This window comes from Quercus suber, unplaced genomic scaffold (assembly GCF_002906115.3).
Source record: "Quercus suber isolate HL8 unplaced genomic scaffold, Cork oak 2.0 scaffold_47, whole genome shotgun sequence".
Classification (NCBI taxonomy): Eukaryota; Viridiplantae; Streptophyta; class Magnoliopsida; order Fagales; family Fagaceae; genus Quercus; species Quercus suber.
Window position 1 is genome coordinate 1,598,551 of NW_027069512.1, and position 72,089 is coordinate 1,670,639.

General features: G+C 34.4%; 4 protein-coding genes, 1 non-coding gene and 1 pseudogene across 5 annotated transcripts; 3 read left to right on the plus strand and 3 right to left on the minus strand.

The window, feature by feature from the left end:
• Nucleotides 1-11,740: 11,740 nt before the first annotated feature.
• Nucleotides 11,741-13,237, plus strand: LOC112025222 (uncharacterized). Its single transcript, XR_010628276.1, has 2 exons — nucleotides 11,741-11,827; nucleotides 12,907-13,237. It is a non-coding gene; the product is annotated as an uncharacterized LOC112025222 (transcript).
• Nucleotides 13,238-26,023: 12,786 nt separating this feature from the next.
• Nucleotides 26,024-37,174, plus strand: LOC112025221 (phosphomevalonate kinase, peroxisomal). The gene is made up of 11 exons (XM_065771663.1): nucleotides 26,024-26,140; nucleotides 26,672-26,822; nucleotides 28,163-28,264; nucleotides 28,529-28,536; nucleotides 28,663-28,772; nucleotides 28,870-28,922; nucleotides 29,297-29,680; nucleotides 32,469-32,573; nucleotides 33,556-33,783; nucleotides 35,099-35,221; nucleotides 36,779-37,174. Exons 1-11 carry the CDS (start codon nucleotides 26,133-26,135, stop codon nucleotides 37,043-37,045), a joined length of 1,539 nt encoding a protein of 512 aa, XP_065627735.1. The 5' UTR covers nucleotides 26,024-26,132; the 3' UTR covers nucleotides 37,046-37,174.
• A 498-nt stretch (nucleotides 37,175-37,672) lies between these two features.
• LOC112025208 (ribosomal RNA-processing protein 8-like) lies at nucleotides 37,673-40,089 on the minus strand (annotated as a pseudogene).
• Nucleotides 40,090-40,094: 5 nt separating this feature from the next.
• On the minus strand, nucleotides 40,095-42,168 carry LOC112025232 (pentatricopeptide repeat-containing protein At1g31920). Its single transcript, XM_024057894.2, has one exon. It carries the CDS (start codon nucleotides 41,930-41,932, stop codon nucleotides 40,118-40,120), a length of 1,815 nt encoding a protein of 604 aa, XP_023913662.2. The 5' UTR covers nucleotides 41,933-42,168; the 3' UTR covers nucleotides 40,095-40,117.
• A 6,709-nt stretch (nucleotides 42,169-48,877) lies between these two features.
• Nucleotides 48,878-56,423, minus strand: LOC112025224 (uncharacterized). Its single transcript, XM_065771664.1, has 6 exons — nucleotides 56,289-56,423; nucleotides 56,006-56,063; nucleotides 55,630-55,917; nucleotides 54,432-54,627; nucleotides 51,589-51,720; nucleotides 48,878-49,298 (listed from the first exon to the last, which is right to left on the minus strand). The coding sequence occupies exons 3-6, from the start codon at nucleotides 55,911-55,913 to the stop codon at nucleotides 49,176-49,178; spliced, it is 735 nt and encodes a 244-aa protein (XP_065627736.1). The 5' UTR covers nucleotides 55,914-55,917; nucleotides 56,006-56,063; nucleotides 56,289-56,423; the 3' UTR covers nucleotides 48,878-49,175.
• Nucleotides 56,424-60,040: 3,617 nt separating this feature from the next.
• On the plus strand, nucleotides 60,041-71,017 carry LOC112025229 (UV-B-induced protein At3g17800, chloroplastic). The gene is made up of 3 exons (XM_024057892.2): nucleotides 60,041-60,258; nucleotides 61,002-61,276; nucleotides 70,081-71,017. The coding sequence occupies exons 1-3, from the start codon at nucleotides 60,139-60,141 to the stop codon at nucleotides 70,898-70,900; spliced, it is 1,215 nt and encodes a 404-aa protein (XP_023913660.1). The 5' UTR covers nucleotides 60,041-60,138; the 3' UTR covers nucleotides 70,901-71,017.
• The last annotated feature ends 1,072 nt before the right edge of the window (nucleotides 71,018-72,089 follow it).

Below are 72,089 nucleotides of genomic sequence, written 5' to 3' on the forward strand. Positions count from 1 at the left end.
AGGACTTTGTTAACAAGTGCCGGCCAGCACCTATTAATGAACCAGCCTTCAAGTCCCACCTGCATAGGAAATTGGCAAAGTTTTACTTTTCAGCTGTGGTTAATGTTAGACGTGTACTTTGGTTTCTCCAATAATTATAGGATAAAAATGCCCCTTTAACACACCTTTAATACAATGGTGTTAGAAGATTCAAATCTGATGTTAGAATGAGATCAGTGATGGTCAAATGGAGGTCCTTGTCCATACCCAGATGTTGCTTTGATTTTCTCTATATGCCATTTCTATGCATTTTGTGGTTATTGAGTTGGGATAAATTTGGGAGTTCATAATAAGGCTGAGGGTAATTTAGAGATAAAGATCACGTTTTTTTCAATTTCGAGTTTAAGGGCATTTGGACAGGTAGCAAAATGATTTGATTTTCTCCATCTAAACTGACACACATTTAATACATATCCAGCTTTTTCCATATCCCTAAAAAAACTTGAATAATTTATTTTAAATTTTATCACATTAACAGGTGTTGTACAGCACCCGTGACTTTGTTAACAAGTGCCGGCCAGCACTTATTAATGAACCAACCTCCGGGTCCCAACTGCGGAAATCAAGTACTTCTTTATAGTACTCGAGTTTAAAAAAGTCGAGTACTTTTTTTTTTTTCCAACTTCTTGTTTCATACAAAACCTTTACTTATTTCATCTTCAACTACTTGTGATTCTTGTGTCCACCAAACTAAGTACAATGTTTGGACTTGAAAAGGTTCATATGCAAGTAACTGGAGTTGCAATTAGCTAAGCACAAAGTAGTCTAGCGGTAACTATTCACTAAAGGTGCCCATAAGATGATAGGAAGTCAGTAAGATGCAAAATGGCCTTACCCTAGATAACACCTAAACAAAGGACTGGATGGCAAAGGTCTCATTGAGTATACTGTTGTAAAAGTGCTGCACAAAAAAATGATAAGAGTTGGTAATTTGATATGATTCTAAACTAAAAAATTGATAAAAGTTGGTAATTTTATCTGATGTTCATAATCAAAGATCACCAAAGACACATATGGATATGACTTTTCAATTCATCATCGTTAGAAGCCATGACATAACTGCAATTTGTCCTTACTTTCCCTGGGACTTCACTTCTTGCTCACTAGCCGAATGGCCTCCCCTTCTATTTCTTTATCATTTCCTTCTTTTCTTCCTTTCACACTCTTGACATCAAATCACAGTAAATGCAACTCACTTGCCTTGACTTTGCTTTAGCCACTTTCTTTTTCCTTCAGCTTTCCCTTAGGCCGAATAGCCTTAATGAATCAGCCCCTTTCTTTTCCTCCTTTTCTCCTCAGCGTCTCCAACACACCTAAGTCACTGTCCAAGAAGAAACTAGGCTGACTTTTGTGGCTTGTCCGACTGTCTCTTTAATGAGGTGTTTTATCAAGTGTGGGCTAGACCCACGGTACTCTGATGCACCCAACATGGTGGACACAATGATCACAAACAGTTGAAGATGAAATATGTAAAAGTTTTGTACCAAAAAAAAAAAAAACAAAAAAAAACAAGGTACTCGACTTTTTTAAGCTCGAGTAGTATAAAGAAGTACTCGATTTTCGCAATATCGAGTACAACATTGTTTTTTTAATTTCTCTAATTCCATATCAACAGTGACACGCTAGCAATGCACCTAGAAACTCGAGTTCACTCAACTCGAGTACTATTTAAAAGTTGATTTTGTGAAACTCAAGTACTAAAAAAGTGGTAGATTGCTAAATATTTCCGAATCAGTGCTAGTTTGCCACAAATTTTGCCAAAACATGGTATTTAGCTATTTTCTCCTATATATATATATATATATATAAAATCTCCTTTAAGTGTTTTAATCCATTTTTGAAACCTTATTTTGTTAAAATACCAGCTGCTTTTACTATATTGCTTTTATTTTAAGCTATACTGCTTTTATTTTAATCTATACTTTTAATATTGTGCACTTCCACTACCCTTATGGTATTAGAGCCATCTTTTTCTAACTAGTAATAGTGGTATTGTGTTCATTGTACTCTGTCTGTGTCTACCCAAAAGTTTGACACACTGGTACGTATAACATTTGGTTGAAAATTTAGACTCGCCCTCCGTTTTCTATGATTTCATTTTTAAGGACTTTGTTAATAGGTGCCGGCTAGCACCTGTTACGGAACCAGCCTCCGGGTCCCACCAGCATAGGAAATTGGAAAAGTTTTACTTTTTCAACTGTGGTTGATGTTAGACGTGTACTTTAGTTTCTCCAATAATTATAGGACAAAAATGCCCCTTTAACATACCTTTAACACAATGGTGTTAGAAGATTCAAATCTGATGTTAGAATGAGATCAGTGATGGTCAGATGGAGGTCCTTGTCCATACCCAGATGTTGCTATGATTTTCTCTATATGCCATTTCTGTGTATTTTATGGTTATTGAGTTGGGATAAATTTGGGAGTTCATAATAAGGCTGAGGGTAACTTAGAGATAAAGAACACGTTTTTTCAATTTTGGGTTCAAGGGCATTTGGTCCGATTGCAAAATAATTTGACTTTCTCCATCTAAACTGACACACATTTAATGCATATCCAAATTTTTCCATATCCCTAAAAAAACTTGAATAGTTTATTTTAAATTTTATCACATTAATGGGTGTTGTACAGCACCCGTGACTTTATTAACAGGTGCTAGCCAGCACTTGTTAATGAACCAGCCTCCGAGTCCCACCTACGGAAATCGAGTACTTCTTTATAGTACTTGAGCTTAACAAAGTCGAGTACTTTGTTGTTTTTTTTTTTTTCCAACTTTTTGTTTTGTACAAAACTTTTACTTATTTCATCTTCAACTGCTTGTGATCTTTGTGTCCACCAAACTAAGTACAATGTCTAGACTTGAAATGGTTCATATGCAAGTAACTGGAGTTGCAGTTAGCTAAGCACAAAGTAGTCTGGCAGTAACTAGTCACTAAAGGTGCCCATGAGATATTAGGAAGTCAGTAAGATGCAAAATGGCCCTTACCCTGGATAACACCTAAACAAAGGACCGGATGGCAGAGGTCTCATTGAGTACACTGTTGTAAAAGTGCTGCACAAAAAAATGATAAGAGTTGGTAATTTGATATGATTCTAAACTAAAAAAATAATAAGAGTTGGTAATTTTATTTGATGTTCATAATCAGAGATCACCAAAGACACATATGGATATGACTTTTCAATTCATCATTGTTAGAAGCAATGACATAACTGCAATTTTTCCTCACTTTCTCTGGGACTTCACTTCATGCTCACTGGTTGAATGGTCTCCCCTTTTATTTCTTCATCTTTTCCTTCTTTTCTTCCTTTCACACTCTTGACATCAAATCACAGTAACTGCAACTCACTTGCCTTGACTTTGCTTTTGCCACTTTCTTTTTCCTTCAGCTCTCCCCTAGGCCGAATAGCCTTAATGCATCAACCCCTTTCTTTTCTTCTTTCTCTCCTCAGCATGTCCAACACACCTCAGTCACTGCCCAAGAAGAAAATAGGCTGACTTTTGTGTCTTTTCCAACTACCTCTTTAATGAGGTGTTTTATCAAGTGTGGGTCGGAACCACAGTGCTGTGATGCACCCAACATGATGGACACAACAATCACAAACAGTTGAAGATGAAATAAGCAAAAGTTTTGTACGAAAAAAAGAAAAGAAAAGAAAAACAAGATACTCGACTTTGTTAAGTTCGAGTACTATAAAGAAGTACTCGATTTCCACAATATCGAGTACGACATTGTTTTTTTTAATTTCTCAAATTCCAGATCAACAGTAACACGCTGGCGATGCTCCTAGAAACTTGAATTCACCAAACTCGATTACTATTTAGAACTCGATTTTGTGAAACTCGAGTACTAAAAAAGTGGTAAATTGCTAAACATTTCCGAATCAATGTTAGTTTGCCACAAATTTTGCCAAAACGTGGTATTTAGCTATTTTCACCTATATATATATATAGATAATTTCCTTTAAGTGTTTTAATCTATTTTTGAAACCTTATTTTGTTAAAATACCAACTGCTTTTACTATATTGCTTTTATTATAAGCTATACTGCTTTTATTTTAATCTATACTTTTAATATTGTGCACTTTCACTACCCTTGTGGTACTAGAGCCATCTTTTTCTAACTGGTAATAGTGGTATTATGTTCATTGTACTCTATCTGTGTCTACCCAAAAGTTTGACACTTTGGTATGTATATCATTTGGTTGAAAATTTAGACTTGCCCTCCATTTTCTATGATTTCATTTTAAAATACTTTGTTAACAGGTGTCGGCCAACACCTGTTAATGATCTAGCCTCCAAGTCCCACCTGTATAGGAAATTGGCAAAGTTTTACTTTTCAGCTATGGTTGATGTTAGACGTTAGACGTGTACTTTGGTTTCTCCAATAATTATTGGACAAAAATGCCCCTTTAACACACCTTTAACACAATGGTGTTAGAAGATTCAAATCTGATGTTAGAATGAGATCAGTGATGGTCAGATGGAGGTCCTTGTCCATACCCAGATGTTGCTATGATTTTCTCTATATGCCATTTCTGTGTATTTTGTGGTTATTGAGTTGGGATAAATTTGGGAGTTCATAATAAGGCTGAGGGTAATTTAGAGATAAAGAACACGTTTTTTCAATTTTGGGTTCAAGGGCATTTGGTCAGGTTGCAAAATAATTTGGCTTTCTCCATCTAAACTGACACACATTTAATGCATATCCAACTTTTTCCATATCCCTAAAAAAACTTGAATAGTTTATTTTAAATTTTATCACATTAACGGGTGTTGTACAGCACCCGTGACTTTATTAACAGGTGTTAGCCAGCACTTGTTAATGAACCAGCCTCCAAGTCCCACCTACGGAAATCGAGTACTTCTTTATAGTGCTCGAGCTTAACAAAGTTGAGTACTTTGTTGTTGTTTTTTTTTTTTTTTTTCCAACTTTTTGTTTCGTACAAAACTTTTACTTATTTCATCTTCAACTGCTTGTGATCTTTGTGTCCACTAAACTAAGTACAATGTCTGGACTTGAAAAGGTTCATATGCAAGTAACTGGAGTTGCAATTAGCTAAGCACAAAGTAGTCTGACAATAAATAGTCACTAAAGGTGCCCATGAGATGTTAGGAAGTCAGTAAGATGCAAAATGGCCCTTACCCTGGATAACACCTAAACAAAGGACCGGATGGCAGAGGTCTCATTGAGTATACTGTTGTAAAAGTGCTGCACAAAAAAATGATAAGAGTTGGTAATTTTATCTGATGTTCATAATCAGAGATCACCAAAGACACATATGGATATGACTTTTCAATTCATCACTGTTAGAAGCCATGGCATAACTGCAATTTGTCCTCACTTTCTCTGGGACTTCACTTCTTGCTCACTAGCTGAATGGCCTCCCCTTTTATTTCTTCATCTTTTCGTTCTTTTCTTCCTTTCACACTCTTGACATCAAATCACAGTAAATGCAACTCACTTGTCTTGACTCTGCTTTGGCCACTTTCTTTTTCCTTCAACTCTCCCTTAGGCCGAATAGCCTTAATCCATCAACCCCTTTCTTTTCTTCTTTTTCTCCTCAACATGTCCAACACACCTCAGTCACTGCCCAAGAAGAAAGTAGGCTGACTTTTGTGGCTTGTCCAACTGCCTCTTTAATGAGGTGTTTTATCAAGTGTGGGCCGAAACCACGGTGCTGTGATGCACCCAACATAGTGGACATAACAATCACAAGCAGTTGAAGATGAAATAAGCAAAAGTTTTGTATGAAAAAAAGAAAAAAGAAAAGAAAAATAAGATACTCGACTTTGTTAAGTTCGAGTACTATAAAAAAGTACTTGATTTCCGCAATATCGAGTACGACATTGTTTTTTTAATTTCTCAAATTCCAGATCAACAGTGACACACTGGTGACGCTCCTAGAAACTCGAGTTCACTGAACTCGAGTACTATTTAGAACTCGATTTTGTGAAACTCACGTACTGAAAAAGTGGTAAATTGCTAAATATTTCCGAATCAATGTTAGTTTGTCACAAATTTTGCCAAAACGTGGTATTTAGCTATTTTCACCTATATATATATATAGATAATTTCCTTTAAGTGTTTTAATCTATTTTTGAAACCTTATTTTGTTAAAATACCAACTGCTTTTACTATATTGCTTTTATTTTAAGCTATACTGCTTTTATTTTAATCTATACTTTTAATATTGTGCACTTCCACTACCCTTATGGTACTAGAGCCATCTTTTTCTAACTAGTAATAGTGGTATTATGTTCATTGTACTCTATCTGTGTCTACCCAAAAGTTTGACACACTAGTACGTATATCATTTGGTTGAAAATTTAGACTTGCCCTCCGTTTTCTATGATTTCTTTTTAAAATACTTTGTTAACAGGTGCCGATCAACACCTGTTATTGATCTAGCCTCCAGGTCCCACCTGCATAGGAAATTGGCAAAGTTTTACTTTTCAGCTGTTGTTGATGTTAGACGTTAGACGTGTACTTTGGTTTCTCCAATAATTATTGGTCAAAAATTCCCCTTTAACACACCTTTAACACAATGGTGTCAGAATATTCAAATCTGATGTTAGAATGAGATCAGTGATGGTCAGATGGAGGTCCTTGTCCATACCCAGATGTTGCTATGATTTTCTCTGTATGCCATTTCTGTGTATTTTGTGGTTATTGAGTGGAGATAAATTTGGGAGTTCATAATAAGGCTGAGGGTAATTTAGAGATAAAGAACACGTTTTTTCAATTTTGGGTTCAAGGGCATTTGGTCAGGTTGCAAAATGATTTGACTTTCTCCATCTAAACGGACCCGCATTTAATACATATCCAGCTTTTTCCATATCCCTAAAAAACCGTGAATAGTTTATTTTAAATTTGTTTCTAAAAAAAAAAGTTCATTTTAAATTTTATCACATTAACGGGAGCTGTACAACACCCGTTAACAGGAGATGGTATATGCTGTTTCCGGTGCATGCATCCTCCCTCTCATATGAAGATGGACTCTACACTTGTGCGGTTCACCCTTGTGTGAAAGGGAAGATAAATGCATTAGAAACACCGTGTATTTTCTCCATTAACAGCAGCCTTCATTTAAAGAGCAAATAAAGATAGAATGATAGATTGGCTCGAGTCAAAATTTCAACAATCTGGTGTCATTCAATATGTTTCATGTTTCAACGGGTTCCTATATCATTTAGTGATAAATGTTGAATATACCTTATTCAACGTATTTATTTTGAATTTACCAGGTGGCACACAAAATGGCTAGATACGCAATGCAAGTTTAATAGTTTTAGTTGGAGCATTTAAAGAGATGCCAGCATTTGTTGAAATCCACATTCTCTAGGATATGCATTCAAATCTTAATGAAAATGCTAACTCATATATATATATATATATATATTTTTTTTTAAATGAGATTATTATTTTTTACTTTTACCCTTTGTTATGGACATATGTTATTATATTTTTATTGAACTATATTATTTGAATGTAAGTTGAAGACTTGAAGTGTATGCACTACTTTTGGGATGTAAAAAAAAATATTTCTAAATGGATGTTATATTTAATATTATGCAAGTTAAAATGGGTTGTGTTATATTCGTGTCAACCCAATACGACCCATTTATTAAGCGTATCAAGTGGGTTGGATTAGGTCAACCCGTCTTATTAACAGGTCGGGTTAGAGTTGAAAGATCATGACACGATTATTAAATAAGTCGGGTTTGGGTTGACCCATTTAGTCGAATACCTCTACTTCGACACGACACAAATCTGACACGCTAACTTGAATTGATACCCTTATATACAACTTAATTTTATATTCATATAAACATATGTCTGATGTCTCCCACATCCATTTGGATGGCGTTAAGGAATCCATATGAACGGTAAATAGCGAATGTTTTCTTTTGTTCCAAAGGTAAATAGCAAATATTTATATATAAACACAACCACATGGTATTCTTAAATCTTAAGGCATTGAGCCAAAGCCACAAACTTGGCCATCTAATACCAATAGACTTTTATATATACTAGATCTCACTTGCAGACTTGCAGTGGGTCTAACACTTCATTATTCATTAAAAAAAATGTCATCTTATAGAAAAAAAAAAAAAAAAACTCTACTCCCAAAGGATTCCTCCATAATAACCTGGCATGTGTAGGTTGAAGGATTGCATATACCCCCTGGGAACAATCAGATCGAATATCAGATACTAGAACAATCTAGATATCCTCATTTATCAAAAAAAAAAAAAAAAGACTCATTAAACTACATCATGATTACTTAGAGCAAAGAAAACATTAAAATAAATAGGCAAAAATGCAAAACTAACTTTCTAACTTTTAGTCCTTTTCATTTCAGTCCTCTAACTTTCAGTTTTGTTAATTCATTCCTCTAACTTTCAATTTTTGTCAATGCAGGATTTCGTTAAACTCCAGTTATGGGCTGCCATTAGTATCATTGAAATGACGCTGTTTTTTTTTTGGGAATTAAAGAAAAAAAAATCTGTAAAAAAATTAAAATTAAAATTTTAAAAAAAAAAAATTAAGGGGATGATGATGTCATTCCCCTTTCCCTAAAATCAAAACAAAGATCATACTCACCACGTTTTCTGACACCGACAACGTTTTCCGGTCACTAGAGCAGCAATTGGTGATCCGTCGACTCCAAATTCTCGAGGCGCAGAGATCCACCGTTGCTGTGGATGCTGAGTTCGACACTCCAGTCAAATCGAAGAATGAGTACGATAGCAGCGATGAGGAGAACAAGCACATGGTGGAGAATGGGAAGGCTGAGGAGGCCAAGAAAGTGAAGTTGAAGAAGCCAAAGGTTTCAATCTCTGATGCAGCCGCAAAGATCGACGCTGATGATCTCTCAACTTTTCTCATCAATATATCAGTGCGTATGATCTTTGTTTTGATTTCAAGGGAAGGAGAACAACAATGTCGTTCCCCTTAAATGTTTTCTTTTTCTTTTTACATTTTTTTTTCTTTTAATTCCCCCCCANATGTTCATTGTACTCTATCTGTGTCTACCCAAAAGTTTGACACACTAGTACGTATATCATTTGGTTGAAAATTTAGACTTGCCCTCCGTTTTCTATGATTTCTTTTTAAAATACTTTGTTAACAGGTGCCGATCAACACCTGTTATTGATCTAGCCTCCAGGTCCCACCTGCATAGGAAATTGGCAAAGTTTTACTTTTCAGCTGTTGTTGATGTTAGACGTTAGACGTGTACTTTGGTTTCTCCAATAATTATTGGTCAAAAATTCCCCTTTAACACACCTTTAACACAATGGTGTCAGAATATTCAAATCTGATGTTAGAATGAGATCAGTGATGGTCAGATGGAGGTCCTTGTCCATACCCAGATGTTGCTATGATTTTCTCTGTATGCCATTTCTGTGTATTTTGTGGTTATTGAGTGGAGATAAATTTGGGAGTTCATAATAAGGCTGAGGGTAATTTAGAGATAAAGAACACGTTTTTTCAATTTTGGGTTCAAGGGCATTTGGTCAGGTTGCAAAATGATTTGACTTTCTCCATCTAAACGGACCCGCATTTAATACATATCCAGCTTTTTCCATATCCCTAAAAAACCGTGAATAGTTTATTTTAAATTTGTTTCTAAAAAAAAAAGTTCATTTTAAATTTTATCACATTAACGGGAGCTGTACAACACCCGTTAACAGGAGATGGTATATGCTGTTTCCGGTGCATGCATCCTCCCTCTCATATGAAGATGGACTCTACACTTGTGCGGTTCACCCTTGTGTGAAAGGGAAGATAAATGCATTAGAAACACCGTGTATTTTCTCCATTAACAGCAGCCTTCATTTAAAGAGCAAATAAAGATAGAATGATAGATTGGCTCGAGTCAAAATTTCAACAATCTGGTGTCATTCAATATGTTTCATGTTTCAACGGGTTCCTATATCATTTAGTGATAAATGTTGAATATACCTTATTCAACGTATTTATTTTGAATTTACCAGGTGGCACACAAAATGGCTAGATACGCAATGCAAGTTTAATAGTTTTAGTTGGAGCATTTAAAGAGATGCCAGCATTTGTTGAAATCCACATTCTCTAGGATATGCATTCAAATCTTAATGAAAATGCTAACTCATATATATATATATATATATATATATATATTTTTTTTAAATGAGATTATTATTTTTTACTTTTACCCTTTGTTATGGACATATGTAAATGATCATGGGGTTATTTGATAAATAAATCAAAACCTTAATTAAGGGAGCAGTGTTGTTTATAAAAATAAGAGGAGGTTTATGACATTTCCCCCCCCCCCCCAAAAAAAAAAAAAAAAAAAAAAAAAAAGGCAAATCCTGCATTGACAAAAATTAAGAGTTAGGGAACTTAATTAGAAAAACTAAAAAATGACTAAAATAAAAAAGACTGAAAGTTAGAGAGTCGATTTTATATTTTTGCCAAATAAATAATATAGAAGCTACAAAAGTAGAAAAAAGTGCCATTGTTACACGTGCTTTGCAGAAAAAAGCACGAGGTTATAACCTTGTGCTTTTGCTGGAACAGTGTTAGATTTTGTAGGGCAATTCCTTTTTCTAGTTACGCTTATCATAAGTTTACCTATAAAACTATTTTTTTTAAAAAATTTAAAGAAACGTTTGGAGTGAATATTTGTGCTATTAAGAAGAAGATGTTGTTATTAACATATTTTGCATATCCCTATCATATAATAGGTGCATTATTTTAAGGCTTCTTGTTGTTTGCTCATCCCATTAAGGAGAAAGTATCTCATAAATCGGTCTCATGAGACCGATGGGTACAGGACATTTTCCACTTTAACCCACATGTCAGTGGGACATAGTTATGGGTCTCATACTCTCATGAGACCGGCGCATATAAGATTTTTCCCACTTTAAGGCATGATGTAATTCTTTTAGATATATTTTGACGGTTTAAATAATAATAATAATAATAATTTATATTAACCTCATTGCACGAGCAACACGTGTTCAAAGACCTTTTTCTTAAATGTCAATATTTTACATTCATTCTAATTTGAAGTTTATGTGATTGTCTAGTGAGATTTATGCATTTATCACTCACGAAAATAGGCAAAAATGGAATTAGGCCTAGCAAAAAAATGCACACACCCACATACTCAATAATGACACTTTTACTTTATTCATACAATGACAAAGTTTAGCTAAAAAATTTGACATGTGTCTTAAAAATGTAAAAAACATTCAATTAATTGTTAGATTTTTAAAATATGTAGTAATTTTTATTTTATTAAGTAAAGTTGTAGCCTTAGGCTACAATCAATTTTGTAACTAAACTTTGTCCTTCATACAATATGGGTAAGTTACCTATAATATTTTACTTTTTTCAAAGGAAAAAATTCAAATGATTCAATTGAAATATGATTTTTTTTAACACTCTTTAATTCATACATTGAAAAGAAAATTGCTACAACATTTAGTACAAACTCAATTATATATGATTTGGAAATTATCAAGAATGCCGAATTCCATTATGAAAGATAATTGAATTACAAGGTATTAAGAAATAATTATTTTGTATTTTTCTATTTGTTGATACATTGTCAATACTAAATGAATGCAAATTTGGATTGTCATGGCTCATGGGATTAAAAAAAGAGGGTTCAATTCAAAAAAAGAAAAGAAAAGAAAAGAAAAGGGGGCTATTTGATTAGGTAAAAGATAATGGGTTGGAGGACAGTGTTATGACAGTCGAGGAAATACGTTCAGGGATTGAATCTCGAGGGACAGGTAAACTTTGATTACGTATAGTGTAGACCAAGTAATTTTGTAAATGATAGCAGAAATTAACTGTTTCATGATTGTATTGCTGTTGCTACTAAGTATTACATAAATTAGGATATTTTTGGGGGAGGGTGAGGGAGATAATTTTGTTTCTTCCATTTTCCTAATTAATTTTTTACATGGAAGAAAATTTAAAGTGACAAAGGAAGATATTTTCCTTCATTTCAGAAGATTAAAAATGAAATCTGATTTTCCTGGGATGAGTTGTTAGATTAGTGTTTTTTTGAGGTCTGCCCTGGGGGCAAGGTCCAACTGTTTACCCATGACCAACTTGCTTTTGCCTCAATGCAAATAGCATGGGCCTTATAAAAGAAAGGTGGGTAAATAGATGGGGTTTTTTCACTGATGCTTGTCCCAAAAACATATTCAAAGTATTAGTGCTCATTCAATTTTTTTTTTCAAAAAAAATAATATCTCCTCTTTCTCTATCTGTTGGTTCTTGTCTTGTTTGACTTCTTTTAATACTCAGTTATGTTACTTGATGCAACGTGGATAGTTGCTACTCAGATGATTTCTTCATTAAATTTGTACCATTGTGCACAGTTTTTCCTCTGGTACTTTCTCAGTTAACTCATACAAATTCTTTTCCTCAAAAAAAAAAAAAAAAAAAAAAAAACTCGTACAAATTCTCTTTTATATTCAATTGCTAGGATTTCCATATGTTTGTGCATCATATTTTACATATTGCATTAAGGTTATGCCTATGTATATTTCACCAAGGGCCAACTGTGGCTCTTCACTGCATTCTTGATAATATCTTTTGCCTGTTATAGTATTTGTAATTTAAGATGAACAAACAATTTAAAACGGTCATTTTGGATGCTCATTGTTGTCATTTCTGTTAAGTGCTGTTTTGCTTCTTGTGAACAACATTGAGTGCTCGAGTCTAATTGCTTCTGGTTTGGTGTGGTTCTTAAAAAATTACTTTTGTTGACTCGTGATTTTGTATTAATTTTGGATGATTTTGGATGAAAGTTTATACACTTGGTGACTAGAATCTCTCTCTTCATCTGTGAATACTTCAGAGCTTCACGGGATTGACCGGACAATACTAATGCGAGCTTTGAGAGTACTTGAACAAAAGGGGAAGCTTGCTATATTCAAGGGAACCTCGGCTGATGATGAAGGCGTGAAATTCTCCATGTAATCCCTTCAGTTTGCTTTCTTTCCACAGAATCATATATAATCAGGCAATGCTGGCTGTTGCTGCTGGTCTGTTATAAATGTTATTGTTGGTCTCATTGAGTTTCTTCGAACCTGTTTTGGGCCTTTGTCAGTTGGTGGAGACTAGCACCTGATGTATTGGTTGCATTAAATTTAACATTGTCAAAGAATAAATTTGCGTCTTCCTTTTTATTAGAAGAGAGCCCCATCACAAACCCTTTTTTCAATGACAGGGAACCTTTCTAACGAACAGTCATTTGGACTCTCCTCTAGCCAGTAAAACCTATGGGCAATTGAGCCTACTACCATAACCAATTACTAGGTAATTCAAGGGCATTCACTTCTGACAGGCTAAGTAGTCTATGCTCATGCCTAGGAGCAAGAGCCCATCGCAAACAAAAAAGCAAGGATGAGAATGGGAGCTTTAGAGTTAAAACACTTGAAAGCATTTCTGCATGTAGTTTGTGTTTGGTGTTAAAACAAAGATGCACCTGTTGTGTCCTCGACTCCTTATGCATATATTATTTCGTGGCTCATTCAGTAACTAGTTAATTCTAGACTTTGTTTTTTTGTTCTTAATTGGTGATTTACGTGTGCATTGGGTTTTAAAATTATGATTCATCCTTATATTCTTGGGAAAGAAGATCATTTGTATTGGAGCTTATTAAGAAGTATAGGTTTCAATGTAAAACTGATAAGAGGCCTTATTGGTTGGCTTTTCTCAATATTGAGGGGGAAGAGTATGATACGAAGAGGTGGCTTAATCTTCTTCCCTAAAAATATGCCTAATTAATTTTAAAAAACCAGGAATATCGAAACTAATTAAGAATCAAGCCTGAAAGCAATACAATTTTACAACACTCTGAATGCCATATCCACCAAAACACAAGCGATGACACATGTTCACTTGTTCAGACACCAAATGCCTTAAAAGCCCTCTGGATCAGTAAACAATAAAAATGCGTCAGCTCAAATTGCTGCCAGTGTTGGACTCAGGATTGAGGGACAGAGTTAGGATTACAATTAGGGTGTGCTGAAATGATAACCCCCCCCCCCCCCCCCCTTNAAAAAAAAAAAATCTGATTGTACCTATCATGCGTTTAAAAATTAAAGCAGGGAATGTGGAAACTGTAAGTGGTCTGCTCTTATTTTTCTGAAAGACATGTTGATGTTGTTATTAATGTGCTGAAATTCTGTCCTCTTTTAATTTTGCAGAGATGCTATAATTATTATTATAATTGAGATATGCAGAAATTGGGTGATTTTAAGCTACCCCACTTCTTCAATTACCCTCCATACTTCACGTAAATCTTCTTTGCTCTCTTTCTATTTTTACCAATTATTTTGTTTCAGATTCTCACAATTTTATTTATTTATTTATTTAAATTATTGTCTCAATATAACTTGTTTTCTTCCTAATGGAATCTTAATCTCCAATTTATCATTTCTTTTTCATATGTACACTTTCTTTAACAATAACATTGCTATGTGGTGGTTTTTGATTTTTTGTTTTTTTGGGTGGCCATTTGTATGTTGTATTTTAGCACTGAGAGTTACTTGGAGTTAGCACCAAGTATTAGAAGAATGATAGGAACCTAGGAGTCAGTACCTAGGCTAGGTTTGCTTGGAGTAACCACCAAGCATTGGAAGAAATCCCCCCTCCCAATTTTATTCATCCACGATCAACCCTATACAATGAGTTTTTGTATTCCTCTATGCCGAGGGGTGAGGGGGATGATACTTTAACTTGGAAGTTGACTAAGACGGAAGTATTTGATGTGCGCTCTTACTATAAGTTGCTGTCTGGCCCTCTCGCTGAGGTTTTTCCTTGGGAGTGTATTTGGTGTGCAAAGGTGCCTAAACGGGTGTCTTTCCTATTATGGACAACAGCTAGGGATGGATACTCACTATTGATAATCTAGTTAAGAGAGGTCAATCCTTGGTTAATAGATATTGTTGTGATGGGAAACTGTGGATCATCTTCTACTTCACTGTAATTTTTCTCATGCATTATGGAGTGCAATTTTCAAGGTATTTGTGATCCATTGGGTAATGCCAAAGATATTTTACTCTCTCCTCTTTGCTTGGAGAAACTAGTTTGGAAAGCATCTGTCAATCATATGGAATATGGTCTTGGCATGTTTAATGTGGCTAGTTTGGACTGAACGTAATACATGCATCTTTGAAGACAATGAGAGACCCTTAGATCTTTTAAAAGCTCTTCTCTTTGGCACTTTATTTCAGTGGGCGTGTGTTTGGGGTTTTATGGATTGTGTTTCCATTTCTGCGTTCTTACACTCTATTAGATTAAGTTTTTGAACTTGCTGTATTTTTTCTTGATCAGAATGTTCACCATCGTGAACATGATGTTCAATTTTTTGAATAAAAGTTTTATTACCTATCAATATATATATATATATATATATATGAGTCCAGGTGCCTATTAATAAGGTTCCCAAATTACATCCAACATGGAAAGAAAATAAACCCATATTGAGATTACATCAAATATGGATATAAAAACCAAATAATTACAAGAATGTCATTTTTCATGAAAAGATATATAGATAATATTCTTTTTGGATGTTTGTTATCTTTCATTATAATTTTTTTTCTTGTTATTTTTCTGTTTTTTTCATTTTGATTTTAACATATCTTTTCAACATTGTGTTCTTGAATCTTATTTGTCATTTGGAAATTGTGATTCATTCTATTACATACCTTGTTGTATGTTTGTCAGCTTGCAGCCTGTAAGGGACACCCGTGAGAAGCAGGTACAACTTTGGAAGGATCTTATTCTTGACTACTGTAGAACACAAAAGATATTTGTGATTGGACTGGAAGAAGATTTTGCGCTATTTTCAAATCCTGTGATTGAAAGTAAGTCCTTTGTTTTTGTTAGTTTCTAATTTGGTCATTGAAATTTGAGTTGAGTCCTAGAAACTGTTTGGAATATCAGTACCTTGTAAGCTTGACATTGTACATTTTGCCATTGAAATTGGCAGAATGCCCTTAATTCTAGTGGACTTGCTAGCTGTGCTTCAACTGTATTATTGTTCATTATTACTCAAGAAATTGCACTTCATTCATAAAAGTTCAAAATTTTTGGTGTTCTGATATATTTGGGTTGGAGCAGATTGGTTCTTCTCCATTTGGGAGGTTTTCTTCTTAACTCTTTTTCCCACCCTGCAATAATTAATAAGTTAGTAAGGGGTGTTCCAAATTGAAGATGACATCAAATTGGGGATATCTTCTTCTGGGGCTTTTGATTGTTTAGTGAAAATTTTCTGATTTACTCACTTATATGCATTTAATTATTCAAGAATTGGGAGGCTAGAATAAAATCCTCTTAGTTATCTTAAAATATTATGAAAAGGAAAATTAGGAGATCTTAAATATACTTTTAATTTGTATGGGCTTGCTTGAAGGTAAAACTTAGAAGGAATCAAGGTGGCTAACTGGCTATCTCCATAATCAGTTCTTGACCAGCCAAATAGATATTGCTGGGGACAAAGCATTAAAGGAATCAGATTTTTTTTTTTTTTTTTAAATATAATTAATGAAAAGCCTACTTATAAAATTTAAAAAAAAAAAAAAAAAATTGTTTGTGAGACCCCAGGAACAAGACCAATCAGAGGGAGAAGTAATGGAATGATAAAAATAAAAAATAAAAAATAAAAAAATGATGAATCTGATAACTATTTTTACCTTAAACGGAGCTGGAGAGGTGAAACAAGAGACTTGGAGTTTAGAGTTTGTTTTGGGTAAAAGGGTTAATCCGTAAAATGAAAAGTAAAAGACTTTTTTGACATTGACGAAGATAGATGATAACTGGAAAGCACGGCCACGGCAATTTGCCTGTCGTGCCCGTGTCGTATGCGTACACGTGGGACACGGCTGCACGCGTGTCCATCAATTTTTTTTAAAAAATAATCGGACACGGCGAGGACAAGGAAGGGACACGGGAGGACAAGGACGGGAAACGGCGACAGGAGAAAAAAAAAATGTAAAAATTCAAACCTGAAACGCTTATCTCCTCTCGATCTCTCTCCTTCTCCAAGTCTCTCTCTCACGCCGATCTTCTTCCTTCTTTGCTTTTTTTCCCTTCTTCTTCCTCTTCCGAATCTAACCTCACATATTTTAGAGTTTTTCCCCTCTTAGCCCTTGTTTGTCCGTGCCCTTTCGAGAGGTCTGTGAAACTGTAATATTATGATATCGTAATTTTACGTTAATATGAGAGGTAAAAATGTAAAAATATAGAGGTAAAAATGTAAAATTGACTCCCTAATTTTTAGACTTTTTTATTTCAGTTTTTTCATTTTTAATTTTACTATTTTAGTCCTTTAACTTTCAATTATTGTCAATTTAGTACTCAGTTAAACTCCTGTTATGTCCTACCATTGATTGAGCCAAAACAACATTGTTTTGATTTCTTTTTTTTAATAAATTTTAGAATTAAAAGAAAATTTAAAAAAACTAATATTAAAAAAAAAAACATTTAAGGGAACTACAATGCAGCTCTAAACTAAACACCATTTCATCAAAAATCAAATTCAAACTAACCAATACCAAAGAAAGAAAGAGAGAGGATAAAGAATTGAACCTCGAAGTAGACGACAGTGACGAGTCTTGCCACCGAGCATTGTGATCATCACCATCAGCTCTCGCCGCCGCCGCCGCCAACTACTACGAAGACGATGCAGCCAATGGAGACGAAGAAGAAGAAGTCGCAGACGATGGAGATTGAGTTAAACTGACCTTCTCTTTGATATCCTTAAGCAATGTAACCCATTTCATTGTTTTCTTCCCTTTCGATCTCTGAAACATATGCACCTCTCTTTCTTATCCACCAATTCGATTTTCAGATCCAAAACCCTTCCAAAACAATCCAGAAGGATCTCTCTCATCCGCCAACTAGCTTAATCGTTTCCCCAAATTCTCTAAGTTAGGGATTTGGGTGTGGAATGATTCCTCGGTTTTCTTTTTCTTTTTTTTCCTTTTTTTTTAATTAGTTTTTTAATTTTCTTTTAATTCCGAAATTTATTTATAAAAAAAAAAAACCAAAACGACGTCATTTTAGCTCTATTAACAGCAGGACATAACTGAGGTTTTACGGAGTACCAAATTGACAACAATTGAAAGTTAAAGGACTGGAATGACAAAACTAAAAGTTAGAGGACTGAAATGAAAAAGTCTGAAAGTTAGAGGGCCAGTTTTGCATTTTTACCTTAATATAATCTTAGGGTAATATTAGAAAAAATAAAATAAACAAAAAAAACTTTAATATCACATTATCGTAATGTGCATCACATTAAGAGTACATTACAATGAACCAAATGCCCCGTTCACATGTAAAAGTAAATAAATAGAATTTTTTTTTTTTTATTTAGCCTTATTTTTGTCACATTTCTAAAACTATTTAGGGAAATAGCATCTCAAGTTTTTAAGACTCGACTTTGGTGACAAAACTCGAGCATTTAAGACTTGAGCTCCAGTGTTGGCACACAACTAACGTGGAACAATATCACATGGAACTCAAGTTCCTTAGAGCGTGTAAAGAAATAATAATAGTAGCTTAGTGATTACCGGACTTGAAGGGTCAAGTCCATGGAAAAAATTGCAAAACTAACACCAATCTCCAAACAATTTTGTTAGTTAGTAACATTTTTAAACTACTTTGAAAACTAACATCTCGAGTCTAAGAAACTCGATTTTGATATGCTAAATCGAGCCTTTGAGGCTTGAGTTTTGTAAAGTGAAACAGAAAAAAAACACAAATTCAACAAATAGATCAAAAACCCAAGTCCACAGCGAAGCAAAGAGACAAACACAAACCCAGCAAAAGAGATAAACGAAAACACAAACCTAGAAAAGATGGAAAATGGAAACCATGAAGAAGGCAAGCAGTGGCTCAGACTGAACCTAGACAGTGGCAAAGGCTCGGACTGAATGAAGAACAAAGGGGTTTGTTATGGGTTTGATTTGGGTTTGGTTGGTGTGGAGAATGGAGAACGAAGGGGTTCGTTCTTGGGGTTTGATTCAGGTCTATTGATTTAGAGAATGAAGAACAAAGGAAGAAAAGGAAGAACAACAAAGGAAGAAAAGGAAGAATAGTGGGTCAATAAGAAAGGAAATCAAGTGTTTAAAACTCGATTTTCACTACCAGCACATTGATCTTGAGTCTCTTAGGCTCGAGTTGCTACAATGAACCCAAGTCTAACAGATTCTAGATGTTAGTTTTCTAAATAGTTTAGAAACTTTGCTAACTAACAAAATTGTTTGAGGATTAGTGTTAGTTTGCAATTTTTTCCCAACTCCATCAAGTGGGTAGTTGCAAATTCAAGGGTCATTGACTTTGCTAAGGACTTTTGAGTTAGAAGACAATGTAAGAAAAAGAAGAACTAAACAAAACCATCTATAACCTCTCAGATCTCAGTCAATTTCATCTTTCTTCCATAGCTTTTTCTAGCAAATCATTCACATCTTTATGAGTGTGTGTGTGTATAATTGGTTTAGATCGTGTGCAGTGTTGGAAATCGTGAACTGTACCATAGAGTGACAATCAAGATGTGCTTGACGGAGACTGGATTTGTGCATGTCATAGGTCTTCTTTTTCTAGGTTCTTCTTTATTTCTTTCTTTCTTTCTTCTTCTTTTGCTTCTCCTACACTTGTACGCTGTATGGAACTCAAGCCTCTAAAACTCAAGTTCCACGTAGATTAGTTATTCACATCAGCTTGGAACTTGAGTCTTTAAGGCTCGATTTTCTTCACTAAACTCGAGCCTCAAAGGCTTGAGATATTACTTTCTTTGAAAACCTTGCTTATTTTAATATTCATCTAAAATAACTTTTAATAATTGTGGAGGGACGAACCTCTCTCACATGAGTGGTACACCTTCACTTAGGCCCAGCGCTTATAAGTCGAAGGTGGGAGGTGTCTCTCCCCGATATGAGATTAAGCAAATTTATAAGGGTTTTCATCCAAAGCAGACAATACCTTCTAAGGAAAAGGTTCGTCCCTCCACTTATAAGTCGAAGGTGGGAGGCGTCTCTCTTCGATATAAAATTGAGCAAATTTGTAAGGGTTTTCATCTAAAGTAGACAATACATTCTAAGGAAGAGGTTCGTGAAGAGATGTCTCTCACCCTTGCCTTATAAGCATTGAGCCTAAGGAATGGTGTACCAATCATGTGTGGTACACATGAGTGGTACACCCCGCATATGAGCTCGTGCTTATATGTTGCGGGTGGGAGGCATCTCTCCCCAATGTGGGATTGAGCAAATCCCCAAAGCGGACAATACCTTCTAAGGGAGAGGTTCGTCCCTCCACAATAATTATTTAAAAACAATTATTTTTGCGATAAAACATATTTTATAAGCTTTAATTAATTAGTATACGTATCCTCATCATACTTGTGTCCTACTTTTTCAAAAATTATTATGTCGTTGTTTAGTATGCGTACCTATATCCGTGCATGTGCTTCCTAGATGATAGATCTCAATGTATTATGTGTTGTCTTCTCTCTTAAGTTGAGAAACTTTGTTATTTTCCCAACCAAAAAATAAAATTTGACATGGCGTTATTTTTTTAAATTTCATTGTGGATGATGTTGCAACATTTTACTAAAGTGAAAAGAGATTTCCAATTAAAAATCAATAGGATGTAAGCTGACCCGTGGGTAAAAGCTAAAAGGATTAAGATTATAAATTTTCAACGAAGAATTTGTAAATATAACCAGCAAATTTTTGTAATTACCCAAAAGTTTTTAGAATTCAAATTTATGTTACATATAAATGACATTTGTTTATATAAATGAGGTCATATAGGTTGATTGTGGGTTGAGCACATCATTTCACATAAAATTGTGTTGTGTTTGCAGGTCAGGTCAAATATTGCCACCCCTACATTGAGCCCACGAGTAGACTTATTTAAACCAAATTAAGGTTACCATTATTTTTCTCCATTGTTTGTCTTCTTCACTTTTTAGTCATCTTACAAAGCTGGTAACAAGAGAGTCATAATTTAGACAGATTAAATTTCTAAATGCAAACATATATTGAACTGCTACGCGTAAGAATGGTAAGTACTGTGTTATGTGTAAATATTATTACTATATTAAACAAAATTATTATGATAGATGATCAAAATAATTTAAATAAGTTTGATATTTTATTTTAAAAATCTTGAATATTTTTTAAAATAGAATTTTAGTTTGAGTAGAATTTAAATTTCTTAAAACTTAGCTAATAGAGTTTTACCTAAATTGAGAGTAGAATTTTAAATTTCTTGAAACTTAGATACATAGACTTTTACCTTAAGTGAACTATCCTAATTAATAAGAATTTAACCATTTATTGCATTTAAAAAAAAAAAAAAAAAACACTTTGCACAACCATGACTTCTAGGCCCAAATTTTATTAATATTAGTTTAAGGTTGTGCATTGCATGATTTTGGTCATGACTTACCATAAGTAAATCATACCCCCCCTCCCCCCCCCCCCACCCCCCCCCCCCCCCCCCCTTCAAAAATAAATAAAAAACAACATACAAAGCTTTGCTTACATAATTTACCACCCTATCATTCAATTCCAAATGTACTATACAATGCAAATCAGGGAAGTCAATACATACCATACCGGTGCTAGCTGTACAGAGAAAATATATTATACCAGCTATTAAATCGATACTGGTACTCCTCTAAAATATAATGAAAAATCGAGTTATATTGGCTTGTAGTGGAGATATTTTGGGTGTTTGAGTTGGTACAATAAAAAATTAAAAATTTGAAAAAAAAATTAAGATAATATATTGGTTAATATACTTAGACTAATATTTAGACTTATAAAATGTGGTTTTTAAATTTTATGTTGATAAACATAAAAAATTAATAAATTCTTACTTTCATATATTTATGTATCTAAAAAATAGTGGTAATTCTGAAATAGTGCACTAATAATCAATGGCGCCAAAAGGAAATAAATGAAGAAAACAAATAAGAGATGACTTACGGTTTCTCCAAACATTGCTGATGAAGGAGAAAGAAATTTATAAAATTAAATTTATAGATATTCCTCCTTGCAAATTTGCAACTTGAAATAACAATATTATTTATATATGTTATCATTCATTTTGGTTGGAGTAGTTTTAATTAACGTGTTTGGATTCGATTTGGTTTTGACTAAGGTATTTTGAGTAAGAATTAGCAACTATATAGTAAAGTAGAATTATTATCCTAATAATTCGATTGGATCCTAATTCAGTTGGCTTCACCTAATCTTTGTTCATATATCTATAGGATCATGATTGAATTGGACACACATTAAAGAATTGGGTGAATCGTTTTTACCATTCTGCAAGTCACGTTGATATTTTGTATTCAAACTTCTTCTGATTTCCTCTCCTTTTTTTTAAAGCCTTGTATTATAAAGCAAAAATTCAAATGAATAAATGATAATTTATAACCATTAAAAAAATAATCTTGACTGTACTCTAGTTGAAGTGAAAAAGTTGATAAGAACAAAACCTTATAAAAACTATTTATATTTCATAAATATAAAAATAATAAAATAATCATGATAGCATATCTATGTGGCACAACAGCGACTATAAGACCTAACTTTTATTGTACTGTAACTAGTAAGTATATGGTATAAGCTATTTTATTTTTCTATTTTAATAATAAATTTGCAAAAAATTACAAACCAAGTATTTGGACATTGTTATCCACCAATTTATATCAATGGAAACAGTGATTGACATGCACTAAATTTGCAAGACATTGAAGCTTAAGATTCAAACCTTTGATAAAAAATAAAAAAGAAACTTCATTTGAGTTTGAACTGTACCTTAGACTTGTTTTCATGATTGGCCAAAAATAAAATACAAAAAGAAGACCAAATCGTATGCACACTAATTTTTTCCTTGCACAGAAAAAAATAAAAATAAAAAAGAAGAAAAATATCTACCTGTAATGTTGAATTGTTGATCACGTAGGGTAGATAGAACTTGAAGGACCTATAAATTAAAATATCAGGTAGGGTAGATAGAAGGACCTTCTGCTATTTTTATTATTTTTTCAGTTAACCATGAGGATTACATTAACTAAGAATAAACAAGTCTATTACAACATAAAGTTGATTTGTCAAAAGCCAAAAGGCTTGCCACCACAAGCAGCGGTGGGTTCAAAAAGACAGCAAAAGAGGGGAACTAATTTTTTCCTTGCACAGAAAAAAATAAAAATAAAAAAGAAGAAAAATATCTACCTGTAATGTTGAATTGTTGATCACGTAGGGTAGATAGAACTTGAAGGACCTATAAATTAAAATATCAGGTAGGGTAGATAGAAGGACCTTCTGCTATTTTTATTATTTTTTCAGTTAACCATGAGGATTACATTAACTAAGAATAAACAAGTCTATTACAACATAAAGTTGATTTGTCAAAAGCCAAAAGGCTTGCCACCACAAGCAGCGGTGGGTTCAAAAAGACAGCAAAAGAGGGGGTAGAGCTCACCCCAAGTTTGGCAAGCACATCCGCGCATTGATTGGCTTCCTAGAAGGTGCAGACTATCTGTTTGTTAAGAAAGGCCCTCAATAGGTTCCTGCAGTCAGTTAACAAATGTTCCATTAACAAGTTTGTAGTATTATTGTTCATGAGCATCACAACACTTAAGGCATCCATCTCAACAATTAAATTGCTCAAACCAAGCTCCTTAGCAATGCCTAAACCATCCCTTAGGGCCCATAACTTTGTGTTTATCTCAAAAATTGATAAACCAATAGAAGAAAAATTGATAAGAACAATTAAGTTATTTATATTTAAAAAATTGTTGCAATCGCTTAACAATTAAATAAGATATTCACTTGGCGCAACTACAATTTCTAGAATTTTATTATATAGTATATGATTAAAGATTATAGCATAGATAAAATGGGTTGTAATAGGGTTAATCTCATACGATTGCTTTGTTTGCTTTGCCGTTAACATTTTTTAAAAATTAGTATTTTCAAAAGCATTTGTTGGGAAACTATCTTATTTTCTTATGTTTAGTAGCAACCTTAAAAATAAGTTGAAAAAATATTTATTGACTTATTTCATCTAGCTTAATGCATGATGAAGTTGTTTTCTAAAAACTTCTAGTAAAAAATAACCTCTAAAAATTAATACATACTCTTAATAGGGTTTTCCATTAACCATAAATAGTTTCCTTTGATTAATTTTTATTTTTCTTGATACTACTAGATTAAAAAAAAATTTAAAATATATCTTTACATAAGGTTTCTCTTCAAAATAAATGGAGCATGTTGCAATGATTCTATATAGTATATAGTATAATTGACTTTAGGGATTTTTTTGGTCCACAATTTACGTGGACTAAAAACGTGGTTGATTAATACCAACCAAGAGAGAAAAAGTTCAATCTTCAAAGAAGTCTCGCCTTGCCAAGTTGTTATCAAAGGAAAATTGTTATTATTTTATTATTATTATTATTTTGCTAAAAGGAAAATTGCCAATAAGCACATAAATAAAGTGAAATATTTCATAGTGAGCTTTGGTTGACTCGCTTTTTTTGAATGGAAGATTGAGGTTGGTTGACACACTTTGGCAGCACATGAAACACAACCATAGATCCTTTTCTTTGACCTTGAATCCTGGACTTTATTAACATAACAGGGAAAACAAAGAGAGCATACAGTACTTTTATTCTTTTCCAACAACCATTAGGTTTATTATATTAGTTTTTTTAATTTTGTGGATCATGAAATTTAAAAATGACTTAATATTATTATTTATATATCCGTTGGTTCAAATCCTTGCCAATGATGGTAATATACCTTTTTAAAATAGTGGCTAGCTAGGTGTTCTACTCGTACAGAGTAATGGGTTGGGCTCATGTCTAGTGATCAGTTCTACTAGACACACTAAGATACGAATATGTGTCCGTATCTCAACGTGTCCAGTAGAACTAGTCATTAAACACGACCTCACCCTAGAATAATAACTTATAACATTATTATTATTTTTTGTTCATAGCAACTTATAACATTATTTTGATTGTACCTCAATTACACATGGCCTTCCCAACAATTAGCAATATACCTTTTTAAAATAGCAGCTAGCTGGGTGCTCTACTCATTTAGAGTAATAAGTAATAACATTATTTTGATTGTACATCAATTACACATGGCCTTCCTAACGATTGTAAAATTTGTTAAGTGTTTGACTAATTGTATATTTTTTAGTTGTTGGGGATATATATACTCTGAAAAAGTTTAGGCGCACAACAAAATATTAAATGTCACAATATTCTTATTTTCAATTACGGAAAGTCCTTGTCTAATATATGTATATAGTTCAATAATATTATAGATAGATACAATAAATTTGACACTTTTTTTTCATAATGTTTTTTTAGAGAGTTTCAACCTATGACGTCCACTCCTGATGATAGTTATTTATAATCAAATTAAAACACCAATCAGTTTTTAGTGTATGTGGGAATTGAACAATATTTTTATCAGAATTACCATTAACAATATTTTTTATTAGACACCCATCACAAACAGTCTTCCCAACAATTACAAAAAATTATAAAATTTGTCTATATATATGTGAGTATTTTTATTTTATTTTTTCCTGTTGGTGAAGATATATATACTTTGAGAAAGTATCAAGTACACAAATCATATGCTACAACATTTTAACAACAACCAATATACTTGCTTTTGTTTGTTTGAATAAAGTTACAAGTTTTCAACTACTTGCAATATTGCGTATTGAACTTTGAAATTTGAAAAACAGTCACAAAAAGTTTCTTGTTGCAGTGAGGGTGAGGGTAAAGACTTTGGCATTTTCGCCCAAATGTGGAAAAAAAGAAGCTGCAGTAACTAACTAAAAGAGAAAGGTACATGCCACTACCAACTCCAACTGCCAATTTTCTCCTCATTTTTTTTTTTTTTTGACCAATATTTTTAAACTATAAGAAGCTTTTTGTGACATTAATTTCAGTTAATCAAATTTGAATCTCAGCCTTCAACATCACAATAGTGACGAGAACTCTATTGAGACAGAGAGAGAGAGAGAGCAATGGCCGTGTAAGTTCCTCTATACAAACTTTCCTTGATGATTCTCTGTCAATTGGGTCTCAATTTTTTTTTTCTCTCCGAGGAAGAGTAATAGAATTGAGAAAAGAAAATCATTGGGTTATTTTATTTTATTTTAATTATTCATACCTTTTTGTTTTTTTGACTCATTAACTGATGGGTTTAGTTCCAAATTACCAATAGAATAGCATGAGAATTGAGATTCTTAGGATTTGTGTTTGTTTACATATGTTTTTAGAGTAAAGAAATGGAGGGTGAGTGTTTGTTTTGTGATTCCTAATCTTAATGTTCGTGATAGGAAGTTGTATGTCCGTATGTATGTATGTATTTCTGATATGGGTTTAGTTCCAAATAACCAATAAAATAGCATCTGAACTTAGGATTTGTCTTTGTTTACGTTTGTTTTTTAGAGCAAAGAAATGGAGGGTAAGTGTTTGTTTGGTGAATCTCAATCTTAATTTTAATAAAGAAAGTTGTATGTATGTATTTCTGATCTGGGCATATTTTGTGATGCGCACACAGTGTTGCTTCAGCTCCTGGGAAGGTCTTGATGACTGGGGGTTACCTTATTCTGGAGAGGCCTAATGCAGGACTCGTACTCAGTACCAATGCCCGGTTTTTCGCCATTGTAAAACCACTTTACGATGAGATCAAGCCCGACAGCTGGGCATGGGTGAGTAACTCTTGTGACTTTGTCCTTAATAAACTGATTTTGTTGTCATCTGATTCATTTTCTTGTTGGTTTTCTTTACTGCAATGGTGGAGTTTACTTATTGTGTAATCATTCAAATGTTTGGCATTTTATTAATAGGGAAATAGTTGTGCTATGTCAAGAGAGTAAAGTGGGAAATGGGAGGTGACGTTTCAAGGGAAATTAAATAATATTTAGCCGGAAATTAAGAATTTTCATTTAAGTTGTTTTGGAATTAATTTACTTTAATATGGTGCTTAGATTTTTGAGATGCTGATCATAAGAAAGAAAATGTGAGATGGTTACATGTTATGGCCAAACTTGGTCAGATCTCCAAAAAAGGCTGTTCCATTATCCTTGAGCACCTAGTTATGGACAGTATTTCTGTGAGTCTGTCCTTTTATATCATAATGAAAGAAATAATTGGGTTTTTAGAGTTTTTGGAGGCAGGCATACTGAACATACATTTGGAGTTGTTGACATAATCAACTTTACTTCAGCTTTGTCTCTGTTGGTAAAACGTGTTTCTTCTGGATTAGTTGTATAATTACACTCGTGTGTTAATTGACAATAATAAATTTTTCTACCACGGTATGGTTATAAAAAGGGGTTTTCTCCAACGGTATAATGACTGGAAAGATAATGATCCTTCGGAATTGATTTTCCAGCAAATAGCTTGTAATACATTACCACCCTATCCCCTAGTGTATGCAAGTGAGAACTTAATAGAGTACATGCTATAACAATAGTTTTACTTGAGCCAGAAAGAAATTTGCTTGACCATAAGATACACGTCAAACACAAAGTTCATGTTTCGTGTGAATTTTGAATTGATGTCTCTCATAGATGAGTTTGGAGGGCTGTGTCAAAGGTGGGGAGGGTCTCTGAGAAAGGGCATAAATTTGAGTTGAGAGATGGGCTGCAAGCAGTTTCTTGGTGGCCAACTATGAAGCTGATTGTTGTCTGGCTGTGAATGCCTTGTGTATTTACTATTTAGGGGTGAAACTTGTGCAAGTTTACATTAACATGGGGTGGTTCTTGAGCTTGAATTTCTTCTATATTATGATTAAAACCTGACAGGTGCTGGATAAGTTGCAGACCTTCTAAATAAGGCCAAATGCAGGCTATATTATATGGTGTTTAGTCAAATAAGATGATGGTGTGAATACTTCTATAAGAGTGTCATTTTCTTAACATGTGACATCACCTGCATTATTTCTTTAATAGCTTTATTTGATGCTGTCTGTCCGCCAACATATTGTTGATTCATTAAGATATACCTCCATAGTACTCAATTTGTGACTTTCCATATCACCTTTCAGGCATGGACAGATGTGAAATTAACATCTCCCCAGCTTTCCAGAGAAAGCTTGTATAAATTGGCATTGAAAAACTTGGCCCTGCAATGTTGTTCTTCAAGGCAAGTTTTTATTGTTTATGTTACGTGTGTATTCTACAGTTGAAGATCATCATTTTTTCTTAATATACTTTAAATTTTCTTGGATGTCATTGATAATCCTTAATTTTAGGTCTTGAAACCTATATCTTTGTCTCCATTTTCTCCTGTTTTTTCTTCTTGGGGGGTATCCTTTTGTATACTTTCTGTTTGCTTCACTTGTGCACCCTGTTGATGCTTTCAGTAACATTTTCAAATATTTGAACAACAAAATGGCTTTCACGTGACTAAGTGCTTATAGTGTAAGCTGATGCTTAATCTACTTATTGTTTTTCATGATTTATAAATCATGTGCCAATGACAAGAGGGGGTGCATGGTCAAATGCATAGTTGAACTGGTGCTTACTGTATTGCTTAAAATTTCAGTGAGTCAAGAAACCCTTTTGTGGAACAAGCAGTGCAATACGCTGTGGCAACTGCGTATGCAACGCTTGACAATAATAAGAAAGAGTTCTTACACAAACTACTTTTACAAGGTAATGTTTGATACTTCCTATGTTTCTCTATCCATTTAAAGATAAAGAAATTATACATCTTCAATAATCTAATGTTTTAACTGGATTAGTCATGCAGGTCTTGACATCACAATTTTAGGTTCCAACGAATTTTATTCATATCGAAATCAGGTACTTTCCCTATTCTGATAGTTCAATAATTTTTTTCATCATGTTCATGGAATATTTTTCTTTTGTTAGGATTATTATTATTTAAATTTCATACCTTTTTTGTAAAGTTTTCTCAACAGTTTAATTTCTTGACACATGCATTTATAGACTGTATAATGTACCTGCATTTTACTCTGGTTCTTGTGAGAAATATATGCTATGACTTACAACTGTAAATGAGAACTACCTACTATAATTTCTTTTTGAGTTAAAAAATGTTCTAACTAAGCTTGCACTTCTAGTAGAGTTTATCCTTCATCTTTAAGCATTTTAATCTACAAGTCTATTACAAGGTTTTAGTTCGAGATGTTTATATGATGCACCCTCTTTTATAGATTGAAGCACGTGGACTACCTTTGACACCAGAGGCATTAGCTACTCTTCCTCCTTTCACATCCATTACCTTTAACACAGGGGAATCAAATGGAGAAAATTGCAAGCCTGAAGTTGCAAAAACTGGATTGGGTTCATCGGCAGCAATGACAACTGCCGTGGTTGGTGCTTTACTTCATTACCTTGGAGTTGTAAATCTATCCTCATCTAAAGATCAACACCAAGAAAAGAAGGATGCTACAGATCTTGATGTAGTGCACATGATAGCTCAAACTGCTCACTGTATTGCACAAGGGAAAGTTGGCAGTGGGTTTGATGTCAGTTCTGCTGTTTATGGCAGTCATCGTTATGTCCGTTTTTCACCAGAAGTGATTTCTTCTGCTCAGGTCTCTCTCTCTCTCTCTCTCTCTCTCTCTGTTTGTGTTCCAAAACTGGTCATGTTATGCATGGATGGACAATATCATGAACATTTTTCCAGAATTAACAGTTGAACAGAGTTGTCAGAGCTATATGTAATTTAGGCTTTCACTAGTTTTACATGAGCATTTGGGAGAGTCAAAAGCTTGTAGTTCAAGTGGCAATTCCCAGTGTTTCCAACAAAGACGTTCAGGGTTCAAATCTTCCTTTCCCAAATATCATATTAAAAAAAAAAAAAAAAAAGAGCATTTGGCAGATAAGCATATGCTGGCCTATGGTTTACCCCACTCCCCACCTTTCTTTCTGCAAATTTGTTTATTGTAATTTTGGATTTCATTTTGAGCTTAATACATTTGAATTTGTGTGGGACCTCATATGAGGACAATGTGCAATGTTTATGCATCAAAATGGCCCTAGGCTACACTATGCATTTTCCTCCCGGGTTGTATCTAAATTTTCCTATCATCTATTAGGCCTGTGCATATAAACCATTAAGATTTCCTCTGACTTACACAAATTTTTATTAGATACTGATAATTTTTTTAATATTTAGAATGCCATGAAAGTCTCGTCTAACTTACATTAAATATAATATTATTCATTATAATTATAATAATAAATAATAATTTCGAATAGCTAATAATAAATATAAAATAATAATAGGACAATTATTCATGATTCATAATAATATATATTTATTATTATTAGAATCTAAATTTAAATTATAATACAAATATAAACAAATGTTCCACTTTATAAGTATAATTGCTATACTTACTATTATTCATTATAATAATAACTTATTATCATTAAATTATGAAATTGAATGATTAGGTTTGTTACTTTTATGGTATTAGGAGAAATATCACCAATATCTCTATTCCCCTTCAAATTAGAATACTTTGGCTGGGATTTTATGAAAATAGCCAAAGCCCCTTATCGGATTTGGACCGATGACTTACGCCTATTGATGCAAAACAAGAAGCTTAATACCAACACAGATGTACAAAATTGTCTAAAGAAATTTGTAGGAAAAACAAAACAGATATGTACGAATCAACACCTAGGGTTGCTTGAAATTAGTACCAAGCATGATAGGAAACCTAGGAATCAACACAAGCATTAGATAAATTCAAATTGAAATTTTGTTGCCATAAGCTTGTCCCAGTAGAAGTACAATAGACTACTAGAACTAAACCCTAATCTAATTGACTTGGGTTAGAGCCTAATTATTGAATTATGAAAAAAATATTGACATTAGGAAATAAAATAAAATAATCAGACCTAAAATAAAATTCAATAGCTTGATAGTAAAAATACAATTAACTTCTTAAATTAAAGAAATTTCTTTGTGTCGAGTGTTTCTTGGGTAATGCCAGCTTCCTTGTTGGGATGTTGGAGTGTTGGAGGGGGTGGTTTGGCAGGAGAAGTTTTGGAACAATTTGGAAAGCTTATTGTCTCATGTGATGTATTTGGTGAGAACATAATGCTCACTGTTTTGATGACTGAGAAATTAGCACTGCAAAGTTATAGTTTTTATTCTTGAAGATGCTATATGAATGGATTGCTCTGCTTGTATCCTTCTCGGCTGAGGGGCTGCTAGATTTCGTGAATTCTTTGTACATTAGCTAGTTTTATTTTCAATGCCTTATATTTTCTTCTTTTGTACTCCTTCAGTACACATCGTGTATTGGAATTGCCTTTCTTATTTAATGAATTTTATTTAGCTATCAAAAAACAATAATTAAAATAAAAAATTGTCTTCCTACTCCCTGCATCACACTTGTGGAATCTTTTTAGTTTGATCATACTTTGGTCTCTTTCTATCTTCTTCCCTTTATTGTAGGGTACAGTATCCAAACTTTTAAGTTCCTTTTACTTTATTTTAGTGAATCTGGTAACAAAGTGACCTATTAAAAATTTCTTTTTTTTTTTTGACAAGTAACCTATTAAAAATTTCTGGTAGCAAAGTGATGTTCATATAATATCATTCATATTCTGAAAATTTTTATACTGCTAAGAATGGCATGTAAATCCCTTAAGGAAAGGTTGAGGAACGTTGTATCTATGATATTACATTTGAGTTTCTCTTGGGGTTGTTAACTTCAAAAGATTTCTGGAAGACTATATTTACCCCTTATTTCCATCTAGTTCATTTACAAAACTTTTTCGGCAAATATATCTTCAATTTTTTGATATGAATCACCTTACATACCTAATATTGATAGATCATAGACAAACAAACATCTTAACGGTCACTCATGTGATGTGGTTTTAGTTAGACAGCTAAGGGTTAGGTTTTCTATAGAATGGAGGCATGGAGCTTATTAGAATGTTTTAGTTTTACCTACTTCTGTTTGAGGTGCCACTTCTTTTCAAGGGTTAAGGGTTAGTCATTTAGTGCTATTCCCAGGAAACTTGTCAGTTTCTAGCCCTTCTAGGCTTATCTATAAGTCCAACACAATCTCACCACCCCCCGCAAAAAAAAAAAAAAAGGGAAAATAATTAGAAAATAGAAGAAACTTTTAAAACTAGAAAAGAAATCCAGAACGGCTTGCTTAGGCTGCCCTAACTGAGTTTTGGATGAAAACATCTTACTATTAGATTAATTTATTCCCTAACTTTAAGATGAAAAAATCCATAGAAGGTGCATATATGTTGTCTCTCTTCATGTACAAAACATTAAAAGTTAATTTTAATAAGTAGCTTTTGAAAACTGTCATAACTTTATAATCCTTTTCTATTGAAACATTGCAGGTTGCAGCAAAGGGATTGCCCTTGCAAGAAGTCATTATTGACATCCTAAAAGGGAAATGGGACCATGAGAGGACTAAGTTTTCCTTGCCACCATTAATGACCCTAGTAAGAATTTTAATATTTACAATTTATTGCAACTTGTATGTGTGTAAATGTAATTTTCTTTTATGCTACACTTGTGGCAGAGGAAATTTATGTGTGTTTGTGGTGTGCTTAGGCTTTGGAGAATTTGAGGATCTATGGTAAATAACTTCAGAAAGAAGGATTAGGTTGTAAAGAACAGCTAGGGCTTTGGTAAAGCACAATACTTGATAAGAATGATAAACCTTTTTTAATGGCATGAAGATCAATGTTTGTGGGAACATTGATTCTTCAATTAAAGTCAACTTTTATATTATTATTTTTTGAATGATCCCATGTTTTGGGCTCTAATGACAATCATTCTCTTGTAGATTTCATTGATTCTCAATCTTTCAAATTGTAACTGTCATTCTTTGTAATTCCTTAGGACTACATCATGTATACACCCTTTTTACATGAGGTAGTGCTCTTCATCAATAAAATTTATAATTAAAAAGAAAAAAAGAAAACAGATCAGTATGATACCAATTAAGCTATTCTATGGGCCTTATGATCTCTATTGGTAGGATGAAACAATATCATTCGTAATTTCTGCATTGTCAGAAAAAATATAGAAATTCTTTACCAGAAAACCTATGGATCATTTGGACATTCTTCATCATGTATGGTGGGTTTAAATTTTGTAATTTGTGGCATGTGTATGTACAGTGAAGTTGTTCTCTGAGAACAGTTTCTGCTTCCATATCAAGTACAGCTGTAGGAATAAATATGTATAACATGATAATTGATACATCATGAGTATAGATTGGCAAATGTATGTCATCAAGTAAGATAATGGAAAACTAGTCTGCAAGACAGCACTATAACCCAGTCTTCTTTGTCTTCTTCTTCTTCTTTTTTTCCCCTTTCACTTTCCTTAAAAATTTGTGTACTCTTAAGAAAACTTATCTTGGTTTTTAGAGGGACATTGAAGCACTTTCTGCTCCTACTGATGTGTCTTTTGCAGTTGCTAGGAGAACCAGGAACTGGAGGATCATCCACACCTTCAATGGTAGGTGCTGTGAAAAAGTGGCAGAAGTCTGACCCTCAAAAATCTCTAGAAACCTGGAGAAAGTTATCAGAGGCTAATTCTTCACTTGAAGTACAACTCAATATGTTAAGCAAACTTGCAGAGGATCACTGGGATGCATATAAATGCACAATAGAGAACTGCCGTAGGCTTAAGTCAGACAAGGTAAGTCCTGAGCTCATTTTCTTGCACCTGCAAAGGATATTATATAAATAATCACATTTCTTGGTGATTCTGTGACAATGGAAAAAATTTATGGAAGTTTTTTTTGTTTGGTTGGGAGTTTGAGATGCATATGGAGAGACTGTCATTTTGGTTTCTACATCAAGTAAAATTTCTTCATTTTTTTGGGTCCATTATTTAACTTACATGGTCAATTTGTTGTGGATCGCCTGAAATTTTGCTGATATCCATTGGTAAAGGAAAGATAAATATCTGAAACCTGAAATTATGTTGTTTTCTTTTGTGCCAGAATTGCATCTCTATTTTGTCCTTGTATATCTTAGAAAATATTCCCTGTCACGTGAAGCATCAAGTGTTATCTTAGTTTCTAAACTTTTCTCAAAAAAAGTGTTGTCTTAGTTATTAAGGCTTTTATTTGAGAAAAAAGGGGTCATTTCAAATTATTTAGCCTGTCAAAAAGCAGTTTTCTGGGATTACTGTAGTATCAGATCATAAGATCAGACCAGCAGGCAAGAAGTCCTTAAGTTCCTATATTGAGTTGTTTAACCATCTACCATGTTTGATTTTTGCTTATTTGTGGTAAATATTGAAAAGTTAAGAGAGAAAGATGAAGTGCTTCTGTTCATTACAGACATTTTACAAAATAGAATATCTATAATTTTAAACCTAAGAATTATGGGCTCCCAAATGCACTAAACGAATTTTCAAACTTCTGCATATGTGACCAAATCTGTAAGAGATACCACATTATCTCTAAATATCAAATATACCTTCCAAAAATGGTTTGCTTGTTTTCTTCGATCATTACAATTGACTGTCATGATCAAACTTCTCAGGTTGTACTCACCATGTGATTGGTAGATTTTTTTACACCTCAGGAATTTAGCTATGTTTTTTTTTTCCTTCTTCTTTTTTCAATTTTTGTGTGTGCGCGCGCGTTTGGTCTCCCGGGGTGGGAGTTGGAGGGAGCAACTGCCTAATCTAGAACCTATTATCATGGGTTTTACGTGTCATAATGCAGAAAAAACAAATGTATGGTATGCTAAATCATACATATAACATAAAACTATGTTTTACACCATGCTTGTGCTTGTTTCTGAAGAAACTGTAGCTCCAGCTTCACTATGAAATTGTCAACTTCAAAACTAGGTACAGGGTCTACTTTTGGTGAGTCATGAAAGCTGTTGAGATTGCCCAGTCCTTTTAAAATGTAATTTGATGCTTTTACCATTCTCCTTTTAACTCCTTTTCCCCCCCTTCCTATTCTTGAGTTTTGAGTCACAAATTTCCTGAATAGTGGCTGGAGCAAGCTTCTGAACCAAAGCAAGATGCAGTTGTTAAAGCATTGTTAGGAGCAAGAGATGCTATGCTTGGGATCAGATATCATATGCGCCTGATGGGTGAAGCTGCAGGTGTTCCGGTAGGTTCTTTTCTCTTTGATGGAATGCTTGTTTCTTCTTGTTCTTTTCGTATTGATTTTTAATATTCTATCATTATTATTATTATTATTATTACTATTATTATTATTTTGAGATAGAGCATACAAATAATGAAATAAAAGAAAATGAGGGGAACCACCACAAACCCTTAGTGCAATGGTTACTCTACAAATATAAGTGCTTGCAGGATGTGGAGGGTAAGGGCTGAGGTTCAAGTTTCCAACAGGGAGTTTTACACACGTATACATTTAGATTAAGCTAAAGTAGAATTTCTATCTTCTATCAAAAATAGAAACTGAGGGGCAGTAATTCTAAATTAATGATGATGACATGCAATACTGTAAAAAGAATGGCTGTACTTAATTGTTCAGTGTTCTAATCTTCCCAGCAAAAAGATGGTAATGTACTCATCTCCTTTTCGGGACTTTCAAATTGATGCATGCACTTCAGTGTCTGTTCATACAATGGTTTGAGGTGGTGATCTCCTGCTATATACCTAGAAACTCATTAATTCGTAAAAGCTGTCTTATTAATGTCACATTTCTTCAGATATTCAATCTATGGTTTGTTTACTCAGGAGAAAAACTCTTGGTATAAAATTTGTGAGTCTAAGATTGAATTTTCAGACTTCTCCTTAAGTTTAACATGCATTTTTCTTTCTCCATGTCCTCCCATTAGGAAGCATGAAGTTGGGTTCTTGATTATCTTCTATTTACCCTCCATTGTATTGTAGACAGATTAATGAACTTAAAAAAAAAAAAAAAATGTTTGTACTCTGGTAACACAACATGTATTGCCACAATATTTGGATACTTGATGAAAAATATCAGACTACGAAGAATTGAATATTGTGACGCCAGGCATAGATATGGTCATTTGAACATAATCCGAATCTGGTAACATCCTCTTGATATGCATCTGTTTCAGGATAAGTGATAAAATTCAACGTGAATTGTACAACTGCAGACAGGCCAAGTAATGAGTCCTGAGTCCTGTGTCCTAGGTTCTTCAAGCTTGGTTTGTTAATATGCATACCTTGATTGAATACATTATCAAAATAATATTGAATCAAGCTCGAGCAGCTTGGTTTTCTCGACAAAGAGAGTCAAGTCAATCCAAGTAATGGGTTGTTCAAGCCCAGGTTATTAATCTTTTGACTGGATAGTGAGTTGTTCTGAGAACCTTTACCAAGCCAAGGCTCAAGTAGCTTGAATTTTATGGCCCAAGTGAACTGTCTAAAGAAATTTCTATGTTAACCTGTAACGTGCTGCTTGAAGAATTCTGTAGATGTTTAGTTTTTAACTTTCTGGTAAGAAAAAACTACTAAATACCCAACCTGCAGGTCAATTTAGCAAGGTAAACATGTTAGGTTCCCCTCTATTTTTTACCCTTAGCAAGTCTGCCGTGAGGTGTAATTATGGAGTTTAGCATGGGATACTCAAAACTTGTTTCCCCAATGGATTCCAATTCTAGGTCTTGTTCTTTTTCATCTGGCTGGTCCATAAGTTCAACGTCTGACTAGTTTTCCGAAATTGCAGATTGAACCTGAATCACAAACTCAGCTTTTGGATGCTACAATGAACATGGAAGGGATTTTGTTGGCTGGAGTTCCTGGAGCAGGTGGCTTTGATGCAGTCTTTGCTGTTACCTTGGGGGATTCTGGCAGCAATGTCACCAAAATGTGGAGTTCACAAAATGTTTTGGCCTTGTTAGTTAAAGAAGATCCTTGTGGCGTTTCTCTAGAAAGTGGAGATCCACGAATTAGCGGAGTTACAGCCGCTGTGTCTTCAGTTCATATTGAATAAGCCCATATTTGTAAGCTAGCAGAAAAAGAACCTTTATTGAATGATGAAAGTTGATTTAGAGCTGTTGTAATTCCTGTGAACACTGTACAATAAAATAAGTTAATCATCCCAATGAAAACCATTTTCAAATCTTGGTTTATGCTCTCCATTCCTACTGGCCATAAACTTCTTGAACTTTGGCATGCATCGCTTGATAAAAGAACACAATGATATTCCTCTCTATCTACTGGTTGAATAAAAATTAAAAATACTGTGAGACATGTGGGTGCCATGTATTTGTGGCAATTCACACACATTTACGCGCGACTGTGACCCCCCTAAGGCCAAAAGAGTTTCCCCACAACAAAATCTTAGCACCTGTTTTGGTATGTTTTCAAAACACAGTTTTCTGAAACTTTGTTTATGAGAACAAGAACCAAAAACAATTTATTATTAAGAGAGAGGAACAAGTGCTTTCCTGCACCAATGGTTCATGAAATTAAAAAACTGTATTGGACCTAAATAAAAATTTCATCTAAACTTTGTTAAACCTGGCAACTGAGCTAATATATTTCAATAGGCTACCCTCATTTGTCCAGGATGGTGAAAAAAAAAAATTTCCTTGGTGTTTTACCGGCACTTGCACAATCAAGGTTTCAGCTCAGGCCATTCAATTTCCTTCATCTCTGATGTTTGCTTGTCTTCAACAATGGCAAATGTTAACAAGCACCGCATAGGTGACTGTTAAGGTTGTACTAAAGTAAGTCCTATTTAATAAAAAAAATTAAATAAATAAAAAAAGACATAAAACTAATCCTTTTGGTTATTTTAGTATATTTTTTCTCTCTACAAAGTTGGCCCCCACAATAAATAAATAAATAAAGCTGCAAAAAAAAAAGAAAATCAAAAGTTGCTATTAATGAGCACTGTAAGGTACCCGTTAACACAACCCAAAAGATAAATAAATTAGTGATGAGCATGACACTAAACACTGCTCCTCATCATATATAATTGTATGGTATAAAAAATAAAAATAAAAATTAAAAAAAAGCAGATATAACTGTATATATATTATTCAAGCCACAATAGATCATGCACCTTTTTCTTGAAGTATGACAACAAACATCTTATGAGTATTCCTGCAAATATAAAGTGTCCATTAGAACAAAGAATTGGTTTTTTAACTTTCTATCAATCAGACAAACATATGAGAGGAACACGAATGAGATAAATAACTGAAAAACGAATCACATAATGTGCAAGTGTTTGACAAAATGGGGTGCAAACCAAGGCTTAAGGACTCGGTGTGCTTCCTTGAGATAGTTTGGGTAGTTAGTCCCTATGAGTGAACGGCGGTGTCTGCCAATAAGCACAAAGATTTCATTAAAAAGTGAAGGCCTCTTGAAAATTGTTTATAAATCCTCTTGAATCCTACTTCAAATGAAAGCACATACGTTGGACATGTCACAAACAATTACTGAGGGATCATTTGTGACAAGATCAAGGGAGAACACTTTATTCTTCACATTTTTAGCAAGGCGTGCATCCCCTGATACAACGTAACAAAAGAACATATTAGCAAGGCACTAGACACTAGATTCCACTCTAAAATGTTCAGTAAATTTTCCTTGCTATAGTTAGCAATAGAAAAATAGTTCAATAAACTCTCACCACTGCCAAAATCAGCTACAACCAAAGAAGAGTTGCGACCCGTTAGCCATTTCATAATTATATTAACCGCCTGTTCAGGCCAGTGAGACATTTGTTCTTGATACCTTGTATGATACTGGCCAGGTAAGTAAAACATAAGTTTAGATACAGCTTCACTGGATAAAAGAATGATTCATCTGAATAGTCTTTACTCAGATTTTTTTTATTTTTTATTTTTATGCTCAAGTATTTTGTGGAACAAATAGGACAATTATAAGGTAATATAAAGGTTTGTAAGAGATTTACATATGAAGGATTAGAACACGATTGATGTTGTATTACCTTAGCCCTACATGCATAATGAATGGTACAACAGCAATTGACCTCAAAACTTTGGGAACCTTTTCACTATTATAGGCAAGCAAATTATCTTACACACCTAATATTCTATTCTTCATCTAGCAAGAAATTAAATTTCCAAGACTGAATCCAGAGTCAGTTTGGATGCTCATTATCTTCGAGTCATAGACTCATAGCTTTATCCAGATAGAATTTAATTTTCCAAGACCAAATCCAGATTCAATTTAGATGCCCATTATCTTAAGAGTCATAGCTTCATTCAGATAGAATTTAAATTCCAAGACCGAATCTTAGACTCATAGAGTATCCACACTTGAGCTACATCTCTAATCTCTAATCTGTAAAATACATTCACAAACAAACCATAATCTATTTATAAAGCAGTGCTCAATGTTCAAGGAACAATTGTATCATATGGCATTGAGGCAATGCATGTGATGTTTAAAAGGGTAAGGAAGTAATCACCTTTCAATCCTTAATATGAATCATCTAAGCACAAAGACTACTGTTGGCATAATTTGCAATTCCATAGTCTTAATCATTCTTATAATTCAATGCAAACATATCTATCAGCCATCAAACTAACTTCATTATTCTCAACCAAATACAATTACAAGGTCAATTCAGTGAATGAAAAAAGTAATTTGTTGGGAACAAAACTTAACACATCAAAAATAATGTATCGTCTTTAAAATAGTCAAGCGCCTCTTTTCCTCTGAGAAACACAACGCATACCCAAGAAGAAAAGATATATATATATATATATATATAAATCAAATGGGCTTAAACAAAAATTGAAATTAGTGAGTATAAAGAAATATTTACCTGCAAGTGTACAGCTTCTTTTTTATCATCCTGATATGCCCTCCTAATAATCTTGTGCATTGCATATACTTTTTTCCCCTTTCTAACAGGTGTGCATTTTCCTTACATGACGGAAATGCCTCAACAAGAGAAAAATGTTTAAGGAATTCCCAATATTGTTTATTCAATTCCCTCTGTAATAATTGTGTTTTGTTAACATGGAATGAGAAAGAAGTTTCTCCATGAATCATTATGCTAGGACAGAAATGTCGATCAATTTCACCAGTAATCCCTACAAGAGCATGTTCCATTTTTGAAATGATGGAACTGATAATGATCTCTTACAGTAATCTCTCGTTCATAGATAATTGAAATATATTTAGTGTATGTGTGACAGTCATTACACATCCTGAGGTTTCTAGCTATCCTTATGGGAGATCCCTGAGACGTATGTATAAGTGCAAAAGCAATTGCTAATTTTTGGCTATGAGCTTTCAATCTCTGCCTCTTCTCTTCTTCATCTACATCAAGCAACACGTGTGATGTGTCTGGGGAATAGCCTTCAAACTTCAACTGCCATTCCATCTGGTGGATCATCTCATAAATGTCATCACATTGTGGGTGAGAAGTGTCCTGTGAAACAAATTTATAGACTTTTCTCTTCACCTCAACAAGGCTAAACCCTGGCGTTTGCTTGAAGCCCTTACGAACCATTTCCTTCCTAATTCTGGCGACATCCTCCCATCTCTGAGCTCGAGCATACATATTGGATAGTACCAAATAATCACTAGGATTACGTGAATTTAATTGGAATATGTTCTTAGCAACAATCTCCCCTAGTTCCAAGTTATGGTGAACTTTACAGGCACTAAGAAGGCTTCGCCACATGACATCATTTGGCTTAATGGGCATGCTATTGATAAGCTTATAGGCTTCATTGAGCAGGCCGGCTCGGCCCATGAGGTCTACCAAACAACCATAATGTCGAACAGTTGGTTCAATGCCATGCTCAAATTTCATGGAATTGAAACATTGGAGTCCCTCATTGACAAGACCAGCATGACTGCAAGCACTCAACACACCAACATAGACAACATCATCTGGCACCAAACCTTCCTCAAGCATTTCTGAGAAAACTCTTAGAGCTTCCCTACCGTGTCCATGCATGGCTAGCCCAGAGATCATTACAGTGTAGGACAATTGGTTTTTCTTGGCCATGTTTTGGAAGAGACGCCATCCTTTCTCTAGGCATCCACATTTGACATACATGTCTATTAAAGAAGTTTGTACTATAACATTGAGTCCACTAATATTCCTCAATAAGGAACCATGTGTGCACCTTCCCAAATCAAGAGCACCCAAATGAGTGCAAGCAGAAAGCACGCTAACTAATGTGCTTTCTTCGGCCCTCCAGAGTTCCTCACTACTCATATCCCCAAAAAGCATCAAGCACTCACACCACAATCCCAAACTAGCATGAGCTCCAATAATAGCACTCCAAGAAGCAACAGTCTTTTGATCCATTTGCTCAAAAACAGCACAAGAATGTTTTACCTCTCCAAACTTTCCATACATGCTAATCAAGCTGTTCTGCACAAAGACATCATCTTCAAGCCCAAGCTTGAAGATATGTCCATGAATTTGCATCCCTTCCTCAAGTGCCAGTGACCGGGCACAAGCTTTGAGGAGAGCCGGGTAAGTGAAATTGTCAGCTTCAATTCCTCTCTCAATCATCTCATAATAAACAAGTAAAGCTTCCTCAAAGCTTGCATCTTTGACATGCCCTCTTATCATGGTGTTGAATACAAAAGTACCCGGTTCTTTGAGTTGCCGGAAAATCGAGCAGGCGTAGTCCATGCTGCCCCAGTCTGAGAGAGCACAAGAGGCCACAAGGTTGCTTGCACAGAAGGAATCCCAAAAGAGTCCAAACTTGAGGATTTGGACATGGACTTGCTTCAACTCTTCCATGCTCTTGCATCTCTTCAGCAGGGACAAACATTCCTGCTCCTTCAACCTCAAATCAAATTCTGTGAGTTTTGGATCTTTTGTGGATAACAAGAGATGGGTTTTGTTAAGGACTGGTGTCCTAATCATCCTGTCATCCACACCATAATACAATAATCTAATCTAAACTGCTACACAGAGAATAACATGAAAATGAGCATATGAAGGGAAGGCTTGTGATCTATGATGAAAGAAAAAAAAGGAGATGGGTATCGCTCAAATGGCTAGAAAGTAACAAAAAGTGTGAATATGAGTAAACCCAACAAGGAATTAGAGTGCAATGGGAAGAGAAGTGAATATTTGCACTAAACTTGTTTGCTGGGGGAGGGAGTGCAATGGAATAATGTCATCCATGAGAATTTACAGCAAGGAAAACTGTCAGATTATTACGGGACAACTAGATTCTGGATAAGATAATGCTGGATTTTTTGGGCCCTTTGATCTGCTTGGTATCATCTGATTCATCTTCTTTTTTTTTTTTCTTTTTTTTTTTTTTTTGTTTTATCTTTGTTTAGACGTGATTTTTTTTTTAATAATTTGGATAGTTGCTTTTTTTTTTTGGTCATTTTTTTTTGTTTTTAATTGGGCATTATTTTTATAAGAGTATATAAGTAAATTATATAAACTCATTTTTTTATCCCTCACTTTTCCACTCTTAACCAAACAAAAATGATGGAAATTAAAATCTTTTATATCATCCCGTTTTTCCACCTCTCCAATCAAACGTATCCTTGGGGACAACTCCTACATCGGATTTCACAAAATTAAATAACCAACACCACATAAACATGGATACTAACAAGTTTAGACAAACCAACTCTATGAAGCAATTCAACAATGACAATATCACTAGATAGGTTTAGGATTGGTCTATGGCCTAGCCAAATGAATTCTTTAGTTGAAGGATGTTTTTAGAAGAGAAAAACCTTGCATAAACCCAAAGCATGTGTACGCAGCCTTGAACATGCGTATGCATACTTAATCCATCTTTTAATGCAAAAAAAAAAAAAAAAAGGGCAAAACTTAAGTAAGACTAGGCTGTGGGCAGTTGCTTCATAATTTCGGCTTGCACGCCTCTAAGCCAATTAATATTTCCAACATTTATTCTTTTTTACTAGTCATTTCACTTTTTTTGACATTTTTTTTCTTGTATTTTCTCATGTATTTTATTCTGACTCCTCAATTTCTAGCCTTGTCAATTTTGAACTTCTCTCTCAATCTTTTACTTCATCTTCACTTTTATCATTTTATGTTTTGTTCTTTTTTTCTTCTTCCTTTATCTGCGTCTTCAACCCAACACCAATTGACTACGGGAGAGTTTGTTTCAGTTTTTTAAAACTAAACTTTTTAAAAAAGTGATGGTTTAAAAAAATGCAGATGAAATTGAGATTTTTGTAAAAGTAGAGTATTTAGTAAAAAATGTTAAAAAATGTTTTTTGAAAAAGTTTGTGTTTGGTTAACATTATTACCAAAAAGGAAAATATATTTATAAGGGAATTCTTTCATAATACTTATGGTTCCAACATTTTTTGTTTTTGAGAAGATACTTATGGTTTCACCTTAATAAAATAATAATAATAAAATTATTGTTGTAATAGTTTATGCCTTAGTTATTATGGTTCCACCTTAATAAATTATTGTTTTTTTAGATTAAAATTTTCTAATCGTTAGTTTTACACTTTAAACTAGAAAATTCATTATATTAATGTAAATGGAAATTGATTTTCATAATAATAATTCACATAAGGTCTTAAATATACTTAACTAGATCACAGTTCATAAATAAATCTTTTACAAAAAACTAGATAATTTCCTATTTGTAAAAATAAAAATACAACCGAAAAGGAAGAACCACAGCATTTGTCACCCACTAATGCATGGGTGGAGTGGTTTTGTAACTTTGTTTTTGTATGGACTATAGACTATAGAGTGCTTATACTAAAAAGAAAAAAAGAAAAAAGAAAAAAGAAAAAAAGNAGAAGTTTAAGGTAAATGACAAAAATGTCCATGTGTTGGCTTACGCCAATATCTTTTTTATTTATTTTGCATCCAGTTCGTAAGTGTTTTTATTTCCCTCCCTCTCTCTCTCTCTCTCTCTCTCTCTCTCTCTCTCTCTCTCTCTGCCTCTCTCTCTCTCTCTCTCTCTCTCTTCTCTTATTCCTAGGCCCATGGGTTGCTTTGTTTATCTTTTGTTTAGACGTGATTTTTTTTTTTAAATAATTTGGTAGTTGCTTTTTTTTTTGGTCATTTTGTTTTGTTTTAATTGGGCATTATTTTTATAAGAGTATATAAGTAAATTTATATAAACTCATTTTTTTATCCCTCTACTTTTCCACTCTTAACCAAACAAAAATGATGGAAATTAAAATCTTTTATATCATCCCGTTTTTCCACCTCTCCAATCAAACGTATCCTTGGGGACAACTCCTACATCGGATTTCACAAAATTAAATAACACAACACCACATAAACATGGATACCCCCACTCAATTTTCTACCCATTTTGTGGGGAAAATCTTTTGGTGGGCCCATGGAATAAAAACTTAGGCCTAACAATTATTTTCCCCTCTCCCTATCTCAACCAAACACCCCCCAAAAAAATTTCCCTCATTTTCTCTCCTTATTTTTTCCATCCTCCCTAAAATCCATTCTACCAAACACACTCTAAGGGTAACAAATTTGGTATGCAACAACTATTTTAGTCTATATCATTTTGCGTCTTTCCCTTTTCATTTAGCCAATCCATGACCTCAAAGTTTGATTGCGGAGTGTCATATAAGTATGCCATTTGCTTCAGCTACTAAACTTGTAGCAACTCTTTAACGGTTTTGATTACTTTAATTCATGTATGATAGAATCTTTGTTGGACTTATTCTAAATTCATGTGCAAAATTTTGGTAATCTCATTGTTACTTTTGCCTGCTTTGAATGTACATCCATCTCTTAGGGGATTTTGTAAGTTCCAAGTATCATTTTTGGTTCAACTTCTTAATTGATGTTATGTCCAAGTAGTTCATTTTCACTCGTGAGTTTATTTGTGAACATTAGAATTGACATTTTTGCTTTATTTTCAAAGCTATGTGCAAACTATTAAGGGAAAATGTTGATTGCAAGTGTGAGATGTACCGATTGGCTTTCATTGGTTGCCCTCTGTGGATTTCTACTTTGGTGCTTTTTCTTAATTGCAATTAAAGGTTCACAATTCTGGAATCAATTACAACAAGAAGCATATAAATTGATGCATAAACATCTTGACGGGAGCACAACCAAAATAATTCTTAGGTATCTTTTAATTTCCTCTTTATTGTCTTGCATCACATCTCTTGTTTAATTCCATTGGAGTTTATATGACATGATGTCACACACATAGTACTTTTAGCAACCATGTATAGTTCTTTTTAATTGATGATTATAAATTTTTGGATAAATTCCATTAACATACACTAAGGTCTAATTGTTTAGGGACTAAGTTAGCTTTAGGAACTAAATTTGCTAGTTTTAAAAAGTTTTGGACCTGATTGGTATTAGACCAAATCTCAGGGGAGTGTGAATGGAATTTACTCTAAAATTTTACTAACTGATAGGGTTAGCATTGAAACCCAAATTAGAGTAGTTGAAGTTGCCTCATGAATGACTATGGGAGAAAAAGTAAAGTTGCACGAGTTCAAGAGATGCTTTTTTTTTAAGAATGTTTAGGTTTATCTATTAAAGATGATGATGAGGTTGATTTGAATGTAATTGGGGGAGCATGGGGAGTATTTTGTTTTGTTTTGTTTTTTGTTTTTTGTTTTTTTTTTAACTCTCCTGTATTCTTTAGTTTTATGAGTTATGATTTTTTTTAACTCTTCTTTATATCATCATAGTAGAGGAAAAAGGTTCTTTAGTTGTATGATCTTCTTTTTTTGTTGGAGCTTTTTTTTTTCTTTTCTTTTCTTTTTTTATCACGGTAGATTGAAAAGAGATGTTGGCGAACCTCTTATTAGGGTGTGTTTAGATACCGCTTCTTGCTGAACACTAAAAACTGAAAACACTGTAGTAAAATAATTTTTAAATATGTTAATAGTACAGATCCAATTTTGAATTTGTTTTTATTAAAAAAAGGATTTGCAAGTTCTATAAACAGTGCACAAAACCCACTGGAAAATGTAAAACGCAGCTGAAAAGTGATTTTCAGCACTATCCAAACATACACTTATAGTTACTTTTGCACATCATGTTTCCATTTTAATCTACATCTTTGAATCAAGTTCTTGCAAGTATGGAAATATTATTTTGTACATCCAAAGTAGTACACATTCTCACATAAATCTGTAGGTTCCATGAGCACACGTTGTATTTGGTTGATCAGAAAATGAACGAAATTTGTAGAAAATAGATCTCAATAATCTTTTTTTTTTTTTGTTAATCTACAGTAGGTTGTATAGCAATGATGGGAGCAAATGGAACCCACTCAAGAATCGACTTATATAATTTTTTTGTGAATCTTCTGGAGCATGCTTGCAAAGCAGAGAGAAACACACGCACACACCAATTAAGAGATTCCACTGAAACATGGACCTTATAATTAAGCACGCATAATGTGAATGCTAAAACAAAAGGCACATATTGAAAGTAATTAAATATTTAAATGTTATTCAACTTGATATAACAAGGAAAAAAAGTGCTTCAAAGGCTTTTTTTTTTTTTTTTTTTTTAAAGGGTAACAAATTTGGTATGCAACAACTATTTTAGTCTATATCATTTTGCGTCTTTCCCTTTTCATTTAGCCAATCCATGACCTCAAAGTTTGATTGCGGAGTGTCATATAAGTATGCCATTTGCTTCAGCTACTAAACTTGTAGCAACTCTTTAACGGTTTTGATTACTTTAATTCATGTATGATAGAATCTTTGTTGGACTTATTCTAAATTCATGTGCAAAATTTTGGTAATCTCATTGTTACTTTTGCCTGCTTTGAATGTACATCCATCTCTTAGGGGATTTTGTAAGTTCCAAGGATCATTTTTGGTTCAACTTCTTAATTGATGTTATGTCCAAGTAGTTCATTTTCACTCGTGAGTTTATTTGTGAACATTAGAATTGACATTTTTGCTTTATTTTCAAAGCTATGTGCAAACTATTAAGGGAAAATGTTGATTGCAAGTGTGAGATGTACCGATTGGCTTTCATTGGTTGCCCTCTGTGGATTTCTACTTTGGTGCTTTTTCTTAATTGCAATTAAAGGTTCATAATTCTAGAATCAATTACAACAAGAAGCATATAAATTGATGCATAAACATCTTGACGGGAGCACAACCAAAATAATTCTTAGGTATCTTTTAATTTCCTCTTTATTGTCTTGCATCACATCTCTTGTTTAATTCCATTGGAGTTTATATGACATGATGTCACACACATAGTACTTTTAGCAACCATGTATAGTTCTTTTTAATTGATGATTATAAATTTTTGGATAAATTCCATTAACATACACTAAGGTCTAACTGTTTAGGGACTAAGTTAGCTTTAGGAACTAAATTTGCTAGTTTTAAAAAGTTTTGGACCTGATTGGTATTAGACCAAATCTCAGGGGAGTGTGAATGGAATTTACTCTAAAATTTTACTAACTGATAGGGTTAGCATTGAAACCCAAATTAGAGTAGTTGAAGTTGCCTCATGAATGACTATGGGAGAAAAAGTAAAGTTGCACGAGTTCAAGAGATGCTTTTTTTTTAAGAATGTTTAGGTTTATCTATTAAAGATGATGATGAGGTTGATTTGAATGTAATTGGGGGAGCATGGGGAGTATTTTGTTTTGTTTTGTTTTTTGTTTTTTGTTTTTTTTTTAACTCTCCTGTATTCTTTAGTTTTATGAGTTATGATTTTTTTTAACTCTTCTTTATATCATCATAGTAGAGGAAAAAGGTTCTTTAGTTGTATGATCTTCTTTTTTTCTTGGAGCTTTTTTTTTTTCTTTTCTTTTTTTTATCATGGTAGATTGAAAAGAGATGTTGGTGAACCTCTTATTAGGGTGTGTTTAGATACCGCTTCTTGCTAAACACTAAAAACTGAAAACACTGTAGTAAAATAATTTTTAAATATGTTAATAGTACTGTGAGATCCAATTTTGAATTTGTTTTTACTAAAAAAAGTACTTGCAAGTCTCATAAACAGTGCACAAAACCCACTGAAAAATGTAAAAAGCAGCTGAAAAGTGATTTTCAGCACTATCCAAACATACACTTATGTGGCGTTTGGTACGGGGGAATCCACATTACTCCTAGCATCCAGATTCCTAGGAATGTAATTCCTAGGAATCACATTCCTAAGAATGTGGTTATTCCTATGTTTGGTTTATTCTTAGGAATCTTAAATGAATTATTTATTTTTACCTTTCTATCCTTAGATTTGAATGTGAACTACCAAGTCATTTAAAAAAAAATGGTTAAAATTGTCAATTTATAAAAAATACAATTTCCTTTAAGCCTGGGAATCTGGATTCCCACTTGTTTTCAAGGGAATCCACATTCCTACTGAGAGGGGTTTAAGGGGGGAATCCAGATTCCCTTGGCATCTGATTCCCTAGCATGATTTGCAACCAAACATGAAAATCTTTAAACATTCCTAAGAATCCTAAAACATTACCTTGTACCAAACGCCACATTATAGTTACTTTTGCACATCATGTTTCCATTTTAATCTACATCTTTGAATCAAGTTCTTGCAAGTATGGAAATATTATTTTGTACATCCAAAGTACTACACATTCTCACATAAATCTGTAGGTTCCATGAGCACACGTTGTATTTGGTTGATCAGAAAATGAACGAAATTTGTAGAAAATAGATCTCAATAATCTCTTTTTTTTTTTTGTTAATCTACAGTAGGTTGTATAGCAATGATGGGAGCAAATGGAACCCACTCAAGAATCGACTTATATAATTTTTTTGTGAATCTTCTGGAGCATGCTTGCAAAGCAGAGAGAAACACACACACGCACACACCAATTAAGAGATTCCACTGAAACATGGACCTTATAATTAAGCACGCATAATGTGAATGCTAAAACAAAAGGCACATATTGAAAGTAATTAAATATTTAAATGTTATTCAACTTGATATAACAAGGAAAAAAAGTGCTTCTAATTTTTTTTTTTTTTTTTTTTTGATAGGAGTGCTTCTAAGGCTTTAATTGAATTACAATGACCAAGAGATCAATCGCGGCCGCCAGGCAGCAAGAAAAATTTAAATAAATAAATAAAATCACCCAGAGGCTAGTGAGATAGTAATGTAATCTCTCCAATGTGTTCTAAAAGTTCACACGGCACTGCCCCCAGTTAAATGTAAAGACCTCTCATACCCTTTGACCATATGAATTTTCATGGACTCTGACCCCCGGTCCATATATCAAACGGCAGCGTTCGTTAAATGAACCTACCAGTCTTGAGACCACCTCCTTGAAGAACACGGATGCAACCTGGAAACAAGAAGGTCATTGTCAATATTTAGAATGCTTCTAGTTGGTCTTCATCATAATATTTAAGTCCTAAAGTCCAGACCTTAGGGCTGAAATGTTCACAAAATTAATAGATATATAACCGTTCTGAACCCTCAATTTAAAACTGAAATGAGATGTATTAATAGCCCCAAATTGCAGACATGTAGACAAGGCCCAAGATAAGACTTGAGAGTAACAATTTTCCAATTATACATTTGATTGGTAGTTAAATGTACATCTAGTAGATCCTGAACTCATGAGAGAAGGATATGCCACCTTAGAGCTCATTGACAATTTTCCAATGAGAATGCTACGGACACAATATTTTTCACAACTATTAACATGGTTTGTTGGGATTGGAGTAACATCACTTTCACCTAGTTCCACCATTGACGTTTGACGCCATTTTTATAATGCCCCAATCACAACCACCACATAAGCAATTGTATAAAAAATTTGTCTCTAGACTTACTGTTTTCCAATTGTTAATTTAGCTGAGATTAACAATTAAAATGTAATCAAGAACTACAGTTATCAGACTATCACTGCCGATTCTCTCTCTCTCTCTCTCTCTCTCTCTCATCACATAATTCCAATAAACTATGCCTGGTTCAGAATGTAAATTGCTTAAATTGCTAATCAAAATTGTAAATGCCAGCCACAGTCTGCACACAAGCTCATAAGAGAACACACACAAAACTGTGTCTTGCAAATAACTCACTGAGTTGCATAATTTGTTGAAGCTAATGGCAGCAACACAGCCCACACAGGTCCAACAGATAATGCAGTTTAATTAATTTGTCACATGTATTTCTATTTCACAGCTATAAAGTTAAATGCAAATTTATCCAAAAAGGTGAACGACTTTTTTTTTTTTTTTTTTTTTTTTTTTAAAAAGGCTAAAGAAGAACTAACAGAATTAGAGCATCAGACCAATGAAGATATGTCTTACTTATGAAGGTTCAAAGTAAGATATAAGGAGCTAAAATTGTCAACCTTCCAAAGAGCAACAATTTCAGTCTTTGTTGCAGATAAGAAAGAAGAGAGCTAAGAGAATTAGAGTACACTAGATCAAGTGGAACATTCAATGCCTAACAAACCAAGAAGGGAAAACTTTTTAGATGACCATAACCCTTGCTGTGCTACAAGGTCATTAAGAAACGTGTACATAATTTTTTTTTGGGCTTCATTACAGATATGAAGAGGGATAAGTATCTACGCATATAGGTGATAGTTAAAAAGGAAACTAATTGGAAGAAGCAACTTGAATTTAACAGAGGGAATACAACTTAAGGGCATGTTTGGTATATTTAAAGATGATGTAATGGAATAGCTATTCCTAAGGAGTAACTATTTGGTTGTTTGGTCATCCTTTTACTACAGGGAATAGCTTTTCATTATGAATAGCTATTCTTTAAAATGAAGAATAACTAGCCCTTATTAAAAAACTTGTAATAGCTATTCCTCAACCCATGCAATAACCTTATAAAATAAATTTCCTAAAATACCCACTTGCTGCTCCCCTCCCCCCAATTGTTTTCCAGATCAGGCAGCTCTCTCTCTCTCTCTCTCTCGTCTGTAAAGTTTATGCATGAGTGCAAACTTTCATCATTTTTGTTGTCAAGCTTGTCAAGACCTTCTAGTATATCTCCAAGCTTGTACATGGACACCACGAAGCAGTTTAGATTCCTTGCAGTTCTTGCTAAAGCAGGCAAAATGCTCTCTTCTTTTTTTACCACATTCTCTGCTAATTAAGAATAGGAGCTTCATATTTAGAAAAAAAGAATGGAAACTTTTAGTCATAGATGCTACCCATTGCTGCAGGTTGACAGCAGAGGTAATGGTAAGGGGCATATTAGTTTGAGCAAATTGTAACGAAAGTGTCAGTAGTAGGGCTTTAGAAGGTTGGTGTTTAACATCCTTCACTGACATACATAAAAATAAAAAATAAAAAAGAGAAGAAAATAAGGTGGTTAGCTATGAGTATCACCTCAACGTTCCTATCTTTCCTAATGAAGTCAATATCCAAATAAGCATAATATTTAAGTTGACAAAGTTGCCAATGAGCTTTTCTCAAAAAAAAAAAAAAAAGGGGGAGTTGCCAATGAGCTCTAGCTCAACTTGCATCTCCTCCCTTATAAGTGCTAGGTGGACGATGAGGTCATGAGTTCAATACCCATCGGGTGTGTGTGACTTACCAATTAAAAAAATAAAAAGTTGACAAAGTTTGGAAGATGCGATATTCAAGAATGAACCAAAGGAAACTCACCTGTCGGTAAAGTGGTGATTGGAACTTAAAATCCACCAAAAAATACAGGTTGCAAGTTCCTGGAACTGGTCCTGGATTGAACTCCCATATGTTTATCAAGTGGTCAAACAAATTGCTATCCGTTACAGTAGTCTGTACAACATAGAATATAAAATAATTCATAATGGAAACCACCAGAAAAGCAACTGTATAATAATCAAATGATTCAAGGCCAGTTTTCATAACCAAGGATATTAAGGACTAAATCCTGGTAAGCAACCAATTAAACAAATGCAAATATGGAGAAGAGAACCAACCCTTCTGTATTTCACACTCCAATAAACTACTTAAAAGCCTCACAGACATGGAAATCTGCAACTACAACTACCTATTAGAAGGAAGAGAAAAAAGGGTGGGTTAGTGTAGTGGAGGCCCAGCTACCTCAAATTAGACAGAAATTGCTTTGGTGACTGCTAAGGAAATCAGTATGGGGGGAATTCGAAGTTTATTTGTTGAATCTAATTTAATCCAATTGGTATTAGAGGAAGGGGGAAGTTTTTTAGTTTTACGAATTTTCGAACATGGCAAACATTTCATGAGATCTGTGTTTATGGGCAAGAAAGCGACACAGTGGTTGATGGCTAAAATTGAGATTAGTGTCATTGATGCAATATAGCTTATACCTTTCAGCAGTGCTCAAATGTCTATGACCAATATTTGGCATTGACTGAGCATAGAGTAGTGGACGCAGGAAGGTTATTATCATAACTGAAGGAAAATTAAAGAGTGGCTGGAGGGTGTTTGAGCTAGAATTAAGAAAACTTTTGGAACCTTCCAAGCAAGCTTTGGTGGTTTCAGGTCATGGAAACACCTTGGTACAGCATCCTAAGAGGCATTCAGTGGTGCAGTTGGATTGGTCTTTCAAGGAAGTGGTTAGAGGGGATAAGAAACAAGAAAATGTGGTGCATGCACGGCAGGCTCTTGCCAATGGCAAGGGAAAACAGAAGGTAGAGACAGAAAAAAATGGTTTTGCCCTCTGATTTGAAGATTCAACGTCAATCCCAAACTAATGAAACAGCATCAGAATGAACACCTGGGTGACAAACCACTCCCAGCCGTCGTGGGTGGTGGGGATGGAAGAATCCAGTCAAATATGGCAATTGTTAATGAGGAGGCGAAAATATTGGGTGTTATAAATAAAAGATTGCCATTACAATTTTCAAATTCACATGACAATGGGAAGGAGAGAGAAATAAGGAATTCGCGTTGGTTAAGGAGAGGATTAATTGTGGAGGTAACTGAAGGGGGAAAGAGGCGGGTATCAACGGAATACATTCCTTTAAAGGCTGATACACAGACGTGGGTTGCAAAACAAAATGCAGCACAGGTTCAAGTATTGGGTCATTGTGGGCCAGAACAAGATATGAGCTTGGGAAAAGAAATGTGTGCGGGCCCAAATCTGGGTTCAACTGAGAGCCAGCCTTTACCCACTAATAAATCATTATTAAGTTCAGTTTTTTTTATGCCCAGGCTCTTATGAGATCGGCAAATCATCCAAGGTCAGTATACAAGCTTCTGGTCAGAAGCTTTTGGAGATAACTCAAGTGGAAAAAAAGGTACCAGCTGTTTCTGATCCTTCTTCTATTTCGCATTGCTTATTAGTCTTGGATGGGAGCAGGATTTTTGGGCTTGTGTCAGACAATGATGGGTGTTCTTCAGTGGCTTTTTTTGCGTCGATAGCCATCCTGCTGGAAATTTTTAGGGCCGATTCTCTTTGTCATGCTGTGTGAGTGGGTTTTTGAGACATATTGTGGATATGTTGATACTGACGACCAGTGACGCAGGTTATTCTGATGATAGGGTCTTTGGGTTGGTGCAGTGGCCTCAAAGTGTTTCAGAATTGAAGGAGGGGGCTTCTTTGGGAGATCCAGTTTTCTATCACTATCAGTAGAGGACGCTTTGAATGGTGTGGGGTCTGTTTTGGCTTGTGGGGATTTGGTGTGTCTAGGTGAAAACTAGGTTGGGTTATTGAAGTCAGGTGAGGATGGTTATGAGAGTCTAGTTTTGGGTTCAAATGTGGGTGATAACTCCTTCATTTGCCCATTGATGATGATTGTTCCTTATGGCTGGAATGTGGATTGGGTACTGTCAGTGGAGCTGTATAATAACAACCAGCTATTGTGTATTGATAATACTTTAGATATTTAGAGATGAGTGAAATATAGAATTCATGGATTCAGTAAACTGGTTGGGCTTCCCTTGAATCGATATGAGAAGTTGCATTTCTTTTTTACAAAGGCTGGAAACAGAAATGGCAGCAGCTAATTTGTTGAATAGGGAAGCCACTGGTAGTAGCAAATCAGTAAAAGACAAGAACAAAGGAAGAAGAGAATTGAGGAATTTGATTTCCTCGGTTAATTACGATGGGAGATAATGAGTTTTTTGTGTAGCTTATCGGTTTTGGGAATCTCTTCAAGTCAACCTAAGATTTTTCGATAATTCAATAGTTACAATGGGGGAGGGGAGATTTGAACCTTGGATGTCTCCATTAGAAACACCAGGAAGTGCCAACCAGTTGAGCATCAAGGCTATTGGATCTTCAAGTCAACCTAAGATTAATGCTTACACTAATTCAAAATAGTTTTGTATTTCCCTTTGGCTGGTTGCCCCAATCATCCTCATGCATATTATGTAGTAGTAGAAAAGTAAATAGTTCTCATATTCTTTCTTGCAAACTTTCAGATCATACAAAATCTATAAGCTGATTACTATATTATTTAAAATCCATAAAAAAAAAAAAAATGGGCAAAGACAATTATTTTAAAAAAGAATAACCACCCAAAAACTAAAAGGAAATTTGTTACCTTTATATACTTTGGCCTGTTCAATTCAACATGAGAAATGTAACTTTCAACAAGAAATTTGAAACCAATCTCCAGCTCGGCATCAAAAGATCCATCCGGATTATGTTTAATTACCTCAGACCGCTGACACCAGGGGACAAAACCATGATACAAGTCAACAGCCGCAACTACATCAAACAACTGCTCTGGAGAATACCTAGTGAACAAAAGATCTGTCAGCTGAAGTCTCTATCAATTAGAAAACCAAAAAAGGTCTGAATCTAAATAATGATTTAATGTAGCCACAAGAAGACAGGACATTCAACAATTTGTTTCTCCATGCATGAAATGAAAACTCAGCCCATAAGCCACGCCTGAAATACGCAGTGCAAGTCTATAACTTATGAGGGAAGCTTTAGAAATCAGAACCAGAAATGAAAGAACTTCATTAACCTTGTCTAGCTTGAGATCAAGAGTTGACATGTCCTGAAACTATGCCTATGATAAGTAACCAGTTATCCCAAAAACTTGAGCTATTAGACTTCGTTTGGGAGTTCATAAGGGAATGGAATGGAATATATTTAAATAAGGGAAATAAATAGAAAAGAATAAGTAGGAATTAAACAACCTTGTTTGGACGTTTTAAAATATAGAAATGAAAATGAATGAAAATAAATAAAATATAAGTAACCTTGTTTGGGAGTAACATAGAGGAAAAAAAATATAATCATTTTATGACAATATTACTATTAGACCTCTATTTAAAAATAAAAAGTTGAATATATAAGGATATTTTGAGAGTTTTAGTAAAAAATTCATTAAGTCTAATTTCATTCGCCCTCGTTCCTCCAATTTTAGGGAGAATAAAAATTTAAGATTTTAAAAAAATAGAAAAGAATGAGTATTACCTCCTACTTATTTCATTCAATTTCCTACCACTTAAACTCTCAAACAAAAAAACAAAAAAAATAAACTAAAATTATTCTTTTTTATTTTATTCCATTCCTTGTTCCCTCCTCTCAATTCCCTCATCCCAATCGAGGGCTTAAAAAATTATAAATTTATTCATTTAACCATAATTATTCTAAAAGTCCCCCTCTCCTCAAATGTGAACCCAAAAATTTCCTTAATAATTTTTTTTTTTTAACAATATTGGCAATTAACTAAGAAAATACAGGAAATAGTAGTAGGGAAAAAACAAAAGAAAGAAAAGAGATACCCCAACACAAGCTTCTCCTCGTAAACCTTGGAGAGAACACTGCCTTCTTCACCATCTCCGCAACCGAGAAAGCGTCTCCTTTGAGTGCTACTTTCATTAAACAAACGCTGTTGCTGTTGCTGTTGCTGCTGCCGCCACCGCCACGGCGTCAAAAAGTCGTTGGAATTAGGTAGGGAGGAGGTGTGGATGATGCGAGCATAGTGTTTGTTGTGCTGCAACACCCGAGTGCCGCTCAGACCCTTTTGTCCCAATATCAACACCGCCTTCGATTTCGACCTCCACATCTATCTATAGGGATTTATTACTATTATTATTATTATTGTGATTTTGAGATCTACGGTAAAAAATAATAATAATAATAATTTGGAAATCGAACCTGAAATTCTGATAATTTAGGCAAATATGAGAGGAGACCTTTCGAATCTGTGTTTCGCCTTAAGAAAGAGTTAAAATCAGAGAATTGTATTTAGGGGCTGTTGTGTGAAACTGTGAACGGAGAGAGAGGAAGTAATTTTGAAATTAAAATTAAATATAAAAAACAGGGAATGAGTCTTGCAGTTGCAACAGTGCTTTCGCGTTTATGATTTTATTTTTTTCGTCCATACAATTTTATAGTGCCAGTGCAGGATTAGCTGGGTAGTTTCGTAATTGACAATTACCTAAACGCGCCGTTTGATAGCTGATAACAAAAGAAAAAGGCCCAAAAACCAACAAAACTCGAGGGAAAGTCCAAATCTCCGGAATGGAATTGTTGAGAAGAAGAAAGAATAGCACGGAAGCGAAACAGTTTGATATGCAAAACACTTTTTTGTTACGCAAGCTCATTTATACCAGTTTTGAAAACTCATATATACCCTTTTTTTTTTTAATTAATTAAATATCGCGGCGCCCATTCTCAAAATCAAACTCTTTTTTTCTTTCTTTTTCTTCCACGAGCACACCACAATGTTTGTCTCTCTTTTTCTTTTTCTTTTCTTTTCTTTTTCTTTCCTTAAATAAAATAGTATTCTTTCATCACTTAAAAAAAAACACATATATTGAATACATAATTATATTTTTTCATATTTTAAAATATGTTATTTGAAAAATAGTACTAAAAACATTTTTTCATTATAATTTATAAATTCTTTAACTATGAAGGTGAGTTTCTCAACCTGCTTTGCTTGGTATGTTTCCATCTTGTACTATACTTGTTTTCTTTCTATTCTATGCTGAAAATTTAATTTGCCAAAACCAACTCGCCCATTTTATTATTATTGGCCGAGACTTAATTTTGTGGTAGGACAATAAATGAACCGTTCATAAATAGGTTGGGCTTGGCTAGTTAAAAAATTTTGGTAATGTTTATTTGTTTATAAATGATTCAAGCTCGAGCCTTCATTTTAGAGTTGTTTAATAAATGAGCCAAGTCTAAGTAAGAATAAGGGTAAACTACAAAATTGGTCTCTATACTTTACACCATATCTCAATTTGGTTCATAACTTGTCAATTTGGTCTTTAACTTTTGGGTGCAGTGTTAATTTGGTTTTTGCCGTTATGTCTTGATGGAAATATCTGACTTGTCTAATGATCTAATAAAAAAATGTTTATTCTATTATATCAACTGCCAACAATATAGCTACGTCATACTTAAAATAAATAAAAAAGACCATGTCATACTAAAAAAAATTAAGAACAAACTTCTTCTCACGTGAGTTTGATTGGGCAAAAATTAAATCCCTAACTCTCACTCTCTCTCATTAGAGTCCCTTTCTCCCTCAACCTCACCCTCACTCTCACTCTCACATCATTAACCCCTAATCTAGTTGCTTTATTTTCTCATTTACACCAATGTGATCCCATTTATATAATTTATTATTATTATATCAAGCGACAATCAAAGTAGTAAAAAGCTAAAATTAGAACGATTCTAAATTGAAGAATAGCATCACTTGATGATGAGTGGTGAGAATGAACTTGAGAAGGGCACCGTATTGTTGTAAATAGAAGTGATGCACAACAATCCCAATCAAAGCCAAATCTCTCACCATATAGTGGCGTATGAAGATTATTTAAGTGTTGGATTATTGTAGAAAGATAGGGATTCCTATCTTTGTATTTAGAGGCTAGAGCATGTTTGGCTTAAGGCTTTCTCAAAACTCAAAATTCATAACTCAAAACTCATCGCTCAAACTTATCACTCATATCTCAAAATTCTATCTTAACAAAAACCCAAAACTGAAAACTTCTTATTTGGTTCATAACTCAAAACAGTGTTTCTTATTCTCATAACTCAACTTTATCACTTTTTTGTGGAGCCCACAACTTGCACAATTCAGAACGGTCATTGCTCCCTCCCACGTGTGACCTTCTCTCTCCTCTCACCAAAAATAATTTTTTTGTCTTCCTTATATCACACACACACCGAATCCCTAGAAAAACCCCTTCATCTGCACTTCTGCCTCCATCTCCCCAAAACCCATCTCCAGCAAACCCCTTTCTTCTCCCTCTATCGTAGGAGTCCCAGTTTCTACATTTTTTTTTTCTTTCCTTTTCAGTTATAGTGGCTCTGTTGTGATTGATTTTCTCTTTTTACTCTGCCCTGAAAGAACCCTAAAATCAAAGAATGGGTCATCAATCTTACATGTACTTGTTTTATTATTTTTCCCACTTCTCTATTTTCTGGATTTATTTCTTTATGACTGCTAAACTTTGTGTTTTAATTTCATTTGTGCAGTACGAGTTAAAGCCAAAGAAGAGAAAAGCTTCCAATGGTACTGAGCAAGGATGTGACAAGTCACTAATGGGGTCCCACACGGTTGCACTTATTTACAAAAATGCCATCAAACTCACTTCTTAAATATTGAAAACTCCTTTAGAGCAGTTCTTAGTTTTCATTCTCATAATTCAAAATTTTGAGATATGAGTTATGAAAACAAAAACTGAAAACTCAACCAAACAAATTTTCACTTAGTGGGTCCCACAGATTTTAGGTTTTGAGTGATGAGTTTTGAGTTATATAACTCAAAACACCTCAACCCAAACACCTTATCGATTAACTTTATATAACAAAACTCAGTTTGTTAGTTATAGCCAATGTATAATGGCTATGCATGGTATATATATTAATGTACTTAGTCAGGTTTATTGGTAATACAAGTAGAGCGATTAGGATTCAGTGCAATACCCACCAAGTGCAATTCACCCAAATCTTTCACAAATTTTTAACACTTTCCACCTTTTTAACTTTTACTTTTTACTTCTCTTAATTTTTTTCTTAACTTTTTTGAATCAATGGTTGAGATTGAAAGTTGCTTTTTGTAACTATCAATCTCAGCCATTCATAGGAATTGCATTTGGTGCAATACCCTAGGTACAATGTATTGCACCTGATCTCAATCCCAAGTAGAGCAGTTCCTTTCACTCCATTTTTCTTGATTTCCCCTTCTTTGCTCACAGTAGTTAGTCACATTACCTTATGGAACTTTCACAATTGTTTGGTCGGATCCATTACTGCCACTCCTTTTAAGCTCTCATCAATGATGCTACTTGCAACTTCAGATTTGACAAGAGAGTTAGGGAGTAGGGATTAATGGCGTGAAGGTAAAAGTGAGAGTGATGGTGGGGGAGAGAGGGTCTGATGAGAGAGAGTGAGAATTTATGATCCGTCTGGATTGAGGGAGAGGGAGAGAGAGTAGAGTAGAGTAAATTTAGTGTAAAATTAGCTTATTTTTAAATAACTTTACTCTACTCCCCTTTACTTTCCTTTCTTCCCCCTCTATCCAAACAGGCCATTAGGGAATTAATTTCCCCCAATATATCTCACGTGAGTACATTTTATTTTTTTTAGTATGACGTGGTTTTTATTTTATTTTATTTTATTTTTTAAGTATGACATGAATATTGTTGGTAGTTGATGTGATAGATTTTTTTTTTTATTAGTCCATTAAATGTGTAAGATATTTCCATCTAAGATATAATTGCGGATACCAAATTAACACGATACCAAAAGTTTAGGATCATATTGAGTATTAACACAATTGAAATGTTAGAAATTAAATTAAGATATGATGTAAAGAATAATGACTAATTATGTAATTTACTCTTATTAGTTATTATTATTAGGGAAATGTTTGACTACATACTTATATGGCCTAAGCTCTACCTATCATTATTGTCACATTTTTTTTTTATGAAGACTCAATATTGTCACATTTGAGTATGCAACAAAACATTTTTCTTATTATTATTATTGTTTTTGGAATTTTCGGTCTTTAAATAGAACTGAACCGGATCAAATCACGGTTTTCAGTTCAGTCCGATTATAAAATTTATGCATAGCGCCAAAATTTTAAAAAAAAAAATCATGGAAAGTAAAAGTAAAACCCCGACAGTTTTATTAACCACCAAAAAGTATTTATAAAAATAAATTAAACCAAAAAGGAAAAGCAAACCGAAAAAAGAGAGTATCAGAAAACAGAGTCTGTCTGAGTGAAAGAAAAAGCCCTAGAGCGTGCGTGGATAATAATAATGCAGATTACAGGGGCAGTGAGCGATGTTTTAGTCGCAATTCCGTCGCCCATCAATCTCAAGTCCCACGCTCTCTCCGATTCCAACCACTTCCTCCTTTCTTCTCGATTTTCTTCCAAAGTAAGTATACTATACATGTACATGCTTTGCTCTCTCTCTCTCTCTCTCTCTCTCTTTTTTTTTTTTTTTTTTTTTTTAAAACCTCTTACTCTTATGTATGTGCCTGCCAATTGAAAATTCATATATGCTTTGTCACCCAACCAATATAGCCAAAGGAAAACAAAAGGATGAAAATTCATCTCTTATTTTTTTTTAGAGGGTATGAGAATTTAAAATGGAAGTTTCCTTATAATTATTGACTCTATGTAGTTGAATTTTTATTTATTTTATTTATTTTAATTTTTTTATAGATAAGGTTCGTCATTTTTAGTCAAATTCATACATTTTAGACTTTACCACACAATTGCTATACTTGTTATTAAAGGGTTTGGCTTACCAGTTTTTAATTGGAATTTCCTTTTGTTTTAATGAGAAACTGCTTCGTCACTCACTAACTAAATAAAAAGTGGAGATTATAACCCACTACCACTTGCCATATTTAAAACAAAAAGAGACCTCTTTTAAAAAAAATACTGGAGTTAAGCTAAACCCGTTATTAAAAACCATAACATTAGGGGCTCATTTTAGAGAAAGTCCCAAACTTAATGTGAAATTCCCTGTGAATATGATTTTATTCATGCGTGCGAGAGGAGGAGGGAGTACGGCATTGTTGTACTCCCAGAGAATTGTATAATTACTCTTTACAGATCCATGTGTTAGGATGCTTGTTTCTGTATCTCAAACAAAATTACATTCTTTTCTAGAGCTGTCCTTCGGTTTGCTTTCCCAAGCTAGGAACTGGACCGCACAAATGTCGAGCAAAAGGCCTTGCCATTAAAGCCTTGGGGGATTCAAGCGATAATTTGTCACGATTTGCTCCTCTTGAATTTGAATCCTCAGTTGGACAGCTTTTGGCGCAAATTTTGCAAACCCATCGTCATCTACTTCCAGCAGCCATTGATCAGCAACTTGAGAACCTTCAAACTCATAGAGATGCCCAAAGAGAAGAAACTCCTTCCTCTCAAGATCTCCTGCACAAGTAAGTATTCTCATCTCTAGTCCCTCATATTTATTAGTATTCTGTAATTGATCATATTAATACAACTATTCATTTGTTAAGTTTTGGAATCCCTTTGATTCCTAACAAAGGGATAGCATTACAGATAATGTCTTGTAGTTCGCTTGATGTATGCTGACTTTTGTACTATCAATGATTTCATTTAGAGGTGTACACCAGAAAAGACAGTAAACTAGAATATGAGAGGATCTTTGAGGGTACCTTAAAATAACTTGAGGTCATTTTTGTTAGGAATGAAGTATAGCCTTTTTGTGTCAAGGTCATTATGGAATTTATGGGTGAATCATAATTATATGTTGTGATGAGTTCTATTTGAATTTTACTTATGAAAGGAATATATATACACGGAGAGATTTCAATGCTCTCTTAAGTTATTGATGGATTAGCATTAGGGATAACGGGTTACACCCCTTGGTTGAGGCATATCAAACTTGTGTGTGTGCGTGTGTGTGTGTGTGTGTGTGTGTGATGCTAATTTCTATAAAGTCAAAAGACTTGATTAGAAGTAACCAATGTTCTTTGGAGAGGGTGAGGTCATGGCTTCAATGCTCATTGGGTGTGTGTGTACTTACCAATGGTAAAAAAGAAGAAGTAAACAATACGGGAAGAAACAATATATTAGAGTATGAAATCATCTTTGAGGATGAATTCAAACAACTTGAGTTTATTATTGTTAGGAATGTAGCATATTCTCTTTGGCTTTTGGTCAGTATTGAATTTAGTAGTGTCCCTTCTATGAATTTTTTTTGAGAGATTTCATTAATATGTATTTTTCTTACCATGCTTGTGTCCCCAGCTTCAATCATCAATCCTGAAGCTTGTATCTTCCATTTCGAGAGGTTTTAAATTAATATGATGGTTGCCGTGCTGGGAATTATAAATCAGCATCTAACCTTTTCTAGTGCCTCAAAAATACCAAGATGATAGGCTTATTTGCTCTTGGGGTGGAATTAATTTTGCTGTTCTGATACATTTGTGAAATAATTCTTCAAGAACCCTTGGAGAATTTAGCATTCAATATTAGATACAAACATCGTCACTTTGAAGTTCAGAACATGTGCTTTGTCTAGAATCTAAATGGTAGCCACCACCCTGAATACCCTTACTTTATTCATTCTTTGTCCTTTGCTTTAGTTTTGTAGGTCTCATTTTTTGGTTAGTCTTCTTGTAGGTCTTCATGTGGCCTCTAGGTATTCTCTCTCTCTCTCTCTCTCTCTCTAATTAGCCAAAAATGTCCACAAATTTTCTTGGGAGTCCGGTATGGGTGGGATTCATAGTTTCTTTATTGAATCTAAATTATTCCAACTGGTGGTAGAGGAAGGGGAAATTTTTTCTGTTTTATGGATGGATTTTTGAACGGGGCAAGAACTTCATGAAATCGGTGGTTATGGGCAAGAAAGTTGCACAGTGTTGCCCAGTGGTTGATGAATAATATTGAACTTACCGTTGTTGGGGTTAACCCCAAACAATTCTTTACGTTCAAGGAAGGTGATACCACTTACACATCTCAATGGAGCTCAAATTATTTTGGGCAGTATCTAGTTGAGACTGAAGTCAAGGTTGGCGGGTTAAGGAGGTCTATCATCATACCTAAAGGCAAAGAAAAAAGTGGTTGGAAGGGTTTTGGGATTGAATTAACAAAGTTGCTGGAACCCAATCAATATGCTTTGGTAGGTTTACGTCAGGAAAAAGCTATTGCCCAGAAGCATAAGCACAATTCAGAGATTCAAACCTCTTAGTCTTTCACAGAAGTGGTGAAAGTGCAAGAGAAGACTAGTGGCATGGAGCAGCCATGGCAACCTATTGTCAGTGGCAAGGGGAAGAGGTGGTTAGGGGAGGAGGATGCGGTGAAACCCAGCCATCTGAAGCCCATAAAGATGGTGCCAGTTGAAAAGATTGGTGGTAAACCTAGTCAGATAGCTGTGGGAGGTGGGAATGGCAATGGTTGGCGCATTATGGAAAACTTTAAAGTTGGAGAGAAAATTCTGGAAGAAATTAAAAAAAGATTCATGTTACAGTTTAGTTCAAATTCAAATGAAAATAATAATAGGAAGGAGTGTTATATTCGGAATTCATGTTGGATAAGGAAAGGCTGTGTTGGATAAGGAATGGCTTGAGGGTGGAGGTGGTTGAGGGAGGAAAGAGGTGGGTCTCATGGGATTGCAATAAAGGTGACAAAAGTTTAAATGGATTCCACGAGTAACCATTAGTAAAAAAATTGATGGTCTTAATAGTGAAAATATGGGTCAGGGCCCAAATTTTATCCCTTCTCTTTCAATGGGTCAACAACCACTGAATGACCAAAGAAATGGACCTTATTTCAGCCCAATTCTATCAGGCCCAAGCACATATGAAGTGGGAGAGTGCTCAAAGGCAGGTCAAGCGAGCCTTGTTCCTAAACTCGCGGTAGCAAGACAATGCTTGCGAATTCCGGAATGTAGAGCCATTCTCATATCTGATGGGGTTTCTCTTTGGTTTGACGCTGACAACAAGGGGGCAAGAAGCATTGACTTTGTGGTTGGTGTCTTTTCTCCAATCGATGTTATATAATATTAGCCTCACCATCTCTGATTTGAATTCTTATTTGCTGGGAGCAATGAAAGATATTTACTCACATTTTTCTCTATAGGGTGATAAAGGGTTCGATCAAAAGACATCTTTGATACAAGCAGGGATGCACGTCAGAAGTTCCAATGGGATTGACCATGACCCAAGCTGGGATACATGACAACACCTACACTGAAGAGTGACTTGATGTGGCACATTGGGTTATGGTTCCGACTATAGAGGAGAGTGCAACCTTAGATGTGAGCCTGTTGAACATGCTTTATGAAGGTGATGAGGTCGGTGTTTCTTGCAATCCATTTGATTGGGTGATGAGGAGAATTAGGGGCTTTAGTAGATTTTTGGGTTATCTTTTGATGGTTTTGAGGAGGAAGCCATTAATTTGTTCATGACCATTGAAGCTAAATGGAGGGTACAGACAACACCCATAACAAATCATGGGTCAAGCCAAAGAGGTCTTCGAGAGTTATGAAGCTTGAGGTCATCAATGAACTATGATAACAAGAGGGGAAGAATTGTTCTAATGAATCTTAGGCTATTATCATGGAATGTGAGGAGATTGAACGATAGGGATAGAAGATTGTAAATTAGAAATTTGTTGAGGATGTGGAGAGCCGATGTGGTGTCTTCAAGAAACAAAAATGGGGGTCATTAATGGAGCAGTAATTTATAGTTTATGGGGTAATCAATTTGTAGATTGGGATTTGTGCAGGTAGAAGGTGCTTCAGGAGGTATTCTGGTTTTTTAGGACCGACGGGTAGTTGAAACTTGAAAGATTAGATTTTGTGAAGGAATTTATTTATTTATTGTGTAAATTTTGTTGTGTTGCAGACAATTTCGATTTTATATTCTCAAGAGTTTAAGGGCCGAATTGGGACGGTGATTGCAAGGTACTTTGGGATGAATTTACAGGCATCAATAGTTGGTGGGGGTTACCATGGTGCATTGGGGTGATTTTAATGTTTTTAGATTCCAGAGTGAGCGGTTGAGAGGAGGAGGCTCAGTGCTTGGTGCTTGCAATGTGGGAATTTTATGATTTTATTTCTGAGCATGGCCTGATGGATTTACCATTGATAGGTGGACATTTTACATAGTCAAACAATCAAGAAACTCCTTCCATATCAAGATTAGATCATTTTCTGGTCACTGGATGTTGGGAGGAACATTTTCTGATTTAGCTTAGAGTCTACTGCCTCGCCCTTAATCTGACCACTTTTCTTGTTATATTTGACAGTGGTAATATTAAACGAGGTAAATCCTATTTTAAGTTTGAGAACATGTGGCTAAAATTTGATGGATTCGTGGAGAGAGTGAAACAATGGTGGCAGTGCTATTTTTTTCAAGGATATTCAAGTCATGTTGTGTGTAAAAAATTAAAGGCTTTGAAACAAGATTTGAAGTTGTGGAATAGAGAGGTGTTTGGGCATGTTGGGATCAGCAAGCGAGATCTCTTACGAGAGATAGTGGCATTGGATGCTAGAGAAGTTATGCTCATGGAAGAAATTAGTTGGAGACAAAAATCCAGAGTGTTGTGTAAGGGAGGGAAATCAAAACACTAAATTTTTTCATTGAATGGCAAATTCTCACCGCAGAAATAATTTCATCAGGTCTATTTCTATGGAGGGAACAATAGCCACAACTCAAGAGGCCATACGTGCAGGTTTTGTTTAGGTATTGTTCAGTTATATGAAAAACTTTATTTTGAATCTACCCTGTGGAGATCAATGCTAGATGGGATGCATTTTGATGCTCTTGATGTGGGTAAGGCAGAGGGTTTGGTGGTTCCCTTTGGGGAAGAGGAAGTATTGGAAGCCGTGAAAGACATGAGTGGTGATAAAGCGCCTAAGCCTAATGGTTTTACAATGGCATTTTTTTCAAACATGCTAGCATATAGTAAAGGATGATGTGATGAAAACATTGGAGCAATTTCACTCTTTTTGTACCTTTGAAAAAAGTATCAATACTACTAATGCGAGAGATGCAAGAAGATTTTTGTTTAGTATTATTTATGTTTGCAAGTCAATTGTATTTTTATGTTTTAGGTCCTAGTAGTTTATTTAGCTCTTAGTATTTTAATTTGGAAGCAATGTTATTTTTGTAATGAGGCAATTAGGGTTTCCTACGCCAATTAGAACTAGGGTTTGGCAATCATTTATAAGCAAACTGTTGTAATCCTCTTGGGAGATAATTGATATTTTGATGAATGAAAAATGGCCTTTTGGTCTCTTTGGTCTAGTGTTGACTTCAGTTCCGCCCTAGGTGTTAACTTCAATTCCGCCTTAGGTGCTAAATCCTAGTGGTTTTCCCGCTTGGTGCTGGACTCCAAGCCAGGCTTAGGTGTTGACTCCTAGGTCATATTACTTTATTTTCTTGTTTTTTAATTTTATTGTTCAATAGTTTTGGTTGTCCTGCATCATTTTTGGTATCAGAGCAAAATACAATTTGTTTGAAGCATGAAACACCACTATAGTCAATCCAGAACTAGAAGAAAATCACACCCAAAAAAAAATCAGCTGAATTGCAGTCATGAAGCCACTTTGAACCAACCCATTAGAAATCCCAATCATTGTTGTCTTTTTACCACCACGAGAAACCCCTCAAAATTTTTGCTAGCACCACCATATCACCACCATTGATACAAACATATCCCAACCAACCAAGCAGTGGCAGAGCCAGGATTTTAACCTAGAGGTTGCAAAATTAAAAGACGATATTAAAAGTGAAATTAATCTAAAAAATATTAATCAACAATAATAACAAAATAAATAAACAATTGTAAGCGAATATGAATATATTTCATATTATTAAAATAAATAAACAAAAATAACCAATTCATAGCTACTAAAAAATTTACAAACTGGTGGAGTAAAAATGTGATTAGTGTTACTTAAAAAATATAATGAATAAATGTTTGAAATTATTTTTTGTGATTGGTAACATGTCAATTTGTAAGACATAAGTAGTAAAATTTGTAGTATCTCTAGCATCTTTCAAGGATAAAATGCTGTGAAAAGTATCATAAATAGTGGAAATGGTGTAAATAATGATATAAAATAAAAAAATAAAAAAATAGTGAAATAAGTGCAGCACATAGGACAAGACAAAAGCTACTTATAAGAATAGTGAAATTGGTGAAAAGCTTACATGGTTTGGTGTTTGAGAACTTTTTTTCTTTCTTTTTCTTGGGTTAGAGTCACTTTCAACCAAATAGAAGTCCTTTTTTTATTTTTTATTTCCTCCATGTTAGTAAGTAATTACTTTAGACTACTAATACTAGAAACTTTTAGGAGTTAGCGCACCTCTGGCTCTGCCAGTGCACCCAAGGCCCCAACCACACGGCCACAAATCCTAAGTCCACACTCAAATCACCAAACCCTTTTGCAACCACGAAGATAGAGTAGAAGTCCAGTCGCCACTGACCCTAGATTGTCAATTTTTGGCCTTCTTCACTCCAGAGATCCACCTCCATTAATTCTCGCTTGCTGCTGTGACTACCACTGTACATACTCACAAGCCCCAGTTGCAGCAACCCACCACGGGCACCTTCCATCCTTGCCTCATGCCGCCATGACCATCACTTGCTCATTGTCGTGCCACCGCAAGTCCCCTAGGAATCCATCAACCCGATCTCCAAAGGTAACTTGTCACCTTGCCTTTTTGTTTTAAGACTATAGCACATTTGTTTCTAGAACACTACCTGATCTAGTGTGACCCAAACATAGTTTATTTTTTCTCGAGTAAAACTTTAACCCAGCATTTCCTAACACGGTCCCAAAAAAAAAAAAAAAATCCCAAACTTGTAAACCAACTTAGTTTATTTTAAAAAAACCTGACCCAACCCAATTTTCAAAAGAAGAAGAGAAAGCCAAGCCTAGTCCCACCTGGTCAGCCCATTAACCCAATTTCCAAAAAAGAAGTCAGATTAGCCGATTAAACCTAGAAGGTAGAAGCCAACCTGTGTAGTGTTCTTCAACTTTCAACACCAAGTTAAGCAGTCAAGATTCTTGTTCATTGAGCAATGGTAATATCAAAAGCACCTCATTTTGATGGTTGTAAAAATAATTCATGGGATTATCTCAACTGGATTAATGGGATGGAGCGATTCTTTGAACAAGCAAATTTTGCGGATGACATAAAAGTTAGGTATGCAAAGTTGAAGTTAAGAGATGGAGCACAAATTTCCTATGAGGATCTCGAATATATGCGCTATATAAAGTATGAACCTCTCATTACTGCATGGGAAGATATGAAAGAAAAGTTTTGTGATGAATATTTGTCTTCATACTTTTGAGCTAAGTATCTACCCCAATCTTAGTGTGGTCATTTTCAAGATCAAAGTAACGGTACGAGGAAATGGAATAGCCAACTAATTGCATGCTTTCATGTCCTCAATGCACTATTGGACAATCTACCTTTCGTCAAAACTTCAAGGAATTGAAGGAAGACTTCAAAGAATTAAAGGAATTATTTGAAAAACTAATAAAAAGTGTTCTCGACTTGGCCCGACAAGTGAAGCAAGTGAAGACTCAAACTGAATCAATTGGGAAACCAAGGATGATAGATCACAATGAAATTATTGCTGCCCCCATAGAAGACAACATTGATGATGGGATATTGGTAGTGGAGAAACATTCAAGTAACACTAGAGCCTAATGTCGATAGAGACGCACAAGCCTGAACGAGTGTTGGTCTAACATGCGTACAAGGAAACGAACCTTTTGAAGAGCAGCAAGGTCAAGAGATGGTTTCTCAAGAGAGTATTATGTTAGAGTGTGCACATGATGTGAAAGTTGAATTTGTTGATTGTGCTTCTGATCGACCTCCATAGTTCCTGAAGATCTACATCTTGGTGAAGTTGAAGAGGTTGAAACCACAGTGCTTCTTATGGTTCCAGATGAGATTATGCTGATTCCACACATGATTTTGTGATTTCAAATGACTTTGATGTGGTGGAATTCAAGGTTTTTCCTTTCTCCGTTCCATAAGGTGATTCTAGACTTGAAGCAAGTGTTTCTTGTGAGCTTCCTAATCCTTCAATCCTTCAATGAGATCTTGGTGATTAGGAACACGAAGTACTACCATAACCTAGTGTTGAAAAAGAAATGCAAGTGCCAGAAAATTTAGAATTAACACACCTTGAACTATGTGTGGTGGATCTAATACAATCTATTGGAGAGTCACTATTTGACAGAGAGAAAGTTAAATGAGATTGCAAAGAATTAGGGTGCTCATATTGTAAAAAAATGAAAATGAGTTTGATGCATCTGCTACTCATCAACCCTCATGGTGCCTGAAGTTGAAAGGCTTGGTACAATGATGCTTCTTATGGTTCAAGATAAGGCAGTATCATTTGTAACACTTGACTCCACCTTGATAGCATTTTGCTTATTTGCTGAAAGAGGGTATAAGTAGAGTTGTACCTAGAAAAAACAAGGCTTTAAAAAAGTTGTAAATAAGTAAATAAGCTAATAAGTTAAAAGAAAAAAGCTAAGTTAAATGCACGCTTATCATTTCAAACTAATTCAATTATATGGTAGAATAGAAGGATTCTTTGTTCTTAGTGCTGTCAAAAGTGCATCAAGAGTTGTTGCAAGTATCAAGTATCGAGTTCTCCTTAAAAACTCTAAAAACTCAAGGTCGAGTTTTCTCCAACCAAAAGAGAATGATGTAGAGAGCCGAGCAAGAATTAATGCTGATTGATTTTGTTTTGTTTGAATTTTATTTTGATTCCATTATTTCTTTCCTCTTATTTGTTGTAACCCTAGAAGCTCTACTTAGCGCTCTGGAAAAACATTGTGGGAGACATGATTGATGAATAAAATTTTATGTTGGAATTTCCCAATATTGGTTGCTAATTCCTAGCAACTTAGGTACTAATTCCTAGGTTTTCCTGCTTGGTGTTGATTTCAAGCAACTCTCAATGCTCATTTGTAGTTCCAATTGCTTTGTTTTATTCTTTTGTTTCCCAAACACAAGCCCCCATTTTTAGAGTTAATTCTTGCATCAACCACTGGCAATAGTGTACAAAAGGCTATAAAGATCTATAAAAATAATCAATTTCTTTTACAGGTGTATTGGCTTGCATCATTGTATCCTTTTTTTTTGGGGGGTGGGGGTAAATAATTTACCCCAGTTGCCTGCCAAATTGTTCACCTGCTGGTAATATGTTGTAACTGATTAACTAAAATTGTGTATTTTAGGAGAATTGCTGAAGTCAGAGAGAAAGAAAGGCGTAAGGCACTGGAAGAGATAATATACTGCTTAATTATACAGAAATTTATGGACAAGGACATTCTGATGATCCCTAAGATATCAGAAACCTCAGAATCTATTGCGCCACTGGATTCTTGGCCTAACCAGGAACACAAACTTGAATCTGTTCATTCCCCAGAAGCTTTTGAGATGATACAGAGCCACTTATCTCTTGTACTTGGAGAGCGACTTGTGGGACCCCTTGATACAGTTGTTCAGATGAGCAAAATCAAACTTGGAAAGCTGTATGCTGCTTCAATAATGTATGGATATTTTCTCAAAAGAGTTGATGAACGGTTTCAACTCGAAAGAACCATGAAAACCCTTACTGATGGTTTAAGTAAAGACCAGGCAAGTTTTGATGATCCAGTTCCAACAAAACAGCTCTGGGATCCTGAATCATTGATCCGGGTATTTCCTGATGATGGTGGTGAGAGTGATGGGGGAAATTTCATGAATACTGGTGAAGGCAAATCATACCGACTGAGATCCTATGTTATGTACTTGGATGCAGAGACTCTTCAGAGATATGCTACTATAAGATCCAAAGAAGCTATTTCTTTGATTGAAAAGCAGACGCAGGCCCTGTTTGGGAGGCCTGACATTCGGATTGCAGAGGATGGTTCAATTGACACTTCTAATGATGAAGTACTTGCAATTACTTTCACTGGATTGACAATGCTAGTCTTGGAGGCAGTCGCATTTGGATCATTTCTATGGGATGCAGAAAGCTATGTTGAATCTAAATACCATTTTGTAAAAAGCTAAAAATAGTATTAGATCTATTTAATTCTCACCGACGCTGTATAGTTTGTGCTGTATTGAACATGTTGTAATGGGTTTTTCAGTATATAAAATAGTTAGATATTTTGTATCCAAGAGATACATACCATGTTCATTTTAGATACTGAAATATAGAGAATTACATAACAAGTTAAAGCTCTTGGCCCAAATGCTTAGAGAAAGTCAAGAAAAATGTAAATAGGAGAGAGAGAGAGAGAGAGAGAGAGAGAGATTACAATTATTTCCTAGGTACTATTAATTACTTGGTGGACGTGAATGTATCTCATGAGACGGTATTATAAGATAATTTTCCTTCTTTAATACCTAGAGATAGGCTAAATATGTTTCATATGGTTTGTTTTCTCTTTCTTCCTCCCTACCTGTTGGATATATTCCCCTTTCAATCTTTCTAAAAGTGAAGTACACCCCTAGTTGGGTGTCAAGAATTTTGTTAGGTGTCCCCAGGTAGGGTTGCGTGAAGAAGAGATTTAGTGTGCGTTCAGCTCCAAATTAAAAAGTTAGCTTATTTTATTATTCAGTTTATTTTTGCTACTATTTATGAATTTCACTGTATTTTTTTGTATTATTTGAGTTTCGCTATACTATTTCAGCTAACTTTTATCTTTATCTAAAGTACTTTTAGCAAAAAATTTTTAGTTTCAACAAAAATAGGCAGATTCCAGATAGACCCTTAATTGTTGTACAATTAGAGAAGCTCGAGGGGAAAGTTAGAAAGGACCATTGGTGCCACTCCTTTAGATGCCTACAGCCAATCTCCAATGTATTTATCTACTTTTTCTCAAACAGTTTAATGACAAAGGCAAACAATTTGTTGGGGAGGGGTTAGGCTTAAATTTTGAGTTTGATTCCCGAAATTCTTGTATAGTAAGAAAGAATTATACCATCTTACCAATATTTTCCTGAATCCAAAAGAATTAGGGGTGTTTGGTTAGTGTTTTTAAACAACTATTTTTAGTTTTTAAACAATATTTCACGCATTTTAATATACTTTTTCACCCACACGTATTTCTACAAATGTTTTTAAATAACAATTTTTAGTTTTTAAACACATGCACCAAACGGGCACCTTCTGGTTTTTTCTTCCTTTATTTTTTTTATTTTTTATGGGACGATCTTCTGTTTCATAAAAGCCTCCTACTTCTCATTAATTTCT

Excerpts from the sequence above, each read along its gene's own strand:
- LOC112025221 (XM_065771663.1), top strand. Across the intron at positions 32,574-33,555 it reads TGCCACCATTAATGACCCTA|TTGCTAGGAGAACCAGGAAC; the intron begins GTAAGAATTTTA and ends TGTCTTTTGCAG. Across the intron at positions 35,222-36,778 it reads GTGAAGCTGCAGGTGTTCCG|ATTGAACCTGAATCACAAAC; the intron begins GTAGGTTCTTTT and ends CCGAAATTGCAG.
- LOC112025232 (XM_024057894.2), bottom strand. The coding sequence starts at position 41,932 with ATGATTAGGACACCAGTCCTTAACAAAACCCATCTCTTGTTATCCACA.
- LOC112025224 (XM_065771664.1), bottom strand. The coding sequence starts at position 55,913 with ATGTGGAGGTCGAAATCGAAGGCGGTGTTGATATTGGGACAAAAGGGT. Across the intron at positions 54,628-55,629 it reads GAGGAGAAGCTTGTGTTGGG|GTATTCTCCAGAGCAGTTGT; the intron begins GTATCTCTTTTC and ends TTTGTTCACTAG. Across the intron at positions 49,299-51,588 it reads AATCACCACTTTACCGACAG|GTTGCATCCGTGTTCTTCAA; the intron begins GTGAGTTTCCTT and ends TCTTGTTTCCAG.
- LOC112025229 (XM_024057892.2), top strand. The coding sequence starts at position 60,139 with ATGCAGATTACAGGGGCAGTGAGCGATGTTTTAGTCGCAATTCCGTCG. Across the intron at positions 60,259-61,001 it reads CTTCTCGATTTTCTTCCAAA|AGCTGTCCTTCGGTTTGCTT; the intron begins GTAAGTATACTA and ends ATTCTTTTCTAG. Across the intron at positions 61,277-70,080 it reads TCTCAAGATCTCCTGCACAA|GAGAATTGCTGAAGTCAGAG; the intron begins GTAAGTATTCTC and ends TGTGTATTTTAG.